The 62,250-nt window shown below is 46.1% G+C and overlaps 1 protein-coding gene and 2 pseudogenes across 3 annotated transcripts; 1 reads left to right on the top strand and 2 right to left on the bottom strand.

Moving 5' to 3' along the window:
- The first annotated feature begins 3,830 nt into the window (after nt 1-3,830).
- LOC142563880 (uncharacterized) lies at nt 3,831-41,302 on the top strand. Of its 3 annotated transcripts, XM_075674559.1 has the most exons (6): nt 3,831-4,559; nt 5,212-5,310; nt 8,330-8,437; nt 8,576-8,639; nt 8,797-9,019; nt 9,760-9,837. In XM_075674559.1, exons 1-5 carry the CDS (start codon nt 4,221-4,223, stop codon nt 8,877-8,879), a joined length of 693 nt encoding a protein of 230 aa, XP_075530674.1. In that variant the 5' UTR covers nt 3,831-4,220; the 3' UTR covers nt 8,880-9,019; nt 9,760-9,837. The 3 variants fall into 3 exon arrangements, with proteins under 3 accessions (XP_075530674.1, XP_075530676.1, XP_075530677.1); XM_075674561.1 differs by lacking the exon at nt 8,330-8,437; XM_075674562.1 differs by lacking the exons at nt 3,831-4,559; nt 5,212-5,310; nt 8,330-8,437; nt 8,576-8,639 and adding exons at nt 9,492-9,665; nt 12,806-12,882; nt 40,998-41,302 and having other exon boundaries at nt 8,875-9,019; nt 9,760-9,946.
- On the bottom strand, nt 34,627-35,421 carry LOC142564417 (very long chain fatty acid elongase AAEL008004 pseudogene; annotated as a pseudogene).
- A 2,881-nt stretch (nt 41,303-44,183) lies between the features above and the next one.
- Nucleotides 44,184-49,247, bottom strand: LOC142563384 (very long chain fatty acid elongase AAEL008004 pseudogene; annotated as a pseudogene).
- Nucleotides 49,248-62,250: the final 13,003 nt, after the last annotated feature.

Below are 62,250 nucleotides of genomic sequence, written 5' to 3'. Positions count from 1 at the left end.
CGAAAGCATGTACGAAGATCAGGCCAATTAGCTGCCGGAAGGCGCACAAATCGTAGAGGGTACGTGTGTGCATGCACTGATGCACGCAGTTCGGAGTTTTCTGCTACACCTGCTCGCACTAAGTTCTGGCTGGTCGTCGGCAAACCCCAACGCTGTTGCAATGGTTGTCAGTCTAATCTGTACATGTGGTCTAGGAACCGATGAGCCCACACGAAGATAAGCTTGCCAGTGGCAAATTTTGTGTCCTGAGCATACTGCCTAGGCCTTAAGCCTAATCGGCGCTGCTGCATCTGGGGTCGGCGAGCTGGCAAAATTTTCGTCTGAAGTACACTGCCTTGGCCATTAAGTCTAATCGGCGCTGCGTCATCAGGGGCGGGCAACTAAAGATGCGGCTGGGAGCCAAATCAATGCAGAGTTGTTTGCAGCGACTGCATGGCACTCGGCAAAGTGAACTGCCTCGCCAACAAAAGTGAGTGCACAGGTTTGACATCTACACTCGCGGCTGCCATATTTTGAGACACCTTCGGACATGAAGCTGCATACGAAGCTAAAATTCTGGCGCGTTTGTAATAAACCATGTTTTATTGATTTATTAAGGCGAAAGCCTTTCTGGGCTTGTGGTGAAGTTTTTGTCGGCAGACCTGACTGCCGGTGTGTTTGCCGAAGCGTCGTCAAGCCATATGAACACAGATTAAAGAATGAGAAATGATTGATAGTGACAGTTAATGAATGATAATGTTATAATAGAGATTGGTAGAGGTTAATGATTACTAATGACTCCAAAATGACCAATATGTCTGACGATGGCTTGTAATGACCACAATTGATTACAAATGACTAAATATGCTTACTAGTGAGCAGTAATGACTGAAATGACCAATATATCTAACGACAACTTGTAATGACTGCAATTGATTAGTGATGACTGAAATGACTCGTAATAAATACTATCATGACTACGAAATTACCAACATGTCTAATGACTACAATTGATTGGAAATTACTAAAATTCTTCGTAGTGACTGATATGACTACTAATGACTATGATATGACCAACATGTCTAACAATGGCTTGCAATGAGCACAGTTGATTACATACAAATCACTAAAAATGCTTAGTAGTGATCAGTAATGACTAAAAGAAGAGGAAAATCACAAGAGGAGGAAAAGTAAGCTTTTGCCGTTCACCTCTTCAGAGAGATCAGAGATCCTGTAATTTTCTGCTTACGTGGAGAAGCTTTAGGATTGCCTTGAAAGAACAATGAATTCCGTCTATTCACAAACTATTAAAAAGAACATGGATGGTAAATCGCAATATCCAGGTAGCTATCATTGAAAATAGTCGCTAATTACCTTCCTAATTCGCTGTATGTTTCATGTTGAACTAGTGAAATTGAGCAGTAAAGTAATGCGCTTGCTTAGCGGAAATAAAGAGTAGCACCAATTTTGACTTCGCCCTTTCTCTCTTTATGTCGTCTCTATCGCTTTGACGACTGCGTCTTCAAAATGCGTTGCAAAACATATTGGCATTTTCGCTTGCATACTTTAGTGGGGAAGGATGTCTCGAAAGTGGCGCTAGTCTTACGATTTCCTCTAGACAGATAAGGGTTCACTACGTCTCGGTTTCAATTTCTTTATGTTCCTACATGCAATGAAGTCAATGTCGTAGGGTCGTCTTTAATTTTGTCCACACTCTTGCGAGCGATCCCTGTGCTGGGAGCTCTCCTTGTGGTGCCTAAGGACCGCCACGAAAAATTTAGGGACCACTGGTGTCATGGCGCACGGGCACGCAGTCGCACAGTAATTTTCATGTTCTGCGTGCCATGTGTATAAAGCGCTGAATAATTACGCAGGACATAGCGTGCTCAAACTGACTGAGCAGGATGATTTAGGAAGCCTTGAATGACTCAGATGAGGTATAGATCCCATGCACTGTTGAAACCGATGTTGCATGCGAAGCATATTGCAGGTAGCTATCTAGCGTCGTCATTTGGGGTTCTGAAAAGCATTACCAGGTAGCCCAACGTGTTTGTGCATGAGACGAGCAGTTGTGTGCTTGAGATACGGGCGTGCGTGAGAACACAGCAGCAAGACAACGATCCTACGCTGCTGCTGCAGTTGGGTGCCGATTTTGCGGCGTATCCACTATTGGGTTCTGCGTAGGTACTGGACTAGCGTAAGCAAGATCATTACCAGTGGCTTCATGGTCGTGGCATGGCGCTGGTAAGTATGAGGTCGCGGGTTGGAAATTCTTGGCCGCGGAGGCCACATTTCGATGAGGGCGCAATGAAGAAACGACTGTGTATACCGTATACATTGGGAGCACGTTAAGGAACATCAGATGTCGAAATTGATCCGGAGTCCCCCACTACGGCGTGTCTCCTAATCATATCGGGGTTTTTGCCCATAAACACCCCCAGAATTTAATTTTGGAGCAGCTTTTGAGCTCCTGTTCCTGTGTTGAGTGTCGGTGTAACTGAGCGAATGAGCACAGCGGGGGATGAAAGAATGCGATAGCGAGGAGAGCGCGAGGAGGAAAGTGGAGGAGGGCGCAGGGGACGTATGAGGACGAAATAGGAGGAGGAGAGTATGGCGTAGGGGGTGAGGAGGAAAGCGGAGTGCCGCACAAGACGAGACGTGCTTCACGGCGGCAAGCAGGCATGCGGCGAGCGCGTCACCCGATACCATATATGGAAACAAAGCGCTAGTGGGGCATTCGCCTGTTGCAGGAGAGAGTAAGACGCGGCAGCCCTCTCTGAAACGCTGCTTTCTGTAGGTGACGGCAGGCGGTGACACAAGTTTGTGCTTGCGCCGTCGCGGCAGCGGCTGGCATGCCCATAAGCGCAGGCAAATTTGCACGTTTTTTTCTTAAAAACCAGAAATTGACATTGCCAAGTGCTATATTAAACGAAGTCGACGCCAAAATGTGATCTTTCTGCAAAATTTAAGAAAGAACAGTGCAGTGGTGCGCGTAAAACCTTTTTTCGAACACGCGCAGCGAGATATTCAGGACCCTGTATGTGCGCCACGATATGTCAGCTTTTTACAGAAGATAGTTTCTGCCAGCACCAACGCGCTTATGTTCAAGAACCGAAACTCCACAACGTATTATAAGCTCAGGTCTGTACGTGTTTTTTTACACTTAAGCACACGTGTAATTTTTTTTTATTAGCTTCCTCATTTTGCATTGTTAGCGGCATAGAGTTTCCTACAAAATTACTAGAGGGAACTCTGGCGCTAGTGTCTACGTGAGCTACAATGGGAGCGGTTGTCCCAGCATGGGAATTATGGGAAGTACATGGATTTGCCTAAACTTCGTCCTTTTTGGCTTCAAACGGCTTTGTGACTTAGTAAACTCGTCATTTTCAACAGTTTATTGCGTAATAAATAATTAAATAAACATCATTAAAATTGCCCGACTGCAGGATTCGAACACAGGGACTCTAGTACAGAAGCCTGATATTGAAACCATTAAGCCACGGATGCATGTATCGACAAGCGAATGAAACGCACTTATGAATTTATCGCGGGCATGCCAGTGCTTTGAGACGCTTGGTGCGTTTCGATTTGGGCACATAAACAAGCTCAATCATTGCAATTAATAGCAATTGTACGCGTTCTCCGGCGTCTTCTACACTTCGAAGAATATAGATTGCGCTGAAATATACGACAATAAGATTTATATAGCGTAATATACAAAGCCACAAGAACGTTTGAATCCACAAGCACGAAGATCAGACAAATCCATGTACTTCCCATCATTCCCATGGTAGGACAACGACTGCAGCGCCAGAGTTCCCTCTAGTAATTTTGTAGGAAACTCTATGGTTAGCGGTACTCAGTTGCCTGCCCTGAGTCTCCATCCCAGCAGTGCAGCCATATTTTGCAAGACCATAAGTAATAGAGTCCAGCACGCTGTTCGGGATTTATGTAGGAATTCTAATTTTAATGTCCTTTCACAGAACACACATATACACCTATATTCAAGGAGCAAAAGCCTCCAGTTTTTTTCTCTGCGCCCCACATTTGTCACGGCTAGGTGGCGTGTGCCACCGCCCGATTTAAAGGGCTCAGCCATGCTCAGCCATAGCCTCCTGTATTCTTTATATAGGAGGCTATGTGTTCAGCTTCAGCCTTATCAATTCATCCATCCGGTGCACATGCAGTTTTACGCGCGAGTATAGCCAGAGTTCGTAAGTACCCAGAATTTTGGGATCTCCATGTGGTACAACATGCCCTCGACGCGTTGTGCCGTAGATGGGTGCCAGCACTACAGTATGAGTACTACTGGCATATCGTACCACTTGCTACCCGTCGACGCAAACAGGAAAAAGCTATGGGAAGAGGCTACTGGTCGCTCGTTGCCGCCTTATGCTCGGGTCTGCTCTGCGCACTTCTGTGCCTCGGACTACCTGCCGTTGTCGAAGCATTATAAGCGAAGACGTCTTAAAAGGACAGCTGTGCCATCTCTCTTCGTGCGTACCAGGAAGCGCACGGTACGAGGACGGCTCCCAAGCCCAGGCGTGCCGTTTACGTTCGTGTGCACCGACGGACTCACGGTGGGGAGTTTTCTGTTGTTTGATTTTCATTAACTTGCTGAAGCAGAGCGACCCGCTTGCGTCTGTGTCTTTGGATGGCTGTACCACTTGGTTCGTTAGCAAATCGGAAGCATGATTCCAGTATAACATATTTGATCTGAGAGGCAGCTGAAGCAGGCCGACAGACGTTCGCACCGCAGTGATGCGTCGCGATTTCGTGCAGAACTGCATACTAGGACTGCCGTAGTAGTGCTGATCGTCGGCTGCGAGGCACAGCACCAAACTGCTAAGTTGTGCGTCGATTATGGAGTAAAATAACAATATTAAAGTTCATGCGTGTGGTGCGAATGTGTTTTGGTCGCGGTCAAATTCAACACGGTAAGAATTCAGTACACATGAAAACGCTAGATGCTCAAAGTTGGTGGTCAAACTAGGTAGGAGACTATTACTGAACTTGAGTGTGATTCATGTGTAGCCTTGGCACAGAAGCCGTCACCCCCATCGCTTCCTAGTACTGTGCCACCTTTACACAACCAACACATTTTCAAGTACAGAAAAGGGCCAAATGTGTGTTGATTTAGCATGGAATGTCCAATGATTTAGTCACGTGTGTTAACCACTGTTAGCAATATGTTTGTCAGTGACATTGGATGTGCATGATTGAACTGTGCAGTTTCACCGTGATGTGTTCGTGGGCAGCATTGCCACAGCTGAAGTGGGGGCATATGCAGAGGTCAGCACAACTAGTTGTGCTACTGAAGCTTCTGAGCTGGTAAGTGCAGAAAGTATTACAAAATTAAGCATTATGGTTTAGTAACGTCTGCTGTCAGGCTAATCGGTACATGGCTAGAAATGGTTTTAGGTGCAAAGTTAGACACGGACAAGGGAATAGACATGAACAGGCACACACTCGTAACTGATTTTTATTTTACGTGATGCTTCGCTTCATATACCCCCAGACATGTGCACAAAAACGTAAACAAATGAGTTTACACGAGATAAATACCAAGCTCAATCAGATCCTATCAGCAAGAAAACTAAGTGCATTCTTGTAAAGAAACGACGACGGAATGCTAATACGCTGGTCGCCAAATTTTCTTATATACATAACCTCTGCTAGTTCCCGTGCCACCATATCTCTTCTTTTCCATAATATGCATGTGTTTTCCAGCAAAGGCTCACACGTGCACACTTTGCAATGGTACGGAAAATGCGAGCCTATCCCATTTCTGATTGATAATGCGTGTTCTCGCAAGTGATCATTCAAACAACAGCCAGTGTGGTCGATGTACACGTTGCCGCAGCTTAAAGGAATCTTATAAGCAACCCTGGCTGAACATTTCTAAAGACACTTTGCATGCTTCTTCACACATTTGGCACTTTTTATGGATGACAGGCGAATGCAAATGGAAAAAAGTTTCTGAGGAGGCAAAAATGTTACCAGAAGAACATACGTAGGGGCCACATTCTTTAACAGATGAGCCCGCTGTATACATACAGAATGTCAACAAGATGCATTTTCTTTTCGCTTTATTCTGAAGCATTGTTGGGCTTGTGTCGAAATTTCTTCAACAAAGCTTTGTCCACCGAAGATAACAGAAATGTTGGGAAGCCCGCCGATACAGGCCTAGAAATCTACAAATTGAAGCTTTCCTGAATAACATGGGGACAAGACCTACCTAGTTCGTGCCAACTGTAAGTTTGTACTTACAAAAGCAGTTTTTACTGTTTTCAAAGGGGCGGAATGAAACAGCAAGAATTCTTTCTGTGCACGGGCCATACATCCAATACACATGGTTTTCACGAAGCGTGAGATGATCTGAAAATTGAAGCTTGTCGATAACAGGAAGCTCATGTGTAAACTTGCACCCTTGTCCAAAAACTTTAATGTTGTCTAAAAGGCCTGGAACACGCTCAGTGTAGGCCCTGTCCCCTTGCTTCTTCAAAATAAATGAGTTGTCTACATACATAAAAATATTGTCTACATACCTAAACACCTGCATAACCTTGTCGTTTAACAAAGCAGTTTCCAGGTGGTTGTGAATTTTTGCAAGGAAAATGTTGCATAACACAGGTGCGACACATGTCCCTTATACATATGCCATTCTTCTGCACAAAAAACTCATAAAAAAGAAAATGAACATTGCCCAAAAATAAGATTTCAGAAGTGCTAGAAAACTTTCTACCGGAACTTCAGCATTGTTCTGGAAAGACACATCCCTATTTCTTTCAATACAAAACTGCACAGCTATAAATAACTCCCTTTGTTGTGTAAAATAAGGTCTTCAGCATCAATTGAAAAATTATACACAACAGAGTAATTGCCCTGAAGGAACGCAGTTATGTCACAGGAATTCTTTTACTAAGAACTGGTCGTCCAATACCAGCCTATTAAAGTGCTTCAACAGATACCGACTGACAAATAACTGCCGTAAGTTGTTTTCGCTGACAATGCACCTAACAGCATCTCAGGCTTTGTTAAAGGACAAGATTTTGCAGGTGTTTCGGTATGCTGATGATTTTTTTATTGTTTTGAACAAGCCACAGGACAGTACGTGCACATGGACATATTAGACACCCTTAAAGTACTTGGAGAAGGGCTCAAGTTTACCCATGAGCTTCCTTATATTGACAAGCTGCAATTTTTAGATCTTCATCTCATGCTTCGTGGAAACCATGTTTGTTCTTGCTGTTTCATTCCACCTCTTCCAAAACAGTCGAAAGAGCTATTGCCAGTACAAGCTTACAGTTGGCATGAACTAGGTCTTGTCCCTACATCATTCAGGAAAACTTCAACTTGCAGAATTCTAGGCCTGTATCGGCAGGCTTCTGAACTTTTTTGTTAGCTTGGGTGGGCGAAGCTTTGTTGAAGAAATTTCGGCTTGAGCCGCCTAGCAATGCTTCGAAAGAAAGGAAAAAGAAAGCGCATACTGTTGTCATTCCGTATGTACGCAGAGTGCCTCATTAATTAAAGAATGTGGCTTCTAGGTATGCTGTTCTGGTAATGTTTTCGGCTCCTCAGAAACTTTTTTTGCATTTGTCTGTCATCTTTAAAAAGTGCTGAGTGTATCAAGAAGCACGCAAAGTGTTTTTGAAATGTTTGGCCAGGGTTTATAAGATTCTTGTAAGCTGTTGCTGGGTATGCCTCGGCCAAAGTGTTTGATGTACGAGAGATCACTTGCGAGAGCACACATTATCAGTCGGAAATGGGACAGGCTCACGTTTGCCATACCTTTGCAAAGTGTGCATGCGTGAGCCTCTGCTGGAAAACACATACATATTACAGAAAAGAAGAGATGCGGTGGCACGGGAACTAGCAGAGGCTAGGTATATAAGAAAATTTGGAGACCAGCATATCAGGGTTCCAGCATTGTTGCTTTACAAGAATGAGTTTAGTTTTCTTGCTGATAAGATGTGATTAAGCCTGGTATCTCGTGTAAACTCATTTGTTTACATTCTTGTGCACATGTCTGAGGGCATGTGAAGCGAAGCATCGGGTGAAATCAATACCACTTGCGAGTGTGCGCCTGTCAGTGTCTTATTTTGCACCTAAAACCATTCTAAGCCATTGGTGCAGCTCTATCACACTCATCAGTTCAGCAGTGCCATGGTTGTTAGTATGTTGCTTCTGAATATTGCAAGTCATCATAGGCCCAGGAAAGGGCAGTCAGATGAGTAGTTCCTTTGGTGCATAGTCTTAATGGTTTAGTCACCTTTCCGTGATTACCAGTTATAGCTGAGCATGTTGTTAATGGCATTGGGTGTACTAGGCATAGTACTGCACCGTGCAGGCTCCATATAATGGTGCATCAGAGCAGCAGCACATTTCAACCAGTGAAGTGGCAACAAACACAGAGGATAGCAGAATGATCAGTACTGCAATCAATGCTCCTGTGCTGGTAAGTCGTGAAACAATGAAGAAATAACACATTTCTAAATTTGAGCCTGTGCATTTCTAATCACTCGAGTAGAGAAGAAACTTCGGCATGCTTCACTAAGTGGCATATAAACAGTCTCGTATTTCTGTTTGCTTTCAGAGTGAGCCACATGAGGAACACGCTTATGCGTCTAGGTTGTTTGCTCCAAGATTTGTCCCTGCAAGTGAGTTGCGATGCGGAAAACATCTACTTAACACGTTTGTCTTTGCTGACATCTGGACATCTGCGATTCCTTTTTCTTTTCTGCTCCTTTTTTATTCCAAGCATCCTCATGTAATGTAGCCATTGAAAATATTACAAATACGTTTTCCTGATTTCAGGCACCCAGGCCAACCTGCTTGTATCACCCGAAAAAAGAGATTTTGCCACCCAAACAGAGCTTTTGGTGTGGCAAAGGAGGTGATGCAAAATTGTATAGCTTTACTGCCCACAACAACAGAAAAGTGACGCGTACGAAATCTTGGATGACTCTGTAGAAGCCAGCCCTATCGTGGACTTAAATGACCACAGCTGCCTGCCAGCATCGGACAGCAGCATGGAAGTGTAAGTGCATTGCTGATTTGGTAGCAGCATTAGATTCACGAAATGACTGTTTTTGTCAATGACTTGCGACCCACACTGCAGTATGAGAGAAAATACATGGCATTCAAAAGTTGTCTATCGCAGCTTTTCTAGGCTTGCAGTGTGCGTGGTGAGAGAATGCAAGATTTCAGTGCACATTCACGAGACAATGCGAGCTGTAACTGCTGTGTGCGAACTTGACCGCAAAATTTTATGGCGCAGTCAACCCTCCACCAATGGCATGGCAGCGGGTAACATCCTGCTTTGTGAGGGCCATCTTATGCAGTTGCGCTAGCACAAGCAAAGTACTGCGCCTCCTAGAATTATCAAACATTCAGGTTTTCTCAAAGACAGCCTATGATGTCTAACCAAAAGGGCTGTCTCCTGCCAGCCTTAAAGAAGGTAACAAAATATGTTCCCAGGCAAGGCAGGAATGATATTGTCACGTGTGCAGGTTTGGACAACAGAAGAGGTTGCCCTTATTAAAGCATAACAAGGCCGGGACCTTTGTCTGCTTGGAGAAGGGAGGCATTATTCGCCTGGGCATTCAGCCAAGTACCTGACCTAAATCTTGATGGACGATGAGACGACAATGATAATCCGCTTTGTGCATGTGCAGGTTGGAGAGGTAAGAGATGATTATGTATGAGTTCTATGACATTTCATGCTATGTGGTCTGTTGCTTTGAGAATACTGAAGCGGGTTACGTTGTGGCATGTTAGTCAACAGATGTGAAAACAAGCCCACACATGGAACCAGCAGGCTTGATGAAGGGCTTTGCTTATCTGAAGCACATTGATCTGAAGGTTGCCTCACTAACGACTGACCGACATCTAGGGATCAGCAAATACCTGCGTGACCATGAGAATGATGTCAACCATGAGCTAGACAGCTGGCATGTTGCCAAAGGTATGTGTGGAAAATACCCAATATAAATTTATTTGTTATATTTTTTGGTGATACCTCAAGGGGGGGGTTTCCCCATTAGGGGTGGGAATATCTAGCAGGTTGTATTTTTTATGAATGCCTTAAACATTGAATGACTGGAATGGTGCACCACTTCAGCAGGTAAACGATTCCAGTCTTTCGCTGTTTGAAGGCAGAAAGAGTTAAGATGAGCAGTGGTGCGAGCTGGAGGGGTGCAAATAGCCTTTGAATGGCTATTGTGACATGAAATGCGATGTGCAGGCGTTATGTCAGTCTGGGGAAGCGAATGATAATACCTTATCAAAGAGACATAGCCTTGGTGTTTTGTGTCAGTGCTGGAGGGTTGGAAGGTTCAGACAGGACTTAAGTTTAGTGACGCTAGAGTGGTAAGAGTAGTCGGAGTGAATAAACCTTGCTGTACGATTCTGTATAGATTCCAGTGCTGTTGCCAGGTCAGATTGGTGTGGGTCCCACACTGAGCATCTGTATTCCAGTTTGGGTTAAACAAGCGTTAAATATGCTAGTAGTTTTACTGAAGGGGAAACAAGGCATAGATTACAGCACAGGTAGCATAGAACACGATTGGCATCATTGCTAAAGCTGCAAATGTGTTGCTGAGGTTGCTGGACACTGTAACACCCAAGTACTTATAAGAAGTGACGGCACGTATCTATGAACCAGCAGTAACGTGTCTAGCTGGAACAAATGGTTAGCAGCGATGAAAAGTAAATAGGAATGTTTTTTGACGTTGAGAGACTTTGGCCAATTATTACACTAGGTTTCAATGATGTTAAGGTCGGACTGGGAAGCACGAGAATCAGCATTGTTAGTAATAGGATAATAGATCATTCTTATAAAAAAAAGCAAAAACACAGAAACAAAAGATAAACAAATAAACAATATCAGCAAGTAAACATATTGCCGCACAACCGCTTGGTAAGTCGTTAATGTATATTAAGAACAGTAGTGGCCCCAGGACAGTGCCTTGTGGCACACCGGAGATAACGGGTGATAAATGAGATGAACATTGGTTAGCATAAACGAACTGTTGGCAGTTAGAAAGCTGCATAGTCGTTGGAGAATGAAAAGGTTACGATTGAGATGCGATAGCTTTAGGAAGAGTGTGGGGGGTTCATGAAGAACCTTGTCGAGCACCTTTTGGAAATCTAGAAAGAGGACATCTGTAGGTGCTTTTTGATTAAGATATGAGCTTATGTCATTAACAAAGAAAGCTAGTTGAGTCTCGCAGGACATGCCTTTCTGGAAACCGTATTTATTAGGATTGAAAAAACTAGCAGATGTTCGAAACTTTACAATATGAGAATAAATAACCTGGCAGAAATCTTTAACATAAGTTGAGTACAAATATTGTAATGACTGGCATTGTTACATGCAGCTAGCTTTAGCTTTAATGACTATTAGAAGCAATGATTCTACCATGCCATTATCACCAGTCCAATAAAAACATCAGTACTCAGTACTGACTGCTTTTCAGTTGGAAATATGCACGAATTTGTGTGTCCCATGTGACAGTTTTTAAAGGGACCGACATCTAATTTTTATGATACTCCCATTTTTTTAATGCAGCAAGAACCTTGCTGGTCAGTCACCAATCGCACAGTGGTAATGTGGAAAACTGATTGGAAAATTTTTCAATCTTTGGTCACCAAGCCAAGTTTTTAAAAGCAAATGACGCTTTTACACCAGTAGTGGCTGTTCATGTAGTACCAGCACCCATCTATGGTACAATTAGTCATTTTGTATTGAGAGGCCACAGAACTTGGTGTACTCGCTAGCAAACTTGTGCATGTACAAAAGTACCCTGTAGCATCATGCAATTAGGGTGGCCATGTTTCGGCATAGGTCTGCCGTTCCACTTGCCTCAAAGGCAGCACCATTTGTTAGTGTGAACACATCGCATGCATCTCAAGTACCAAGGTTTCTCTGCAATCTCGTTGGTACTTTCCGTGCCCATTTAAACTTACAATTCTTACTTAAGTCACATACGGCACACTCAATTCTACCACTATAAGTTGTGGCCTTTTTGTTTCCATCATCTCATAACACATGCAGCATGGTCGTCGGTCCCTTTAAAATTTGCGGAATAGAAATACCGGATTTAGAAGCTTGTCTTCAGTTTGAGATGTATTGATGACTTCGGCATTACAAATTGTGTTTCAACATACAGGGCTGCGAAAGAAATTGGGACACCTTTTGAGAATGGCTGGTTGTGCATCTCTCGTGGATAAATCCAAGCAATTTGCAGTCATTTATATTTCTGCGTTGCGATGGCAGAGGATGATGTAGCACTTAGTCTGAGCGTTTGTGATATTATGACTTTGGCTAGTACTGTGAAAATTCAGATTGCTCTTGTGTACATGCCCTTGCTGGGTAAACCATTCATAGACTTCAGTTTCTGTTTGTCTTCTTGAATGTTAGTTTAATTTGAATTCGATAGCATTGTTAGACTGCTTCACCCACTACTAGTTGTAAATAAAAGCGCTGCATTACAGTGTGTACTTGAATACTAACCACATTAATGTCGACAGTCATTGTGAGATGTGTTCTGCTGCAACTTTTCATTTCTCCCATGTCTATGCTTCCTCTTGGTTTTGGACTGCAATAGTAAACCAAGTAGAACACCAGACCTGAATTGTAGGAGTATAAAGTCACAGTTATGTCGCAGAGTTGAGGCTCATAGCATTTAGTTATGTATGGATATAACATAATCGGGATTAAGACCATGCTTGTTAAACGCTGGCCACAGTATCTGAAATGGCCTGCATTCCTGTTCAGTGCACTTGTGATGCGTATGCCTTTTATCTGTATCTGTATTTACAGGTCTTATAATGGGCATGAAGGGCCGTACCATCAGCGTCTGCATGACGAACTGCCTCACAAGGATTGGCTTGGCCCCAGTATGCACTTTCTTTCCCTACTAGGCTCAAGATTACAAAGTATTGCTACCAGACAACTGGCCCTTGTATGCTTGTAGCATTGCTGCATTTTATGGCGATTGTTATCTTTACAGAAGCAGTTGTGTACCACAAGCTCGGTGTCATTGTCTTGAATGGTCGACTTTTGATAGACATTGCACAGCTGTCATTCAAAACCCAGACGCTATGCCTAGGATCATTCCCTGCGCTGCCGATATGCTTCACTCCTAAGTCAGTGGTGTACTCACCAAATGTCATGTCTACCAGGTAAAGTGTTGCTATAGGTCTTGAACAGTATTTGCAAAGTTGATTGAGCAATTTTTTCACATATTTATTGTTCTCTGATTGACTGTGGTGCTGATGTTATCTTGGCTTAAACATGGCTTTCAATCAAAATATGTGATAGTGAAATCTTTCAGTGCACCAGTGCATATAACATTTACAGATCTGACCATGAATGCGAAATTGGTTGTCGTGTATTTATTGCAGTGTCTGTTCATCTGTCTTCAACTGTCATACGATTCACGTTTCCCTTGGAATTTGTGTGTGCATGCATTTGTTTAGGCGAAAGAAATGTTATTGTATCTGCGTGGTCTTATCCACTAAAGCTTTTATTATGAATCACTATAAATATAAAATCATTATAAGTTCTTATCATAAATTGTAATTATTATGAAATTATAAATATTCAGTCCAGCTAAACTGTACCATACTCCAAGTATGTCCTCAAGCTTGTCGCCGATATGTGCCATTGAGCTCTGTTTGTGGTGCATTTCGTTCCCATTGGTATACGTTGACGTTAAACCGGCTTTACAACAAGAAAAACATTTGCACTGGAACATGTCATGTGACACCAGGTGACAATGGGCAGCCTATCAGAATATCGTTTTGGAATGTAAATACAGTCGAACCTCGATATATCCAACAGCACGGTGGTTGCGAAAAAGTTTGATATAGAAAATCACGTAGAAAATGCGTCTGTGATGGTTAGGATCGTCACGTCGCAAGGCGTGTAATGCGAGGAAAATGGAGGAGACGGTGCATGATTAGCAAACACACGACAATTATATTAGACGGTACGTAAACATAAAGAATACCTTTAACTAGAACCACACATGTCAGGCTGTCTGAAACAGGGGAAAAAAAATGTAGTTCACGAGGTTGTGGTTGAAGTCTGGAGCATGGTGAGACTCGTTGAGTCTTTGAGGTGGAACACTCGCTGGTAGAGTGATGACCGGTGTGGAAGAGCAGACGCAGCAGCACGGGGCAGGAAAAGGCGGACGGCCCACAGCTCCGTAGACGGGAACAGGCCACTCCGAAGTCTCGAGCAAGAAGACGACCCACGGCGCTCGTTTCGATGACGGACGCCCGGTCCCCAGAACCTTGCGCATAGAAGCGTGTTCCGAGATATTAGCAGGCCGACCTGAGGCCTCGTGCAAGGCGACGTCTGAGGCGCTCCTAGTTCTTGATGACGGATGCTCGCTCTCCCAAACCTCGCACATAGATGCGGGTTCGAGGCTGCAGCAGGCCGCTCCGAGGTCTCATGCCGTGCCACGACCCGACGCGTTCTCTTTCCCGAAGACAGACGCCCGGTCAAGTGAACGTTACTCGTAGATGTGGGTTCCGTAGGCCGTGCGGCCGTAGTCGTGCCGGCGTTCCAACGATCACCTCTGCACGAGCCCCTTTTTCATTCGCTGCACGAGCCTCCCTTGCCTTTTCCTCTAGTTGAGGACAGCCGCAATGTCGTCTGCTCTTGCGTTCCATACTTTGTGAGTAGTTCTTCACAGCGTCAAAAACTTCTGCAAATAAATAAATGAACCAAGGGTGCAATCGGGGATCATTATTCAGAGCGATGTTCAGTTGCCTAGGCCGCACTGACTTCGTCAGCTGGGAGCGCGCGGTCGATTGCGCTCTACACAATTAGCCTAGGCAACGCCTCCTCTAACTATAGACCTTTTCATTGGGTGAGAAGGAAAGGGCGCTCGCCGAGCCTTTTCTCCTCTCTGGCTTGTGCGATTCGGTGCTGCGCTGCTTGAAAGTATTGCTGTCGCGTGCTGCGGAACGATTTCGAGATGCTTTAGGTCGGACTTTGTGAAATTTACGCAATGCACGTTCACATAAGGTCGTCAGGGAAGCCTTTTGGTGCATCAGCACATACAGTACACGGAAATGTCTCTTGGGGGCGTAAACATGTGACGCGCATTATCAGCCGCGGCGTATTTATGTGTTGTGAACTATTTTGCGTATATCGGCTTTAATTCAACGAAGAGAACCGGTGCTTCTGTATTACCAGCATGACATGGTAAATCTGTTCACTCTCTGATCGCTTGGCGTAGGGACTAAAACATAAGAGCGTGTGCTCATGCACGGTCAACCTATGGCAACGACGAAACATCTAAGAGGCAGGTGCTATCAAATATTTGTGATACACCGGCGTCATTCTCACGCATTTCAAGTCTAGCACTATATGTCTACGCTAGCTTTCTTGCATGAGGCCGATGGCGCTGCTCAACACAACGATCACTGTGGTTGGTGATCCAGCATGATACATATATAAGCTATGTGCTTCAGCATTGCCGTTTTGTCCTGTAAAGCCATAATATATGAGAGGGATCGCATAAAAAGAATGTGATGGCTACTTTTGAGGACAAAATTTCCGTAATATGTGTGAGTGCATCATAGAGAATGGAATGAACACAACCGGGGAAAAAAAAATTTTGTTATCATCATTTTTCTCGAAAAAAAAAAGAAGAGGAAACGGGCTAATGCCGCAATACTAGTTCGCATAGTCACGCTGAACAACGTTTATAGATCTATAAACATTGATGCCGTATGCTTAGAACAAAGATATCTGTAATCCACCCAGGTGAAAACTCGCAACTGGGATGCTACAGGTTCCAGTTCTAATGGTTTATTAGCCAATTCCCAGCATGTTCTAGGACCAGTAGGCACGTAGGCCTAGCTGTTGGTGCCAGGCTGGCAGCAACAGCAGCCAACTGGCTACAGGCCTCAATATATCAATAGATGCATTATAGACAATGTCCAGTTTGCCAGGTTTTATTCTGATTACAGTTTGAGTGGGTGCTTTGACTTCAAAACGTGTTGAATTTTCTCCGACAGCAGGCGGCCGATGTTCTGTACTGTGAATTATACATCCCTTTTCTTTACAGCGCCCCAGTGCTTCAGCATGGCTGTGAAAAGAGCAAATGTAGACAGATTAAAAAGCTCCAGTGACAGCTGCCACAGCACAACTCAGAAGAAGCTTGAATGGAAGCTGCAATTGAGCTAGTGCATGCGCTGGCACTGTTTGTGGCAGCCGTCAATACATTGCAGCTTAGCAACAGTTTGACATTTTCTAAATATCTTTCTTATCAATTCACCTGGAACAGCAGCAGCCTTTTGATGTGTAAGTGGGTCTTTTGCCAATTCACCCGGGCATCTTTTGCATGGTGCCACGATGCCTGTGACGCTCTTCTTCTCGAGAATATCCTTTCCCCACACAGCTTCAGCTGTGTTTCACCACAAATGTCTGCAACGTATGGTAGTTTGAGCACTAAGACTGATTATGGCTGATTCTGTCAGGAACGCACACATGTTTATTTCTATCGCACTGCAGCCATCTTGGAAGCCCCCTGAACTCCAGGTTGCCTTCCTACATTCAAAAGAATGCTATACATGGACACTAAATCATCCCCTCAGGGAAGGAAGAATCTGTTTTGCTGAAACAACACAAAGTCTTTCAGGTGCCTAGGTCGTTGCCTGGATTGTTGGGGGCACCGCTGTGAAACGGTCTTAATAGCTGCTGGTATGGCTTGGCTAGGAGTAGCTGTGCTGGGGGTTGGAAGGTTATTGTTACTTGGTGCAGCTGCATCGTCCAGATACGGCATGTCAATCTGCTCCTGGTGTCGTTCCACTTGAACTCTTTTGAAGAAACTTAAGTTGCGACAAATCGACACTCCATCTCTGTGATTTTGGAGCCATTGACTTTGGTGATTGTGTATGCGTGTGGGTCATAGCAAGACGAGAACTTGTTTTACCTGTCCCGTTTGCAGACTTGTCCCACACACAGCTGGTTGTTACTCGTATGTCTCCGAGCGTCGACATACTGCTTGTTGTATGCTTTTCTTTGGGTGTCATTCCGTCTGGCCTCATAGTGAGGGTGATATTTTTTTGGTGATTTTTTCAAGTAATCAGAAGCTGCTCATATTTGCGACCCTACTTATCCGTGTAGCGGCGGTACAATAAGCCAGATTCCTCGTAAAATGAAACCCTCTTTTTTTCCCTTTCAACTGCAGCCTGCTCCTGCCAGCTGGCAGAAACCGGAGTGAGTGTGGAGCCCACATCTCCTAACTGCGGCGACGTGTCCATATCGCGGCTAGCACTTCACGTGTCACTCCCAGTCACTTCTAGGACACGCTCGCCCAGGCCAGCCTCCGAGCTCTGCCTCTCCCGTGCCTGCTCATCACTCAAGTTACATTGAACAGTCCGTGTGCCGCACCACTGTTTGCTCACCGACACAAAGTCAAGTTCCTTCGACAGCTGGCGCACTTTGTATCACCTGAGGGCTATGTACGCCACGTCGGCAAAGAATGATTTGCCCTGATCCTTCGCAGCTGCTCCGAGCTATTTGAGAAGGAGTAGGGAAAGTGCTCCGGGAGGGCGACAAACACAGCGGCTTCTGTGTTAAGTTTCCCAAACTCTCCTTCAATGATAACCGTTGCGATCGGTAAACACACGCTCTCCTCTTCGGCCACTTGCCGTATCCAAGCGCACTCCCGTAAAACCACTCGAGGCGACGGAATACGGGTAGACAACGTCCATAGTTGCTGCAGAGTCCCGAAGTGCTCGGCACTTCTTGCCGTTTACCTTAATTTCCTGCATATTTGGCTCGAATAGTCGTTTGTTCTTGTGAGTTTCCTGTATTGTTGCAAAAGCAATTTTCTCTTGGCAGTTCGCAGCGATGTGTCCGTGCTTTTTGCAAGTGTAGCACGTTAACGGTTTCCGTTTTTCAAAAAGAGCGCGTCGTATCGTTTCACTGCTTGGGACCATCATTAGCATTATGAGATGCATTCTGTCCTTCCCTTACAGTTTCTTTGGTAAGGCACTCGTCTTCCCGAAACTCGCGACACGCGATTTGGTTCCGTTCGTCGGGCTTCCTGGAAAAACCATCTCTCCCATCTGCTTTTTCTACGTGCACAGCCTTGCTGTCCAAGCTGCAGCGGGTGTAATACTCTTCTGCTAACTCTGCTGCCTTGTTTAGCTTAACCTCCTTTAGCGTATCTTGCAGCCAGAACCTGACATCATTTTTAATGCAACGGTAAAACTGCTCCAAAGCGATGCATTTGACCATTTTGTCACGACCGTCGTAAACCTCTTCGCCCTTCAGCCATTTCACCAGGTTGACTTTTAGACGAAACGCGAAGTCAATATTCGACTCCCTGCCCTTTTTTGCATAGCGGAACCTCTGCCGGAAAGCTTCGGGCGACAATTTGTACTTCCGCAGTAGCGCTTCCTTCACATCACTGTAGCTCTCAAACGCCTCTTTCGATAAGCAAGTTATTACGTCCGATGCCTCCCCAGGAAGCAAGGCTAACAGATTCTGTGCCCAGAGATTCTGTGCTCAATGCCATTCCGTTTGTACATGTGCTCAAATTTCACGAGGTATTTGGCCATATCCTCTCTGACGACAAAGGGTGGAAGTTGACCGCGTATTCTGGGACCGTTAGAAGTGAGACTAGGCGCCGGCGAGCTATTTCGGGTCTCCAACTCTTTCATTTTAAGCTTGTGCTCGTGACGTTCCTTCTCTTTCCTTTCCTCCTTGCAACGTTCCTTCTCCCTCTGCTCCCGACGTTCATTGATATCTGCCCAGGCCTCTCCGGCTTCCTTAGCCATTACGTCCCCAGTCCTTATGACCTCAAGGATCGCATTCTTTCTTTTTGTTGAGCCCAACTCAATGCCCAACTCCTCACAAAGTTGGAGAAGTTTCTTTACCTTGTACTTCTTTATCGTTCACACTGTGCTCCTACTGTTTACCCTTTTTGAATATACCTGCTGTACGCTACTGTAACGCTACTAGTAAGACATCCGCAAGTATTTCACACACTGCCCTGTTTACCTGCCTATTATGCGAGTAAATATGGTAACTACCGTGCCGCTTTGGCACGGTAGTTACCTTGTCCGCTGTGGGTGTGACATCTCTCATGCTGGGTAGCTTGGTTGGTGCAGCGTATGTCAAAACACATTCGAATGTGCTCGGGGTCCTGTGGTTCTGGTACTGCCACAATTGATGATACCCAGGGGGTTGGTCCCTGAGTCTTCGATTATGCCGAGGGACTGTAGCCTTTCAAGCTCTTTTTCCAGTGGCTTTCGCATAGAGAAGGGGATGCGTCTGTGAGGTTGGGCTACTGGTTGAACACTGGGGTCAGCATGGAGGTGCACCTGGAAGTCCTTTTGACAGCTCACTCCCTTGAAGAGGTCTGGGTAGGCCATCCTCGGAACCAGTCTGTTGGTCACCTCTTCCACACTATACGTGATCTGGATTAGTCCTAGACGGGAAGCTGCAGAGAAACTGAGCAGGGGTGCAGTCTCCAGACGCAACGTAGAGAGTTTCATGGCTGCTGCTCTCCTTGTAGGTCATGACGTCAAGCTTTTCAAGAAGCGGTAAAGGAAATTCACCCCATAAGCATATACTTTCTTTGATGTCTTGGACAGCGTTTCCTTGCTCAAATGATTTTTTAAGCTCTTCGAACCAACGACAGACACGATAGCGCCAGTATCAATCACAAAATGGACGGCCTTGCCATCAAGTTTGACGTCCACCTATGGAGATCCTGTGACTGCGTGACAGTGAGAGGAGGTCATGAAAACGTGTTCATTACTGTCGGGGCTGCTGTCCCGCAGGACTGTGTACGGCTTCGTGTGCTGAATGACACACACTAGCAAAGTGTCCAGTTTTGTGACATGCAGTACACCATTTGCCAAGAGCGGGGCAACTGGAGCGTCCCTTACTGTGAGGCCATGGTTTTCCGCAGTTATAGCATGCCGCGTTTGCCCGTTGATGGCACGGAGGCTCACGAGTCCATGACGGCTCTTTCCCGTGGTGCTTTGGCTGATGAGGTCGCAAGGTGTGTTTGGAGTTTACTGCAAGTGTAGACGCGGGTGCTCCGTTTTTCTTACACTGCTGGCGTTCTTGCTCAATCACGGAGATGTCGTGCTCGACCTCTTCAAACAACCTGCCTTGTTTGAGAATTCCTCGCAAGTTGAGGTCATGCTGCATGGCATATTGGCATAGACATGTCGCCGTTGTAAACAGCAATATTTGATTCTTGATTTCGGTGTCATCATCGGTGAAAGCACAGTGCCTAACAAGCTGTCGTAGTCTGGCCTAAAACGCATCGGGTATCTCGTTTTCCATTTGCTTGGCTTGACGGAAGTGGTAAACCTCGAAGGTGGTGTTTACTTGGGGTACAGTGTACTAGAATAGGCAGTGGAATGACCGTGCTCCTTGGGGGACTATGGCGGCTGTGAAAGTAGCGGCGGCACTGTGATTGGCGACTACGGGGAGGCGCGCGTCGAAGCCTACGCGGCATGTGGATTCTAAAGGCTACTTCCGCAACTTTTCATTCATTCGCACCCAGGACGCGCCCAGTAAGCGAAACAAATTTTTCTGGCGTTCGAAATTTACTCTCTATTTTGGCCAAAACCGCGATGCAAAGATGCTTGTTTGCACCGATTGCAAATGACGGTACACGCCGTGCGCAGTGTTTACTTGTATGAATAGATGAGACGAAATAAATAAAAAAACTGCAACAGATAATGACTATATTCAAAGTTTTATTGCACACTTCCGTGGCATGAGGATGCCAAGAATTCACATACTATTAGAATGCACAACACAAATATACAACATGTTCCAGGTCAAGACAATGCAGAAGTTACTAACATAAATATATAGTGATATTAGAAATGCATTAAGGGGTTTTCCATGGTATGACAAAATTGAGAACTTAATACAAAAATGCACAATAGAAAAAAACATGTTTAGCAATGCCATGGTTAAATAAGTACAAATACATAAAAAGCGACACCCACTGAAGGATTTAAAAAAATTCGCAATACAGATAAGCAACTGTGCTGTAGACACAATACAAAGGTTAATTAAACTGCAGCTATCATTCAGGAATGCGGGCATACCAGTCAAATTAATGGTTAAATATGCATTCAATTCAGCTTGCTTAACTTCAAGTGCTTAGATGACTTGCGCTTGGAGGCGCTGGCTTTGTTCAGCCCTTTTACAAAAAAGTGGAGCCGGGTGTGATAAAAGCCGACAACATGGGGTGTCAAGCATTCTGCATGCGCTTTGCAACCAATACTCAAGGGCCTGGCAGATGAATCATCTCCAGGTTATCCATTACACTCTCACTGTGCGCGTTATTAGTAGATAAACAACTAGTGAAAACATCCTCTAGGCGTGTAATAAGGGTAAAAAGTTCAACTGAAGGGTACAACAAACCACCCTGATCTTTGAACTGCACAGAGGCAGAAGCAGCCAACAAGCGCCCTTGCTCAGTTGACAGCAAGAGGTGGGCAATGCAATCAGAACATTTGGTTGGTAGCACGCATGCACATAGCCTGAAATGTAATGTGTTAATCTTGACTCGCTTCTCTTCACATGATACACATGTTCATAAGTTTCTGCTGGCAAAGATGTAGTCAGAACCTCTGTATTTTCCTCTGTGTACAACTTCACTATTTCCAAAAACTTTCCCTTAGTGGTACCCTCTTCTCTGTCGGTTGCCTCTAGAAGAGAGTTGATCACATCATCCTCCACATTGCTGCCCGTGATGGTTCGTGCCAAGTTGTAAAAAGAAAGACAGTGAACAGTCAGTAGAAACTGCCGCGGCATTGGATGACTGTTGCAGCCTGACGAAAGTCTCACTATACCGAAAAGGTTCTCAGCTTTATCCTGACTATGCCTTGAAGTTAGCAAATATTTTAATCCCACTTTTTTGTTCAAGTAGTCAAGAAGCTCGAGCGTACTTGTCAGTGTTACCCTTAGTCCTTCTGCAGTTGAGTCACTGAGAAAATGCCTCTTGTCAGTGTGACACTCCCATGTGTTCAGAAATTCAAGCATATCTTGGATCTTTTGTACACTGGTAGAATTGGGTGCTAGAGCTTCTGCTGGATACCTAGAAGTCATTACAGCAATCAGTGACTTCATTCTTGAAAAGAATTTCGCAGTAGCATCTATGCTGCCACAGCTTCTCTCCAGTTGTGTCTGATAAAGAGAGAATGATTGCAGAGGTCCCTGTCCAAAGAGCTGAAAAGCATAACTCGCTCTCATTTTTTCAAAGTTCGGTGCAACATGAGCACTTGATATAGCAGGCATTGCCCTCAATGCAAGTGCAGTGTCGTCAAGTGTGAGGGCTTCCTTCACAAACTGTATGCACACTTGTCCATCCGTTGTCTTGAAAGTCGTGCCTAGAAGCCGGTTGCGAATATTCTTGACAAGATGAGGGAAGTCAGAAAAAAAAAAAATAAAGGAACCGACTACTGTCGACTGGGTGTTGCTTCTTGCAGATAACTTCTTTCATTGATGCCTTTACATTAAAGACTCTCCACGTCTTCCTATTCCAAGAGGCTGCATCACAGGTTATATAGTCGATAAGAAGCCCAGCTTTTTCTGCGAGTACTGTGGCCTCAAGCCGAATTTTCCCAAGCAATTCACCCTTGACATTTTTGTGGCTACCAAAGACGCAAAGCACCTGCGTCCAATTGTCTACAAGGGGCACAAACATTACAGCAAGGCCATGATTGCATGGCAAGGTCTTTTGATCCTTGGGTGTGTACGCTACAAGGTCGACAAAACCTTCAATTTTTCCTCCTGTGGTAACTGAAAGGTGCTCAGAGAGCTTCATTTCATCATTGATAATGCCTCCATGCCTGTGAAGTTCATCTAGTGGCACCGTTTTCTTTTTTAGTGCGATCAGCATTTGTTCATTAAATCCGTAACCACCCCTGTATTCAGCTGTGTATTTCCTTATAATCGTTTCACTTTGCAGGGTTAAAATTGTCTGCTTTTGACATGTATTTGTAAAGTTTTGGGCTACGCATTTCAGGTAGTACGCACTCCAAAATCCACTCTTTCTCGTAGATCGTCCCACGTGGACTTTTGCTTTTTGAAGCTTCAAAACACTGCCGAACAGCAAGCTGCTGCTTCGATAAGAGATGCTTAACCTTCTCGGCAAGCACTTCTTTGGTCGCATCACTATTGGCTTTCATCTTACTAAGATCTTCGCTGAGCTTCATTATCTTTGATGTAAGGCGCTTGTTCTTGCGCGTGCATGCTTGCAACTTCTGCGATGTTTTCTTAGGCGCACATTTTGGCGACTTCCGACTTAGGAGACGTGACCGGCGGGTCAGAAGCGCTTTTCTCAAATATTTGCACGCAACGCACGGTGTTCCATCCTTGGTCGTTCTACCAAGGCAATTTATGCTGAAAGCGGCTTTCCACTTGTTTTCTGCTTGGTTATGCAAGGGGTCTGTAAGACTGCTCATCAAAAGGACCTCGTCGGTCGCAGCAGCACCCTTACACAGATACATCTCATTGGCTTGTTCCAAAGCATTCATTGCGTCCTGCATTGTTGTCAGCGATGACTCTGTCACCAGCTTACCACGCAAAAATGTCTTCACACGAAAACCACCAGAGCTATCCTCTGTGCAAAATACAGCCCTTTCGACTCTCACTTCATCTGTGACGGCGTTAAAGGTGAATGAAGTGAAACAAATTCCTTCCACGTCATGCATCCCATGCAGAACCCAGCGCTTATTAGGCAGGGTTACATTCTTAAGCGTGGCGACAGTCACGACAGAATTTACATCATTTTCGTGCTCGTACACACAAACTGTCTCACAAACATCGGTAGGCTCGTCTACAGTCCGACGCTCTGCAGCACTCGAGAACAGTACCTTTTTAGTTGATCTGTTGATCTCTTCAGCCTTGCGTTTTCTCTCATTCCTTCTCGGCACCACGCACTTGCTTAAATACGCCGGGGCATTTGGTAAGATTGTTGGCATGGCGTCTGACGAAAGCGTAGGCTTTCCTCGTGGTAGACGAACTTCTTCGCCGTTGATTACATGCACATAGTCCCTGACAACACAGTGCGGCTCAAAGTGTAGTTCACAAACTGCACAATCCTCCGTAAGTTGTTTACCCGCTCTGTGCAAGTTCCGCTGCCACAGGCTCCGTCATTCAGGGTCCGCAGGTGTCTTGAAAAACGAGGGCTTCTTTGTAGCGTCCGCTCGACTGTATCCAGTGCTACATCCAGGGGCGTAGCAATGGTTCAAGCGTTGCTTACCCATTGCTGAAGATAGGAGTCACCATTCACAAATGAACTGTGTAGAAAAACACGCTCTAAATGAAGAAGCTTGTAGCCGAAAGAACCTCAGGTGGTCAAAATTTTCGGAGTCCTCCACTATGGCGTGTCTCATAATAAGAAAGTGGTTTTGGCACGTAAAACCCAATTTTTCATGTTTAGCTGCTATTACGCTCTGTGTATGAAATAGTCATGTTCTGCTCAATTCTCAAAGGTGTGAAATAAATGTTATTCAATTTGAAAGATTTTTCTCTTGATTGTGGACATTTTTAATAAGAATTCAATCGTGTCACACTTCGATGGGCCTAGCTGGAAGCCGATGCCAACCAGCATGCTTCGTGCTGGTTGTACTTGCAGACTGCAAGTGTAACCAGTGTGGTTGGCTAGATAATTGGAATGACATTATTTGCATTCCAGCCAAACACGTAAGGCAACACATACCCTAGGGCCTTGTGTAAATCGGGAAATGTTCATACTAGTACGACAGAAAGCTGAGCTAGTTGGTAAGGATTCATTATGCAAAAAGGTAAGGCGTGCAGACAGGACACAAGAGAAGAGAAGTGGACAACACGAGCGCCGACTATCAACTAAAGGGAGCACTTAGGCGAAACGAAAGACGCAAAACTCATCTGCGCAAGCTCTGAAATGGTATCGCCACGTGTCAGTCGGGTACATGTGCCGGTCTACGTGAGAGATAGCTGTTAAGGCACATAATCACTTCCTTATGTAAAGTAATGGAAGGCTGACTCACGCACGCACTTCCACTATTATAGATATGCCATGCCTCTACCATAAGATGCGTATGTTCATTCTTGTGCCTAATTCACTGTCATAACGTACTGATAATTCACCGTCAAATAACGTACCGGTTCTTGGAGATGCCATCGTAAGTGATACCCATAGAAAAACCCTTGTCTTAGGTCCCAAGCGCAGTTTTAAAAGCCTAACATAAAACCCGTTGACGTTTTAAGCATACCGCGCTGCATAACCATGTTCGTCCTGGAAGAACGCTCGCGCTGTATTTCAGATTGCAATGCAAGCATTTATCAAATTTTAATTTCAAGACTTCTGACCCTGTCCGACCGTTAATTACCTTGTGGAGCATAAACTTGGACCACTAATATCTTACAAGTAAGGTTATTTCGTAATTATGCCAGATGACACGTTTTCAGAAAAAGCGATTTCAGCCATGGAAAAGAATTTACAGCCAGTAAAACTTGAGTCATCAGCAGTTAAGTAACGTGCGGTTCACTTCCTGTTAAGACGTAATCTTGATTGGGTTGTCTCTAATGTCAAGAAAGCAAAATCCCTTACCTACCTACAACGAAATAATCAAGCACTATTACTTAGGGTGCAGGGCATTCCCCCTGCCACATTCTAAATTAAATAGGCCACAGGCGGTTACATTAAGGCTTCTGCAGATATGAACGTACCCTAAGCCGGTCATCATGAATAAAATTAATCCGGACTGCGGGGTTTCAGTCTATTGTAGTAAGTGTGGGGGTTTGCTCGATTTATAACACATGCTTTGGCGCTGCTTGGCGTTGGCCGGTGATGGTTCAGAGGTGAACAGTGGTGGCAGCGGATGCTGCACAGTGAAGTGCTGGCGGACGAACTGAGGGCTGTCCAGAAGGCCCGTGTGACGGCAGAGGGGCTCGGGCTCTGTGCACCCAAGTGGGAGCGGCCCGCATCAGTCCCAGACTGATCCCTCAGGACCAAAATAAAGTTGCTCATACCATACTGGCCCGGACGACGCCTTTTTTTTCAAGGTCGTAGGGGATATAAGCAACTTCAGGCTGTCGCCTTAATATATTATCCTAATCATTAAAGGGAAGCTGAAAGGTTTTCCAGAAAAAATTAGTGAGCATGTGTACATAATGGTTTTCAACCCTCCGAATTCGAATATCGTATCGAAATTGAGCGAAAAAAAACGCAAATATATTTTATTTCAACGAAAAGTGCAGCAGCGGACACCGGCAGACCCCATCTACCGGTACCGGCAGACCCCATCTCATGACGTCCGTCGCAGTTAGCGGGGTCAGCATTCAAGCGACGTGGCGGCACACTGTATGGCTGATGACATCATTCAATCTGTAGTGGCGTAAGTAGGCTGAGTACCCACGCGCACCGCGTCTGCACCTTCGCACGACCCAAAGGTACATTGAATAAATTCAGCCTCCCAACTGCATCCAGATGTGTCCCGCTGGCGCTCAATTCAGTATCTGACTTCTAGCGAACTACGGCGCCGTTGCGTGGACGTCTTTTCCAGGCGGAAATCTGTAATTCTCATTGTCAGCTAGCCGAGCACGCGTCCTCAATTTATCAGTCGAACATCCATTATTTCTTCTTTTTTTTTGCTCACCGAGAACGACGTTTCAGTGGCTGTCGGAAACTGTTTTTCGGGTTGAAAAGCATCGCAAAAAGAATGGCGACGTAACCGCAAGATGGCGCCACACACTGCTTTAACAGAACTGCAAATTGAGCAGGTTGGTGACAATCTGCCGTCAACAGCTCCGCCCTAATTTAAGGTTGCGATGCCTCGTGATTGCTTATGTGCTATAACAAACGGCACGTAACCACACTGCCGACAATCACTCGACAGTATAGAGAAGCAGGTTCTGTGCTTGACGAATCAGCACGTTCTGTTAACCTGCCATAGACGCACCGACCCGACTGTCCGTTATATATTTCGCCGCGGTTTAAAGGGACAGAACTCAAGAGTCACAGCGAGCATACCCGTTGGCATGGTTGAGTGGGAGACGACGGAAAGCTCTTACCTACTCCTGTTTTCAGTCCCTTGTCGACAGCTCCACATAAACTGCCAAGGATATTATAGACACAAGAAACAATATTGATGTTGCAGCCTTTCAATAGAATGTAGCTTGGTGACTGCATGCAACTTTCGTTCAACGTGGGGCAAAATATATATCGGCCAGGCCAATCGCTCAATCGTTTGTATAGTTCGGAGAACCTGGTAGTTTATCAGTGTCGCCAATGTGGTTCTGCGCCACCTTTTAACCGCACGTCGGTTCTCGAGGCATCGCGATCAGCAACACCAGCATCACCACCAATGTGAAACGCCTGTAGCGTTTCACTGTAGCGTTTCATATTGTACCAACGGGGCTTCGGTAAGGCTGATAAGAAAAAATAATTACTCTTACTGACGACTCATTTTGTTGATCATGGGACTTTAGGTCATGTCTCCTTTGCTCAACGTTGTATGCTGCTTAAAATGGATAATTTGCAAGTTGCCCGCTTCCCAATTCTTCTATAATGTTTGCCGCCCCATCATATGCGTAGGCGAGAAATGGGGCATCACATGAAAAGCTACTTTGTACGGCTGCGCTATCGCATTTATGAAGACCCGTGGTGGAAACAACAATAAGTACTATAGCGTTTGTACGTAGACAAGAGGCAGACGTCGAAGACAAGTCCCGCTACATTCGCAAAAAAAAAAAATATATATATATATATATATATATATATATATATATATATATATATATATATATATATATATATATAATATTATGACGTTTATCAGTGAGGGGGGGAGGGATCTTCATGTGGTTCGAGCTTCTTGAATTGGTGCACTATTTCTTCAGTAATACGTGCATGCTTTTGTCGTTTTCTCTCTAGCTGTTCCGGAGGAAGAAGAAGAAGTGATCGTAGCGAGCAGCTTCAGCTTCGAGCTCTCTGCATTTTCTATTTTATTTTCTGTGATCTCTGCAATCAGTGACAAGAAAACTGGGGGACGTCGTCCTCTGCAATGGGGGACCCAAACCCCGCCCAGCAGTTTCGTCCTGAACGGCCAGTTCATTATGCCGGTGACGTGAGTGACCGCTTCGACCCCAGCATGGTCCCGATTGAGTCATCTGATGGCTCCTCTACTGATGAGATGGGCTCGGACAGCGATTTTACCGTGGTGTCAAGCCGACGTCTGAAGAGAAAGATACGAAGAACATCACCGACCAGTCGCCAGGCGACGAAAAAGGCAAGTGGCAAGCAATCATACACCATTGCATATGTACCAACAACGACAACAGACAACCTCAACTCACTGAACAGGCAGAGCCTGTCGGAATATTTTGAACGAACTGCCCATGGTCAAGTAGAAGAAATACGTATAAACGCTCGAAAGAACATCCCTAGATCCAAGACAGCCTCTATCTAAGATATGGCGGGTCATACGAAGTCTCCAGGCAACTCCACAACAAAGACACCCATTCCATGCGGTGGCCCTACATCAACGCCGGACCGAATTAGAGGTAGCAGAGGACTACTGTAAACTGATTGTGGACGCATCTAATGCAGTGACTTCATCCCTTGTCACCATCGCACCCCCGTCACCTGATGAGCGGCTCGAAGTACCGTTTACGATGCAAGAGCTTGACGCTGCGCTTTCAGTTTCTCGACGCTCCTCGGCACCAGGACCAGACGGAATCACGTACGCTGCACTCTGCCATCTTGGCACCGAATCACGACGTCTTCTCCTATCTTTTTATAATGCGACGTGGGAGAAAGGAAATGTTCCAGATGGTTGGAAATGCAGTCGCGTTGTAGCGCTGCTTAAACCGGGAAAGTGCCCCAACGAGCTTTCCTCCTACAGACCGATCGCCTTAGCCAGTTGCGTCGGCAAAGTAATGGAAAGAATGGTTTTGTCAAGACTGGAATGGTATCTAGAGAGAAATAATTGCTTTCCTGATTTTATGCACGGATTTAGAAGAGGCCGTTCTTCGATTGACGGAGTTATCGACTTGGTCTCCACTGTTGAACAGGAAAGAAGTCGACGTCGGTTAGTTGGAGCTGTCTTTCTGGATATTAAGGGTGCATACGACAATGTACTCCATTATGCAATCCTTGATGCACTGGAAGATTTAGACATCGGTGGCCGACTATATACATGGGTTGTTAGCTACCTCAGTGGCCGCACGGTGTATATGTCGACAAGTGATGGCGACACCGGACAGTACCATATACATCGAGGTGTTCCACAAGGGGGAGTTCTCAGTCCAACTCTTTTCAATGTTGCATTGATTGGCCTTGCATCCGAACTTCCTAGCACGGTAAAGATTAGCACATATGCCGACGACATATGCATATGGGCATCTGGAGCCACCCGTCCCCAACTGCGTGCTAGGCTTCAACGTGCAGTGACAATCGCAGCTAAGTATCTTCGGCGTCAAGGCCTCCGACTCTCAACTGAAAAATGTTCTGTGATTACGTTCACGCGAAAACGAATGAGCATGTATCCGATCATTGTTGACGGCGTAGCGATACCTACGGTTACACACCACAGATTCCTTGGCTTAGTCATAGACCGGGGATTATCTTGGTCAAGACACGTCGCCGCACTGAAGTCAAAGCTGAAGAGTTTTGTTCACGTCCTTCGCGTCGTGGCAGCAACAAGATGGGGCCCTTCGGAGTCGTCATTACTCCAATTGTACCGAGCACTATTCGTAGGGTATATACGGTACAGCATGCCGGCGCTCTCAAGCATGGGACTTAGTTGTGTGCGCGCGCTGGAGAGCATTCAAGCTCAAGCATTGCGCACATGTTTGGGCCTCCCACGATGCACGTCAACCAATGGAACTATAGCGGAAGCTCGTGCTTGTCCTATTCGGGTGTACTTGCTCTGCGAGCCTCTTCGAATGTACCTCCGCGTGTTGACCCGACACAGGCACCATCCTCTGTCATCGCTCCCTACCACACACCCAGATTCCAGCTTTTCAACGACTATAACGCGGCATCAGAGTGTTTTGCCGACAAGATTCTCTCCCGACTGTATTCCGAGAACACCCCCGTGGGTTCTGCCTAAACCTGTCGTTACATTGCAGATCCCTGGAATTACTAAAAAGTCTTTCGTTCCATCTATTGGCCTCAGGCAACTCACCCTGTTGCACATTTCTACAGAGTACGGAGATACTGTACATGTGTATACCGATGGCTCTGTCACACCATATGCCTCCACTGCGGCCTTCGTCATTCCACATATGATCATCGCTCGCCGGTTTAAACTAGACCATAGCTCAACATCAACTGCCGCAGAACTTGTTGCTATCCGGGAAGCACTTCGATTTCTCTCCGAGGAGCGTCCTCGCGCATGGACGATATTCTGCGATTGCAAGCCAGCTCTGCAAACGATTGACTGTGTCCTCAGACGGGGCCCGTATTATTCTATGGCTATAGAAATTACAGAGTATCTCGACCACGCAACAAGAAATGGCCACAATGTCACCTTTCAGTGGATACCATCACACTGTGGCGTGATAGGGAACGAACAGGCAGACGCTGAAGCAAAAACTGCTTTAGATAATGCTTGTGAAGTACGCATTCCGTTCTCACGAACAGACACAAACGCCCTACTTCGTCGCGTAAACCGCAACTCTACGTTGGAACACTGGGCCCAACCAGATCGACGACACAAGCGATTACACAAATGGGACCAAGAAATGAGATTTCGTATGCCTCACAAGTTCAATAGAAACCACACGAGCATGGTGCACCGGATTCGCCTTGGTGTCGCATTCACCAACCGTTATAGAAATATGATAGGTGCCAGTGATACTAGCCCAAACTGTGAATGCTGTGAGGTGCCAGAAACACTTGAACATATATTTTGCGTGTGTCCCGCGTACGCGCAAGAACGACAGCAACTTGTCTCTTCCATAGCAAACATCCATGAGAGACCGCTATCGGACGAGTTTCTTTTAGGTCCTTGGCCTAATGCAACCAGCGCAGCCCTGGTCACAAGAGCCGCTGTAGCTTTTCTCCAAGCCACTGGGCTGGACGCACGCCTTTAGAGATACCACAACTCTGTGAATTTGTATATACGCATCTCTTCCTTATACCATCATCATTCATCAGCCCTTTCCCTCCCCGTCCCTTTTCCCCAGAGTAGAGTAGCAGGCCAGAGCAAGTTATAGCTCAGGCCGACCTCTCTGCCTTTCTGTAAATAAATTTCTCTCTCTCTCTCTCTCTAGCTGTTCCGGTAATTTCTAAGTCAACGCACGAGAGAAGCCAGGTCGCGGTTACGAAAACGAAACGACGCTTCTACGCGTGCATTGCGTCAGCGGTGTACCTTTTCCCGCGGTATACAAGTGGCGAGAAATAGCAGCAGTGCTTTTCCGTCGATGTTGGCGTTCCTTCAGAAATAAAAAAAAAAATCGAAATTCCAGCAGCTCACAGCGCTCATCGACATGCACTATGGGAGCGATTAAGCGACGCTGGTATACGTGAGCACTCCTTACTCCGTATTATACACGGAGAATAGCGCAAGCGCCTAATAAATATAACGAATAGCCTTTTAAGAAAAAGTTCTGTTGACCTTATTAACAGCTAATTTGGCTACATGAATGAGAGGTTATCTGATGAGGTTCCAACCCTAGTATCCGGCTTAAAATTAAATCATGGGGTTTTACGTGCCAAAGCCACTTTCTGATTATGAGGCACACCGTTGTGGGGGACTCCGGAAATTTGCAACACCTGGGGTTCCTTAATGTGCACATAAATGTAAGTACACGGGTGTTTTTCGCATTTCGACCCCATCGAAATGCGGCCGCAGTGGCCGGGATTCCATCCGGCGACCTCTTGCTTTGCAGCCCAACACCATAGCCACTAAGTAACCACGGCGGGTCCTAGTACCTAGATTGTTAATAAGGTGCCGCGGCATGCACTTTCTCACGAAGTTCAATGGCTATTTAAAATCGTAATTCCCATCCAAAGGCGAAATATGTCCATCTCCAGCAATAGAAAGCATGTTGTTTTCACTTTAACCAGGCAACTTCTGACACAACATGTACTAGTCTGCTGTATGGCAGTTTAAGTATATGAGAATGGGTGATGTGGACGATGACTTAAAAAGGTGGATGGGCAAATCAAAGTTTCCAATAAAGCTTCCACAATAAAATAATTCAAGAGGCACTTAGTTACCCGTACGTTGATGAATGCGAAAACATTGCGGCCACGTCTGCAGAACCAGCGTGAGCAACGGTGTTCGTCACAACGTGCGCACAACGCAAGGTCGTGTGTTCGACTTCCACCGACGATCGAGGGTTCCAGGGCCTTAATTAACTCTGCCTTAAATAACTCTGCATTACTTCTCATTATTTAACACCAAAAGTCGTAGCTTCAACTCCCACCAAAGGTAGTGTGTTCGAGGGCCTTAATTAACACTACCTTAATTGCCTTCACTTTATTACCACCAAAGGTCGTGGGTATGGCTCCCACTAAAGGTCGATGGTTCGTAGCCTTTTCGTAGAATATTTTGGTCACGTCGCCAACTCCGAATGTCCTGCTTCGTGAGGCCATATACTGCTTTCCCATTAAAGTAGAAAGAAAGCTTTCGTTCTACCGTGCATAGAGCATACAGGTCATTTGTCTGGGCTCAAACATGTATGGTAACATGAGGAGAATAGCACAAAATTCAGGAAATACGGGAACATTCGAGTTTAATACGCTTAGCAGTTATGTATCACCTATAGTACGACGCCAAAAACAATATGCTTAGATACATGGCAGAGAAAGAGGTATTGGTAGCGAATTAACTATATGTACTTCTATTAACAAGAATAGCTAGGCCTGGATAGGAAAACTTATGGTGATACGGTGCTATTTCCACCACAAGGAGAGGGCAGCCCAATAGACAAAACACTATTCGCTCTGCAAATAGCAATGAGAGTACGACCAAACAGACAAGACAGCGTTGGCGCTCAAAGTTACACTACGTGTAAGTAAACAACCTGCCCCTCCACACCATCCTACGCCAATGTTTCCCCAGAATAGGCACACCATCTCTTTCGGGAAATTGAGCGAAACGGCCTTACACCCTCTGACACGTGTTTTAAAGCGAAGCTTTCTTTTCGAACTCTCCCGGGTTCGGCGTGTCGACTGGACAGGCCACTTAGTATGTAGGTGGCTATATACGTGGATGTATGAAAAGCTTATTCGTGCGCTTTATGAAACTACCCGCGAAAGGGCTTATATAAAGTACAAGCGTGTGCGCTTCTGTTCTGTGCTACAAAAAAAAATATCTACGTAAAACCCGAGCATATTAGGTGGGCTCACGGGCACATCTAAAACACATCGACCGCTTAATGAAATGGGAAATTATGTTGTCAAGACGCACCAAGAGCAGGAAATAGGGCCCGTCTTACAAACACAGCCTGTGAAGAGACCATGCGTGCAGCCGTCGCTTCGTCTTCGGATTTTCCAGACTACGAGACTGAGTCCACTAAAACTGCCCGTCGGTGTTTTTTGCCGCCTGCACAGGGCAGATGTGGCAGTATTTACCGGATTATTAGGTTTACATAGCCTTGTCTGATTTATTCATTCGGTATGAGTCACTGGTGCTGTGCTCCCGCTCTTGGCCAATGGTTCAGAATGGGAATGTCCCTCTGTGACACCAGATTGACAAAATTCCTTAAAGTTGCTTGATGCGTGTCCTACATTTCTGGGCATACGCCTGCCATCGCCATCATTCCCTCGACAAGCATCACACATCGCCTTCGTCCTTGAGGCATCACTGCGTAGGTGACTCACACTGTGCTGCCGCCTGATTTAGAGCTTGCGTTTCGGCGTACGTATTTAACGATGCAGAGCATAAACATACAAATTGAATAAGAGTAAAGTTGTGACCGTTGGGGTGGGTGAACATCAACATCGCACGAGATTACGCATAGCATAAGTTGAAAGTAAACAAGCTTACGTGACTTATCGTTAGTTGTCAAGCATTTATTAACCGCTTTGCCAAAACTTCGGTTAAATTTCAGCCTGTCTGTTGTACCTCATTAAAGCTTCTTTCTGGGCGAGTTGGTGCATACCTGACATAAAAATTGTAACAGCGCAAACACACGCAACCACAAAGTAACAAGGAAGAGACACAAGCGCTGACTGTCAACTATATTGATGGAAGACGGATACCTTATATCAACGCACATCAACGAAAATGGCCTGATGTGAATGACATGTCTTGGTTCAGAAATGTTATGAGGGACGGTCCCACAAATACTCGCAAGTGCAACTTATCTGAAGAAAGCATAGCACGGCGATGGTGAAGGTAGAGCAGGAGCTCATAATGAAAATTTAACAGAACAATGAATGCGTCAGCAAACTGCTACATACCAAGATAATATCGCGTGCTACTGCAGTAATGGACAACAGTCCACATGAAGCCTTCAGGTTTCGGTCTTCTATTTCCGGTAGTCCACTTTCGGCACTCTTCCTTCGACAGTCCGTGCAGGTTGCAACGTACAAAAGTAGCGCATCGTGTCTCAACGGCTCGCAAATGCACATCCGAGCGGACGCTAGAGCACAGAACGCTCGCACTGACGCCAGACCACGGGTTCGAAGTTCACGCTTTCTTTTTGTTGTAGGCCTGGAAGTAGAAGCGGATGAACATGGTGAAGAAGAAAATGGCCTCACAGATCACGATATAGGTGTGTGGTCGCGGATATCCGCAGTTGATGAACAGCGGCAGCAGGTTGTGCGTGACCACAATGATGAACTGCGCCAGCTGGAGCTGAGTCAGGTACCGCTTCCACCATAGATGCTTGCTCACGGCCGGTCCCAGCAGCGACAGTAGATAGTAGGAGTACATCACCACGTGCACAAAGCTGTTCAGGACGAGTCCGAGAGTACTCTGGCCGTCAGAACCGTATGCGAGGCCGAAGCTGCCGTTGAACACGATGAGAATGTGGTGCGACACGTGCAGGAAGGAGGCGTGCGAGTCCTTCTTGCGCAGCATGAAGAACACGGTATCCAGGAAATCGGCGATCCTGACGAGCAGGTACCACCAGCACAGGTTCAGCAAGCCCATCGTGACGTCGTCGCGAACCTCGTAGTCAACACCTTTGCAGAGGAGGCTGTAGCCGCCGCCCAGGTACGATCTCTTGAGGAAGGCCACCGTAAAGTAGCAGTTGAGCAGAACCATGCTGGCATTGTACGCGATGATTAGCGGCTTTATGCCCTCGTACGGCTTGCGGTTCTTCATGAAGCGCGGCCCTCCGACTTTCACCACGTATATATACGCGGTGAACAGGGAGGCCAGAAACAGCTGGTTCCCGACCATCGGCCAGCCGACAGTGCGTGGGTCCCGTTCTAGAATGAGCTCCTTCATCAGGGGGTGTCCCCACAGGGAAGACAACATCGTGCAGGCCCGGGACGCGCGTCTGATCCGCGGTGCGGTCGAGAAGAGCCAATTTATTTGCCCCATCGGAGAGGGTAACCCGCCGCGAAAGGAGGCAAGGCTAGGGCCAAGGATATCTCGTTCGCCCGACTCGCTGACATAACGAACGGGCCCGGCAAGTCCTTCGTTGCGGTGTACTGCACTCAACGCAGCTACTTTTCTTTTTCTGTCGCAGCTGCTTACTGAACGGTAATCAACCATTATCAACATAAACAAATTAATGCCATACGGAAAGGTCCCGAGTGGCGCGTTTTTATACAAGGAGAGGCAGGGATGATCGAGGCGTATAGATTTCTTTAGCGCGACAGAATGCATTGGTGGGCTAGTAGGTGTGTAGTCGTAATAAACCTTACGAAAAACGCACGAGAAGGAAATCCTATAAGGCGATACTCTCGAATGGTTTGTCCATTACGTCACACGGCAACTTATAAGAAATAGGAACTAAGGAGTAAGCAAGGAATCATAATCAGTTTATTCGTAATAAAAATGGGGATAATTGCATGATAAGTATATACATAAGGATGTTCCGCATTTAGAAACTTCTATGTATTAGAGAGACCATAATGACGTCAGGCATATAAAAAACCTATGCCGTATAAAACAATCTAACAAGCAAAATTTTCTGTGGTACAGAACAACAGAGGCAACACTGAGCAATTGTATGGCAGCATTATTAGAAAAAAGGCTTCTCATGAATTACAGGCAGTAGTATGCCAATTTCTTTGTGAAAAAGGTGTATTTGAGAAAAACTTGACACGCACAAATCTAGCAATGTTGCGCTACATGGGAATCGGTTCGTGCCGATAAAGACAGTTAATGCTCTTTCAGTTGCTGCTTAATCTAGCGCCACATCTAGCCGACGCATGTTTTCCCACATCTACAGAAAAATTTTATAAACTAGACCAAGAACAGATTTTACAAATTTTAGATGGTTCTAGATCTAGTTCCGCAATACACTGTGCAGCCGAATTTGTTCAATTGTAAAGCGACGGACAAGTTAGAAGTACCCTTTAAAGACATGCAATGCTCATTTTAACTTCTGTTAACGAGTCTTCCTGTATGTCTCACGAACACTTCATTGTGTGATAATGTTATTTCGTAAAACTTCTCCAAAAGCGCATGAGGCGAACGTATTCGCATGGCGTACTGGGCAAGGCACTCTTCTAACTGCCGAGTTTCCGGCGCGTTTGTCAAATTTCGAGCGCATGACGTGTATTCTTTGACTTCAGGAAGAAAAGCACGTTTACACCACACCTCGACCTTGCGTTCTTAGGACCATGGTAACTCACATGTGGCTTCACATTGTCAGAAATGCGGCGCACACCAGAGCTTAACAAGTGCACAATTTCGTGTAAGAGGAGGGACCAATCTGCACCACAACTAAGCAAGCTTCTTTCTTTTTCTGGCATGCGTCTGCCAGAGCTCACCGATGTCGCGTGATACTGAATATACATACACTGATAATCGCTATCATGCGAGTCGTATGGTTTAGTGGCTGAGCTATGGCTGTATTTTCCCGCCGAGGCGGCTGCAGTGTACGTGCGATTTTACTTCCAAGTCTACGGCGTTGTGGCTTGCGGTCTGTTTTCTTCTGCCTCTTAAATGCCTAGAGATTTCTATGCCTATACCCAACGAGGAAACCCGTCCGTAAGGTTGGATGTGCCCGCAGCAGCGAGCGAATTGTCCTTCGGGCTGCCTCTCGCTTCACCTCAAGCTCAAGCGCGAGAACACCCAGCACACGAGGCTGCTTGCAGTCTGCCTTCACGGTCACCATCGCATATCGCTTTCAAGATACGGCCCTCGCAACCGCGTCAGACACAGCCGTCGCTGGAATGTGGTTGATCACGGTTCACGGATGGATCGCGGATAGATCAGGCGCTAAAACAGCGATAACGGCTTATGATGATCGGAACGTCATCGGCGCACTTGGAGCCGCCACCTGCAGCAGTTTGCTTGCGTCTTCCTGTCACCTTGTGCCACCGTCGCCGGCAGGTGGCGGTGGAATCGGTTGTTGCCCTTTCAAGAGCGCCCGCGCAAATGCCAGTGACCGAGAAACGCCGCTTCTGGCACAGCGCGAATCGCCGCTTTGAATCGCTCCGCCCGCCGGGGCTTAGCCTTGGACGCCAAGCATCTTCGTACGCAGGGCCGCTTTGCGGGACCGCATGTTCTATTCCTCTCAGAAGGCGGTGTTTGCGTTGGCCTCCCTCTTTCAATATGTCCATGAAAGAATCTTTAAAGATTCCCCGATTCCTTGCGTGAGCGAACGGGGTCTTTCCGCTGTAGTCGATCATTAGAGACGTACTCTTCTGTTTCGATGCGAAGTAATACTCTCCGAGAGCGACCACTTTCTCGCGGGTGCGCGGTTGGGGCAATTCGTTGTTTTTGATGGACCGAGTTCGATGAAAACGCAGCATAGTTCATGGTTTTCGTGCGCCGATCCCAGTTGTAGTGCAGGCTAGAATTATGTGCCACAGAGGTACATGCACTAGGAATCTCCACAGTGGCCATTCGGTATGTGCCACTGCTCCTAGCTGGATTTTTATTTCATACCTGCCATTGCAAGCATTCTGGCTTACTTACTATAAAATACGTACTACAGCCTGCAATCTCCATCGAACCGCTCGCTAAACAGCAGTTGCATTATTCATGCAACAGTTCTAGAGCAATCATGAATGCTTCGCATTACCTATATGTCACCTACAGTTGGGTATACCAAAATATATTCTTCCATGTTTACCTCACTTCGCGCAAACACGACGGCGCAGGACATCATATACTATCCGCCCAAGCGCGTTGTGTTCGATCTTGCAATGCGAATAGGTATGCATATTTTGCTGTGCTTTGTTTAACTTTCAGAGAATCCTAAAGTAAGGACCGGTTCGTCGTTACGAAAGTCATTCATAGGCTTCGCTCGATTGTCACGAAGGAACGCGCGTTATTCATTGAGTGCAATTCGCTTATGCGATCAAACAACTACCACCAGCCGACGCCACTCAGTTCATTGAATGAGTGCGAGAAGACTCTTCCTGGAGAATAAGTGTCGTGATCATTTCTAAAGCGAAGTTTATTCGTCTACCATTGTGTGGATTCGTCTGGGTCGGTCACCCTGTCTCTTGGTCGCTGGTGGAGTTGCCGTTGAGTAGATGCTTATTCACTTAAATAAAGGAACCGCGTCCGGCGGTGAGATTCGAACCACGGCCCTGAAGCGTATAGCAAATCGCTGCTCTAGCTTCTGGCCGAAATCACGCGTGCACTTCAATCGTGTCAACGCAACTAGGTCCTTGCGATGATCGCCGCGTGTCAGTCGCCACCGCAATCCGCGCCGTAGTAAAGCTGATTATCAGCACGGCGGCAAGCTGTGGGTATGGACCCCAGTGCGGCGCCGTGGACTGTCTGAAAAGCTTCTGTGCCGACACTTCGGCCCTTACGAAATCCTTCGTTGTATAAGCGACGTCACTTATGAAGTGAAATCCGCTGGACACCAGAGCCCAAGACGGTGCAAATCCACGGAAGTTGTGCGTGTTGTCCGCATGAACCCCTGCCAGGAGAGGTCGTGATCAAAAAGAAAAAAGATTGGAGCGCACAGGAACCCCTACTTCCTCTCACGTATCGGACCGATGCGGTAAGGAGCGGGACAATGCCGCGACGAGGTCCCATTCAATTTGCGCGCCCTTCCTATTGGACACCGTGCACGCTGTACCGAGGTGTCGTTCAGCAACAACAGGCATCGATCTTCGTGGCACTGGTAGCCCTTTGGACCCGGCCCGCATGCGCCACGCGCACGAGGTGTCACGCCAGGAGAAAGAAGAAGACGGTTCGAGGTCAGTTTGAGAACGCGACTGCCAGGGATTTTCTTCACGACCGCAGTTACTTTTACTTGTGGGCACAAGTTAACCTTTAATAAACATTGTTGTGTTATTAACATCGTTACAATATCATTAGCCAGCGCCACCACTCATAGACCTGGGCAGCGGATGTGGAACATCCTTTCTGCTGCAGGCGTCACGAGAACGTGATCTTTTTGGGTGTGGGTGCCGGTGAGCGGTGGCTCTCGCTAACGCTCCCAGGGTTCTACTAGGAAACACAAATACCCAAGAAAGTGGATGGGGTAACGGTGCCACGGCAGCTCAATTGGTAGAGCATCGCACGCGAAATGCGAAGGTTGTGGGATCGTTCCCCACCTATGGCAAGTTGTTTGTTTTATCCGCTTTCATTTTCATTTATTTATTATTTATTTTATTTACGAAGCACGAGTAATTTCCCTATGTTGCCCTTGGCGTCAGTGCTTGTTGGCTTCTTATAATATGACTGCACACACACACATATATATATATATATATATATATGAAGTTCGGAAAGCTGGTCGGACCTAGCCCCCGCTCGGAAAAGTGAGAAGTCTCCGCCGATAGAATAAGGTAGTAAGCATTCTATTTTAAGCATATGTACAGATTCCGAAATTGAGGCCAAGAAGTAATCGAGTCATTGCGTCGCTTCTCCACTGATTGGCTTCGATTCCGCAATCTCAACATGTGCCCTCAAGTGAAGGGTAAGATCAGTTTAGAAGAGTTATAACATAGGGAGTCATGAGAGAATGTACATATTCGTTCCTTATATCGCATTCTAACTGGCTTCATGGTTTCAAAAATGTTTTAACTATAGTTGCACAGACGGTATGTTAACATTGTCATGAATCAAGGTGACAAGCGTAAGAAAGAAACCAACTAAACAACCAATATAGTGGGAAGGTGGTACTTACAACTTCAGCTGAACCGGTGGAGCCCAACCTAAAATCTTTTTCTTTCTTTGCATTCATCGACTGTTGTTCCTTTAAAATGAAGCAATAGTCGTTCTGGATGTGCCTCGTTTTGTACGCTTAACTGTAATTGAAAAAGAAAACCGCACACGCTTCAATTAACCTAAGGTTCACAGATCAGCTTAGTGCATATATGCAACAATAAAATGAAGGTTGTCAGTGCAATGCTTTGTATAGGCTTCTACATTTTTAAACAGCGACCACCAACATGGAGTGGCGTCTGTGTAGTGTGTATGTGTGCCTGTGTGTGCGTTGTGTATGCGTGTCATGTCTATACAAACAGGGACCACTAACATGGAGTGGCGTCTATGTAGTGTGTATGTGTGCGTGTTTGTGCGCTGTGTATGTGTTGCGTCTGTGTGTCTGCATGTGTGTTGTGTACAGGTTGTGCGTGTGTGTTTTGCACTTGTGTGCGTTTGTGTAGTGTGTATTGGGGCGGGCGTACATTTTGTCCCATTATAAGTACTGTTTGTCTCAAAGTGTGTATGGTGCCACTGACTGGCCACGTACTAATATTCTGCAGTTACCTGAAACGAAAAAGTCGTCTGGCTGGTACAAACACTATTTGGCAGTGGCCTCCCATACAGTACTCAGATACGCACACACTTCAGGGCTTTGTTGGCCACACTACCCCCCAAAAAACCTTGCGCTAAAGTGCTTCACTGAGCTCTGGACAATCGTGCTACTGTCATATGTATATTAAAGCACCACTGTTGTTTTTCAGGTCAGTCGTAGCATGACGCCCTGATAAAGGAGCCAAGGTCCAGCGCCCAAGCAAGCAGCATGGACTTGCAGCAAAAGTTGTCTCCATAATGAGGTGTCTTCATGATTGAGTTTTAAAGAAGTCTTGAACAACGTAATGCCGAGGTCACTCTGACTTTCTTTTCAGCGCCATTGTGGTGTCATAAGCTGGTTCTCTTGCACTGTAGGAAGAAGTTCGCTGTTTCTGTTTTGTTTTCATATGGTTTATTTAGCCGTCTCTTTTTGTTGCCTTAAAAGAAAACACTTTTCTATTTTTGTACGAAACAAGCTCTAGCCTGGCTATTCTTTGCAATATCATTTACCACAATGTTAGCGCTGCCACCTGCTCTTTGTCACGCATGGCTCCAAGAAATATCTAGTTCCTTGATTTATATAAACACACACACTCATACCCGCCGTGGATGCTCAGTGGCTATGGTGTTGGGCTACTGAGCACGAGGTCGCGGGATCGAATTCCGGCCACGGCGGCCGCATTTATATGGGGGCGAAAAGCGAAAAAACCCGTGTACATAGATTTAGTTGCACGTTAAAGAACCCCAGGTGGTCAAACTTCTCGCAGTCCTCCACTACGGCGTGTTTCATAATCAGAAAGTGGCTTTGGCACGTAAAACCCCATAATTTAATTCTAACACACACACACATACAAACACACACACACACTCCCTCGCCGCGGTGGATAAGAGGCTATGATGTTGCTCTGCTGAGCATGAGGTCGCAAGGGTCGCATACTGGCCGCGGCTTCCGCATTTTGATGGGGCGAGATGCAAAAACGCCCATGTGCCGTGCATAAGGGGCACGTCAAAGATCCGCTGCCGATCTTGAACAATAAAAAGTAATCTGGAATCCCCCGCTACAGCGTGCCTCATAATAATATCGTGGTTTTGGCGCGGAACATCAAAGAATCAATTCACAGAAAAAAAGAACAAGTGGTAGAGTAAAATTACATTAGACAATTTTCTGGTAAGAATAGTTTTGCACTTTCGCCAGTCAGCTACGATGGTTAAACCAAGATCTGATTTTGCACAACAGCTGCTCTTTACATCAGAAAAGCATACCGAGTGTATCTGCATTTTCAAAATACGCACGTCTTCAATGTGCACTTCACAATATCGACAGTGGGGCATACTGCGCACCTGCCATGACGCCTCATACACACGGCCCCTCCATCTTGAAATTTTTGTATGAATACACGGCGTGACTAGTTCAAAACAAATTTACTTACAGGCTCGGGGAATTTCGTAATTTGGCCATCACTGCCTATTACATAAAGATGTACGTATTTATCTACTTCGTTTGCTTTGCTTTGAAAGGGCATCTAGTTTTTCCGGTTCTTCCTTTTTTACGCGTGCGTGCGATCCGAGGCAAGCGGAAGCTTGCCTATAGCCTGGAAAATTGACTTCTAAGCTGTTATAACACCTGGAGGGAAACCGATGCTGCTTGTTTTCTGAATCTAGTGCGCATAGTCACTTTTATTAATATTCCTGTCTTCATATTTATCTCTCCAGTGGTCTTTTGATGTATAATAAAACAAAAGTCATTTTCTTATACAAAGTCTTCAATTGCAAATTATTGCTCAGAGCCACTGAGACAAAAATTGTTGACCATATCTAACTGCGACAAAACTTAGCAAAGTTAAAACTCAGACACACACGCTCGTTATGTGTGACCTTTGCCTTTTTGCGATACAGTGGATTATCTCCAGCTTTCAAAAGAGAGGCTAATTTTCGATGAGTCCAGCTGCATATTTACATGATATTTGTTATTTTATAACGAGATATGGGACTCACGATAGAAAACTCAAACAGGACAGAACTTCAAATGAAAACGGAGGCCGGTATAGGGGTAAACTGTGACCGAAAAAGCAATATCGGCCGCAGTCAACGTTTCGACAAATAAAATGCTCTTCGTGAGGGTGGCCACTGCCCTCACGAAGAGAAATGTTCTTTCAGCGCGCTCGCTTAAGCGACAGTCCAGGTGCACCCATTCTTCGTCACGATAAAGAAGTCTTCACACATGATATTTCTGTACAATGTAACAGAAAAAAAAAATCTGAAGTAACAAAAAAATGTAAACAGAAAAAGGAACTTTTTCTGTACCTCAAAATGAATAATTGTTGTACACTAGTTTTTCTCTAAAATAAAACGAAATATTATTAAAATAACAGAAAAATTTATACAGTAAACAAAGCTTTTTTTTTAATAAGAAACAGATAATTGTCTTTAAACACAAAATTTCTGCTGATGGAAAACAGAAAAACGTGTTAAATAATAGAAAAATTATAAATAGAAAACAGTGCTTTACATAAATTTTCTGGCAAGGCAGCTGCCGGAAAATTTTCATTTTAAAGGAAAAAACGCGCCCACTCACTGCTGATGATGATAGCTTTTGCATCACTGGACAGGACTACGCTTTTTTTTTTCAAGGTCATCGGGGGTACATGCCACTTCAGGCTTTCGCCTTAATGTGTTGGCCTAGTGATTGAGGCTTCAGGCTGTTGCGCTAGGGCACCAAGGTCAGAATACAGCCGCTCGAACAGCTCTTTGGTGTTTTTGTAAATGAGGAATTTTCGGTTTGCTGCCAATGTACAAGTTCAGTGTTGTGCGTGTGTGTCACTATGTTTGTGCGTGTCATTGGGGTCTGCGGTGCAGTCTAAATATACCCAACATGTTCTCAAAGTAAGGTTTTCTTTGCGAACCCTCCCAGACTTTCCTGACCGTGCTCCTGGTGCTCCTGGGTCCTGTCTTGCAGAATTGTTCACGCCTGAAAAAAACTGAATTACGTTTCCGGTGGTGGGATCGAACCTCTGCCTCCCACCACAGCAGTCCGATGCCCTAACCATACGGCATCAATCGCACGCATATGTCTACCGAGCCAACGCCAACTCGTTCTTTCAAATGATTGCGCCACACTGCTCCACGCCAACATAATATCGCGTGCTACCGCAGTAAAGGAGACCAGTCCGCTTGAAGCCTTCAGATTTTGGCATTCTATTTCCGGTAGTCCACTTTCGGCACTCTTCCTTCGACAGTCCGTGCAGGTTGCAACGTACGAAAGTAGCGCATCGTGTCTCAACGGCTCGCAAATGCACATCCGAATGGACGCTAGAGCACAGAACGCTCGTACTGACGCCAGACCACGGGTTCGAAGTTCACGCTTTCTTTTTGTCGTAGGCCTGGAAGTAGAAGCGGATGAACATGGTGAAGAAGAAAATGACCTCACAGACCACGATGTAGGTGTGTGGCCGCGGATATCCGCAGCTGATGCACAGCGGCAGCAGGTTGTGCGTGACCGCAATGATGAACTGCGCCAGCTGGAGCTGAGTCAGGTACCGCTTCCACCAGAGATGCTTGCGCACGGCCGGTCCCAGCAGCGACAGTAGATAGTAGGAGTACATCACCACGTGCACAAAGCTGTTGAGTATGACTCCTAGGGTGATCTGACCGTCAGAACCATAGGCCAGGCCGAAGCTGCCGTTGAACACGATGAGAATGTGGTGCGCAATGTGCAGAAAAGAGGCGTGCGAGTCCTGCTTGCGCAGCATGAAGAACACTGTATCCAGGAAGTCGGCCATCCTGACGAGCAGGTACCACCAGCACAGGTTCATCAACCCCATCGTGACCTCGTCGCAAACCTCGTAGTCAACGCCCTGGCAGAGAAGGCTGTAGCCGCCGCCCAGGTACGATCTCTTGAGGAAGATTTACGATCTCTTGAGGCACTGTAAAGTAGCAGTTCAGCAGAACCATGCTGGCGTTTTAGGCGGCGATTAGCTGCTTTATGCCTTCGTACGGCTTGCCGTTCTTCATGAAGCGCGGACCTCCGATTTTCACCACGTATATATACGTGGTAAACAGGGAGGCCAGAAACACCTGGTTGCCGACCATCGGCCAGCCGACAGTGCGTGGGTCCCGTTCTAGAATGAGCTGCTTCATCAGGGGGTGTCCCCACAGGGAAGACAACATCGTGTAGGCCCGGGACGCGTCTCTGATCCGCGGTGCGGTTGAGAAGAGCCAATTTATTTGCCCCATCGGAGAGGGGAACCCACCGCGAAAGGAGGCAAGGGTAGCTACAAGGGCATCACGTTCGCCCGACTCGCTTACATAACGAACGGGCCCGGCAAGTCCTTCGTTGTGGTGTACTGCACTCAACGCAGCTACTTTTCTTTTTCTGTCGCAGCTGCTTACTGAACGGTAATCGACCATTATCAACATAAACAAGCTAATGCCATACGGAAAGGCTCCGACTGGCGCATTTTTATACAAGGAGAAACAGTGATCAGGCGCATAGGTTTCTTAGCTCAGCAGAATGCATTGGCGGCCTAGTTGGTGTGTAGTCGTAATAAACCTAAAAGAAAGATACACGAAAAAGAAACCTTATAAGGCGATACGCTCGAATGGTTTATTTATTACGTCACACACCTACTTATCAGAACCGAGAGGTAAGGAGTATGCAAAGAATCAGAATCAGTTTATTCATAATAAAAACGGGTATAATTACATGATCAGTATATTAAGAAGGAGGTCCCGTACTTAGAAACTTCTCTCTAGTGGAGAAGCCATAACGACGTCAGGCATATAAAAGATCTATACCGTATAAAACAATCTAAGCAGCAAAATTTTCTTTGGCACAGAACAACAGAGGCAACACTGAGGAATTGTATGGCAGCATTATTAGAAAAAAGGCTTCTCATGAAGTACAAGCAGTAGTATGCCAACTTCTTTGTGAAAAAGGTGTCTTTGAGACAACTTGACATATCTAGCCGACGCCACATCTAGCCCGCATCTAGCCGACGCATGTTTTCCCACATCTACAGAAAATTTTATAAACTAGACCAAGAATAGATTTTACAAATTTTAGATGGTTCTAGATCTAGTTCCGCAATAAACTGTGCAGCCGAATTTTTTCAATTGTAAAGCCACGGACAAGTTAGAAGTTCCCTTTAAAGACATGCAATGCTCATTTTAACTTCTGTTAACGAGTCTTCCTGTTCCTTTTCATGGACACTTCAGTGTGTGACAATGGTAATGCGTAAAACTACTCCAACCGCACATGGAGAGAACTTATTCGCATGACGTACTGGGCAAGGCCCTCTTCTAACTATCAAGTTTCAGACGCGCTTGTCAAACGACCAGCACAAGATGTGTCTCCTTTGACTTGAGGAAAAAAGCACATTTAAACCTCACTTCGACCTTGCCTGCTTAGGCCCATAGTAACTCACATGTGGCTTCACACACACACACACACACACCGACTCGGAAGGTCCTTATTAGATCTTTAGGATGCCGAGTAACACTACCACTTAAATGTTAAGTTTTATTATTACCGTATTATTGGACCTTGAGTATCATTGCAAGCGCCCAGCAGCTTGCAGGATTAAAAATGTTTCATTCTTCAATGAGTTTCGTCAATTTTACAGAATGCGAGAACTCTCTGGAGAAACGTCACACAAGAGAAGATCGCCAATGTCATCCGTGGGGTATTCGAACAGCACCCGCCCAGTGACGGAAAAACATGCCTTCGACAAAAAACATTGTCGAAAACAATGAAAGAAGTGAACCGCTTGCAAAACGACATACGCTTGCACCAAGAATAAACAGCGAGCCTTCTTAATTCATTTTTCCCTAAAGCACTTTACCTCTAATACTGAAACTTGCGCCCCAATATAAGCTTTTCAATGTGTTCCGAATAGTTGTCGACATCATTATGTCGATTAGTGATCTGGCTTTTGATACTTTACCTTGGCGTGCACATATGTGTCTGCGGTGCCTGCAGGGGACAGAATATCTAACATGAGCGAGCATTCGATCATTGGCTTAGCAGTTCGCCAGCATTCGGAATCGGCTGTCGCGCTTTCAAGAGCGCCCGCGCACGCGCCAGTGACCGAGAAACGCCGCTTCCGGCACAACGCGTATCGCCGCTTCGAATCGCTCCTCCCGCCGTGGTGTCGGCTTAGCCTTGAACGCCAAGCGTCGCCGTACGCGGGGCCACTTCGTGGCATCGCATGTTCTATTCATCTCAGAGGGCGGTTGTTGCCTTGGCCTCCATCTTTCAAAATGTCCGTTGAAGAGTCTTGAAAGATTCCCCGGTTCTTTGTGTCAACGAACGGGGTCATTCCATTGTAATCGATCATTAGATATGCATTCTTCTGTGCTGATGCCAAGTATTATTCTCAAAGGGCAACCACCTTTTCGCGGGTGGGCGGTCGGGGCGTTTCGCTCTTTTGGCGGACCGAGTTCGATGAAGAGGAAGCTTATTTCACCGCTATCGTGCGCCGATCCCGGTGACAGTGCAAGCTGAAATGACGCGCCGCAGAGGCGACTGGAAGTGTGCACTGGGAATCTCCAGAGTGGCCACTCTGTATGTGCGCTGCTTCTAGCTGAATTGTCATTTCATAACTTGCCATTGCAAACATTATGGCTTACTTACTATAAGTACTACAGCCTGCAATCTCCATCCAACCGCTCGCTTAACAGCAGTTGCATTATTCGTACAATAGTTCTCGACAAGTCATGAAGGCCTAGCATTACCTATACTACAACTTCAGTTCGGTATACCAATCGGCAGTTAAAAACTCGGCACCGGGCCCAGACCCGATCACAAATACAATGATTCAAAACATGGATTCGGTAGCCCTCGCGAAAATAAAATAGATTTTCAATAGCGAGTGCTGGGGCCAAGGGAGACTTGCCCCAATAGTGGAAATTGGCTAAAATAACCATGACCCCCAAACCAAAAAAGAATCCCTCGATTGATACACTACGGCCGGTGTCGCTCACGTCCTGCCTGGGTAAGCTCTATGAAAGGGTTATCCATAGCAGATTGCAGCGATACCTGGAAGAGCGCAGCTGGTTCCCGGACTCCATGATAGGATTTCGCACGGGTTTATCTTGCCAGGACGCGTTCCTCCTACTTAGAGACGAAATTCTAACTAATATACCGCACGGCGACGAGCGACTAGTCCTAGCACTAGACCTCAAACGAGCCTTCGACAACGTCTCTCACGCCGCAATATTAGAGGAACTCGAACTCGCGAGTTATGGTGAGCGCACATACAATTACTTAAGAGCGTTTCTTTCCAACCGCGAGGCGAGCATCACTATTGGCCAAATCACTTCGGATTTATTTAAAATACCTGACAAAGGAACACCTCAATTAGCTATATTATCTCCTCTTCTCTTCAACATGGCGATGTGTCGCCTCGCGCGCGATCTGGATCGGATACCCGACCTAGGTTACACGCTCTATGCAGACGACATCAAGCTGTGGACGAACAGAGGTTCACTAGGGGATAAGGAATATACGCTCCAAAGCGCAGTAGTAGCGGTGGAGAAATTTTCTACATGGAGTGGCCTGTAGTGCGCACCCGAAAAATCTGAGGTGATCCGGATACACGCGAAAGGCTACAAATCCAGAGGATCAGTTAACATCGTGGTTGAGGGTCAATCAGTCCGAGAGGTACCTACGATGCGAGTCCTGGGTTTGGGGCTTCAGAGCGACGGGAGACCAGTACAGACATTCAAGACCCTCAAATCCGCAGCCCCCAACATAGCCCAAATGATACGTCGCGTGACGTATCGAAAAGTGGGACTGCGAGAAGACGATACCCTAAGGCTCGTACAGGCCTTAGTGGTTAGTCGAATCACGTATGGCTTACCGTACCAAATCCTGAACAGGGAGGAGGAAAAGCAGGTTAACACAATAATCCGAACCGCTTTCAAAGCTGCTCTGGGCCTGCCTAAGTGCACTTAAACGCAGCGCATGCTAGCTTTGGGAGTGCACAATGCTTTCGACGAACTGAGGCAGGCCACCCTGATACGACAGAGTTCAGCTTCACAAGAACTGGTAGGGCTACATTGGCTAGACTCAATATCCCAGCATACCCCATTTACCTCGCAGAGCAGGCCGTACCTCTCCCTCCTTCGATGAGATCCAAAATTACAGTAGCCACAATTCCAAAGAATATGCATGCCGAGTACAAGAAAGACAGGCGCAAAGCACGCGCACAACTCATTCAATCAGCGTACTCTAATAACCATAGGTACAACACGTACTACACGGACGCAGGTATGTATGCAGAGGCGACCGGGCAGCGCTACCAAAGGAGGTACGCCCTGGAAGTCGTGAGCACGATCTACCAACAGCAAATTACCGCGTCGGCCACAGCGGGATCCCCCACCTCGGCTGAAATATTAGCAGTGGCGATAGCGGCAATCATAATCAGCTTAGATCTATAACACATTCTTCGAAAACTTTTCTTTCTTTAATATTACGATAAAGTGTTGATCATTACAAGTGGAAATGAAGGTCGAAGCTTCACGTTCCGAATTTCCCACCGAAATCCTGGCCCTGCAAGAGTGAAATGAAAGCGCATTGTTATTATGGTTCGTTATTCCGGATTTCTCATCACTGTGCCTGATTTATTAGCTCTAAATAATGACACTTGTACTTTCTCGGAGACTGCCCTTCGTCCGCAAACAACTTAAACTGATCGCTCAGTTCAAGACGCGCCTGCATGATTACAACTTACTGGAATGTTATCGACGCTTCTGTGCGATGCTTGTTGTCACCGAAGCACGTATAATCTTATTGTATACGCGACTCGAATGGTGTAGAACTTTCTGGAAAACACGCGAGCACGAGCGATTACTCTGGAACCTTCGATGATTCATGTATGAAAGCTGACGCTCTTGACAGGCAGATCAGATTTCAATGATCGCCGACTGTGTTCGCCGCAATCGTTGTGCTTTGAGTGTACCTTGCGCTTGTGGGCACAGGTTGGCCGATTAAAAAGCTAGGCGAGTTATTCGCAGTTTTGCTATTGTTTTTCACCGTCACTACTACGTGACAATAAGATGTGTTCATGTGCCGCGTTTCCGTGTGGCACTTTTGGATGTCGAAAGATAGAAGGAGGCACCTGTAGTCGTCTCTCCACATATCTGTGTCTGTGTCTGTGTCGTTCTGCGTCTTCGAACGCAAGGACACCGATCCATCATATGAGAATAAGGCTTGTGATGTGACGTTGTTCAGGGTTACAGGATATGCTGATCAGACGGAAACACAACTATAGTCTGCGCTGCTACTTACAAATTGTACACATGATAAGCGGCATAAGCGCAGATGATAATGAGACCTTCACCCGAAAATAGCTAAATATTGTTCGCTTGTGTATCTGCACTGGAACGGAATGACTCTAGCCTACTATAAGGCATTATGTGCTGAAAGGATACTTTGGCACACGTAGTGAGAAAATTTGCCAAGCCTCACTATCTATTTTTCATCTGCTCCCCAGCTGTACACTGATATCGCATAGTTGTTTCGGTTTAGTCAAGTTATCCCTTGTTGAAACGAACATCTTAAACTTCTTTGGCGTTTTCGACCGTTTTCGTGGTTGGTTCATGTTCGATGGTCGTTAGCCGGACCCTGGAAGAAAAAAGTTTGGTCGATCGCTAACCTCTCTCTGGTTCTCTCTCTCCCTCGCTTTCGTGCTAGTCTTTTCACTCGCCCACTTCTCCGTGATATTTGCTTACATTCACAATCATCGTTGACGGTTCCTGCAAATTGTTTTTCTAGGCTTTTCTTTTGTTTCCGTTTACCCTGTTTAGCGTACACTTGCGTATCATTTAATGCAAGGGTTAGTTTGCAAACCAGCGCTGTGCCAGCTCTCTATGTGTCTGAATTAACAGAGAGAGAGAGAAGGAGAGCTCTCTATTGAAAAGCAGATTAGCCGGGGTATATTCGCCTACATGCTGGTCTGAAGGGAATGGGACGAAGGGGAATCGAAGCAGTAGAATTAGGTCGGCAGCTGAATAGAAAAAATCAAAAGTACAACCAAAGAACGTTCAAGTCATGTGATCTTACCGGCAGTAAAGAAAGTGTCCTAGGCGATGAAGGCGGGTAATCGTCGTAAAACTTGATGAATTAATAAAAAGAGATCACATTCCTGATGGTATCATGTAAGTGGGTCCGAATTTGGAGTGCAACCCGGTTGGTTCAGTAAAAAAAAAAAACAAGTTATGGGCTTTGTGCTGTTTGCTGTTTCCTTGGGCAACGACCCAGCCAGTATTCGTGCCAAGGTCGAGGGTCCTTGACCGAGCTTTTTGCATGTTCATCAGATACAGTCCTCGCTCCTCTCTGTATGCAGGGCACTCAACCAAGATGCGTTCAAGAGATTCCATGGTGCCGCCGCAGTTGTCACAACAATGGCATGTTGTCTAGGCATCGCGAAAAAGGATCTGTTCGTACGCACAGCCACCGATGGTGGATAATGCGCGGTACATCACCAGCCTGGTGTCTTTCGTGTTCCTTGCGTAACGTCTCACGTATTCCAAGGCCACCTGACTGCCATTGATCAGGCAGAGAAACGACAAAAGGAAAAAAAAAGACCTACAAGGCTCCGCTCAAAGGTCGCACTTGTAGCACGCTTCTTTAGGGCGTGACACTTGCGACGTTATCCTTCGCCGTAAACGCGTTCTCCAAGATAACATAACCAGAATGGCGCGAACGATCAACCAGGTCAATCTCGAAACCATCCTTGACCCTTGTTCCAGCAAGTGTCCCTCAAAGGATACGCATCGGGGAGCTGCGCAGGGCGTCCTCTGTGTTCGCGCAGAACTTGAGGCTCGCAACGCAGCAAGCACTGCAAAATTCCGAAGTGCACGTTTGAGATCTCGGCCAGATGAGGTCTCCCGCATTTGATCGCTGCTCGTAAAATAGCGAGTGTGATATGTGTCGGCAGTTGTGTGTGGTCAGTGTATATGCAGAATAATTACACACAGTTTATTTTTCATTATTTATGTTCGACTCAAAACTCCGACACGTCTAAATAGCGAGCACACGCGAAAACTAGTGTCGCCCCGGGAACGTAGTGGCACTCGAACATCCCGCCTAACCAAAAATTAGCCGTCGCTCTTGGGCTTTGTAGTTCGCTCACGACAGCTCACAGCCTTCACTAGACTATCGAACAACGTCTGTGTCATAAGACGTTCCCTATAATCTCTACGTAAAGTTTGCACTGTGATTCAGTTTGCCATAGCAGGACTCGTTGCCGTGCAAACATCGGAAAAAGCAGGGCGCTGCATTCCGTAATTTTTCTACTATTATTTGTTCAAAATTTTATGCAGTGGCAACGAGGCCTTATTGCAGGGCGGAATATGGTAGGTGTTGGAAATGACCAAAAATGAAGCAAGAATAAAGCAGAGGAAAGCAGGCAAGGACACGTAGCATTAGAGCACATAAATGTTGTACTAGGAAAGAAAGGCGCCGTAGCGTGGAGTCAGAATTTCAATTAGTTACCGTCTTAGGGAGATTGTTCCATGTATAAATGACGTGCGGAGAAAATAATTTTTAAGAATAAGAATAATGATTAATTTAATATAATCAAATAATTAATCAAAGCAAGTTTCCCCTGTTGTCCTTGGTGTCAGTGTTTGTTGGCTTCTTATGATATGACTAATAAAAAAAATCGGGCCCCTCGGTTAACATCCTTTCTTCTCGTGCGGGGAAAATGGGAATTTAGCGACATTGATGCAGCACTGCATTTCACGGACCTTTCAGGCATGGTCGTGACGTCAAGTCGCAAAGGTACGAATCTTTCTTTCTACATCCCGATCTTTCCGAATTAAAATCGAGCGATTTTTCCCTGAGTAGCCGTTCGCCCAAAGGAGCCCAGCCTAATATAGCGTTTGTTGATGTAGACTGCGAAAGAAATAGGGCGTTATAACGTAAAACTATTCCAATTCTGCAATTAGTCCTCCACGATTGCTCAAAAACCTTTTTGTACCACCCCAACATCACCTCACGAAAACCGCGATAGCTCCCCATCTAATATGATGTGTACACAATGATTATGTGTAATTTGACCCAACAAAAGAAAAATAGCTATATCTCATTCGACGCCTTTCTCCATTAGCCCTCGGCTATTGGTCAAAAGTTTTCGGGCTGCACCGACTTCATCTGCCTGTCATATTACGTCACAAAACCTCGAAAACTCGCCGAGTCAAAGGGAAGTGTACGCATTAAATATGTATTCATATGCCGAACAAAACTGAATGTTCTTATGAATAGCCGCAGGCTACCCCTTTCCGAAACGAATAAAAGATGGCGGCGGCCAATAGCTCAGGCACTGGCTACTCGCACCTGCCGGACAGAATGGGTTTATTTGCGTGTAATAGAACTTTTTGCGTGGCCGTGTAACGTTTTCGAGCACTTTCGGCACGTTTACGACTTTCTTCTTCCAGCTCTGCTTTGCTGAGGATCCGTTTTAGCGTCATTCTTAAGCTTCCGTTTCATGCCGACGAAATTTTCGACCAGCCACCGAAAGCTAAGTCAGGGAAGGCGGACCAATCACAGACGCCGGCACCACCCTTTTCATCTGGTTATCGATTTTCAGTGCAGTGGTACGGCCCCATCGAATCGCTGTCCACTTGAGCGTGCTCATCGCCTCTTGTCAGCCAATTAGAAAAGACAAGCCGCTCAGTGTGGGCAATGTTATTCGTTTTTGAAGCAAACAAAAGTGACCTCCTATGAATGAGGAGAACGTTTCATTCAGACAACCCTGCGGGTCATCGCCTGATGCTTACGTCGGTGGTTACGCAAATTTAACGTCAGGAGATTGGAATAAAAGCGTATTGGAATAGTTTTACGTTTAGGGCCCATGGTCATTTGAAATAAACCTGGTAGCCTTATTTCGAACACGTTCAAGGATAGCGCGTAAAGTTGCAGGTTGAGGGCCCTCCCAGATTTCGCAAGCGTACTACAGTACAAGTTTGAAACTAAGATAAGAAAGCTTCTCTTTCACTTTAAGTCGTGGTTTGCGTAAGTTGCATTTCATGAAGTTCAACATTAAACTTATTCAATCTGGTTGTTCCAAGTATGCCGAGGCGAAAACTAAAGACGGATGTATTTATAAACTGAAGCACTCGTAAGTGGCATTTGATCTAAGCTGTGCGTAGCTAGAATGGGAGAACGCGTGCCTGTATATTATACACATTGACATTTTGAGGCATTCAAATCTATGGCCCACTTTTACGACCACCAATAAACGTGATTCAAGCGTTGCATAACCTTGCATAATGATGCATAAGGGTTGTGTAAGAAAGATTGTTTATTGGGAGGTAGATGGCAGAATCATAAGCACAAAGCCCAATTTTCCTTCAAAACAAGCGTTATCAAAAGCGCACTATGTACTTTATGGAACCGTATTAGTAAAGAATTTTCTTTTGGTAAACTAACACTGGACAAATGAATGTATTTTTTTTTCAATAAACTGATTTTTCGGAACGCTCTCGCTGTATGCGGTGAAATATGGCGACGACTCATTGCCTGGATGCCCTCCGTTTTCCATTGTGGTTCACAATTTTCGATAATATAGTAAACGAGCGAAAGAAAAACAGTAAATTCGGCTTTCACCTAACGTTACGTCGTCAACGTTAACTGGTACTATCAATTTTCCCTTGGGTAATTCAGCATTTCAATTATGATGCAGAAGTCTTCTTCATAGTTAGTGCACAAGTGTGTTAAATCATTATTTTTTCTATCTTCCCGGCTCATTTTGCACCCGCAAAATAACAAATAAATGTGCCGCGTTTGTGTCTTGTCGGCTATCAAAGGTTTTTTTTTTCATGTGCTTGATTTATTTGTGTTCCTACTTGGTTGCTGTGACGTTATTTTTTTTTGGTAGCTACAGCAATGTTTTCATGGTTGTATTTATTATTACTTATGGGATTATTGTTGATATTAGTTGCGCTAGACGATGTTATACTAATAGGTTTTTGTACGTATAGGCAACATGGTTAAACACAGAATTGATGGCCCGTGTCTGCTCTAATCTGTGATGAGATCGTCTCCATTAAGAAATAAATTAAATAACTAGATTGATAAATATTTATGCAGACAACGTTATGCAGGCAATTTTCGGAGGCTTTTTCATACGTGTGACCATGAAGTTACATATCTGCACCCTAGTGTAATAAATAGGCAAATAGCAGATTATGGTCCTTTGAAGGAAAAACGAGTATTTAACTGGGGTCGATTCCACAAGAAGTTGGGCATGCCACCTACGGGTATGCCAGGAAATTGTTGGGTGTATAGCAAAACAAAGAAAATCTCAAACACCCCTCTAGAACAACTGAAGAGGAAGGCAAAGCTACTTTAGTGAAACTAAGGGAACTTTGGGGTGCGGCGAATATGAAATGGAGCGAGATATGAGCAAATGAATAATGGTTACAGCCTTAACATTTGCAAATGCCGCACTGTACACAGATCGTGTCAGCTTAGGAATTGAGCCAATATGCTGATAATTGGCAATGGGTGGCCTAGGTAAAACTAAGGTGCTTATATTAAATATGCTTAGGGATCATAGTAGGCAGTCTGGACTAAAGGCAGTAGACTGTGACGTGTTGAAGTCATAAGTGCCCAGCAATATTCGTTTGGAGGAACAGGAATGCTAAGAAATTGGCCCCTATATGGTACTATTATCTGTGCCTCAAAAGCGTAATGGAGGAGTACGACAAGAAATCGGTTGGTAGGTACAAGTGAACTAATCATGCGGGCCTCTTGCAATGCGTTATGTAAAATAGCGACTACGTCCTTGCCCGGTAAATGATGAAGACGCGCAAATCCCCATCACGCAGTCCACGTGGCGGCGGATTACACAACTCCGGGGTCAGCCTCTTCTCCGAGATCGGCCCGGGATTAGCTGAGGGATCAGCACAATCTTATATTGCACTATATATATCTAGTTTCGGTCCTCCACACTTGGCAAGAAGCCAATCAAGTGGAAGTGCCTATAAGCGGGAAAGAAGGCATATAAAACTCTGCTTTAATAAAGTAACCATGTGCTTTTCTGAATGCGTACATTACTGACATGTCTACCCCGCTCCACGCCTCCCCTCCCCCTATGCCGTATACACTGAGAACCGCACTAATGGTGCTGCTACTTCCAAAAGCATGGAAAGATGATGTGTATTCACATATGAGGTATGGCATAGTTGAGTCACAAGTGCAGACAATGCAAGGATGAAAAGCGCCAAAAAAAAAAAAGGTGGCAAGCCGGAACTGAAAATTGTTATTTTTGCCTTTCGGTTTCAGTCCGGAGCGACAAAAAAAAAAAAAATCGTAGTGTTTCGCTTCAGTTTCGGTTCGTCCAACTATATTAGCTTTTTTTAGATTTTCGGTTTTCAGTTCAGTTCTGGCTCGATACCTTGAGCAGGAATTCTACGGGGACCAACGCACTCGTAGAGTGCATCGCTAGCGCTGGCGCTAGTTGTAAAACAACCAATCATCCCTCGGGGATGCGTAAATTTATTCGCTGAACAAGCAAGAGAGAGAGAGAAAGGCGAAGGAAAGACAGGGAGGTTAATCAGAGATTATCACCGGTTGGCTACCCTGTACTGGGGGAGGGGCAAGGGGATGCAATAGATGAGGAAGAAAGAAGGATAAAAAAAGGAAAAAAAAACCTAAGCACACACACGCACGTACACACGAACTATTTCTGTGGGCACTGTCACGCAGCCCGCAAGAGCGTTCCTAGTCTTACGCAGTGTCACCGTACAGTCACAGTGTGCAGTCACACAGTGACTGTACACTGTGCAAACTGTACTGTAGCAAACTGGACTCAGTCTAGTTAACCTCCCTGCCTTTCCGTCTTCCCTTCTCTCTCTCTCTCTCTCTCTCACACAGTGTACAGTCACAATTTGTCAGAAAGTCCCGTGTCTTTCAAGTATGCAGCAGCGACTTCATACCGGATCGTGCTGATTGTTCGCGTAGGCCAGGTTCCAAGGATCTTGTTTTCTGTCATTGGGCGCTTGTCCAGTTTGTCTAAGGTGGCTAAGAGGACTGCTCTTTGTGGGTTAAAACGAGTGCACTGACAAAGAATATGCTCGATCGTTTCGTTGCAGCCGCAGAAGTCACACAGTGGGCTGTTGGCCATTCCGATAAGGAAAGAGTAGGCATTTGAAAATGCTACTCCAAGCCATAGACGGACAAGAAGGGTGCAGTCACGTCGTGGAAGCTCGGGCGGAAGATGGAGCTGTGTAATTAGGATCCAGGGTATAGAGGCGTGCACTTGTGAAATCGGATGAATTTCATTGGGCTAATGTCAGGTCACGCGCAAGTGCGGAAAGTATTTTCGCTGCGTCGGCTCTCGAAAGAGGAATGGCAACGCAGTTGACACCGTCATGGGCAGATCAGGCAGCTGCGTCTGCTCGATCATTGCCATGTATGCCACAGTGACTAGGCAACCACTGATATATTATATCATGTCCTTCGTCAACTAGTCGGTGGTGGACTTCTCTGATCTCTGCGACGAGCTGCCCATCTGATCCATGGCTCAGTGCTGAGAGTACACTCTGTAGGGCTGCCTTGGAATCACAGAAGACTGAACATGCATGGGTTGGTTCCTCCTTAATGAAATGAAGAGCCGCACGCAGGGCTGCCAGTTCAGCAGCTGTCGTTGGTGATACATGTGACGTCTTTAGCTGTATTTTGACGGATCTTCTTGGTATCAGCACAGCGTCAGCTGCGCTTGCAGATGTGACTGAACCATCGATGTAAACGTGTACGCGGCCACTGTGCACCTCATGTAAAAGTTCTAATGTGGCCTGCTTAAGGGCAAACGACGGCATGTTGGCTTTCTTCATGATTCCTGGGATGGTGAGGCGTATGTCAGGTCTGTGCAGGCACCATAAAGGTGAGGATGGTCTTGCTGCATGCATGTAATTCGATGGCAATGAGGTACGATTGGCATCAATTATACGACTGAAAGTTGTGTGTGGCCTTTCTGCGGGTAGAGCGGCAAGATGGTGAGAAGGTAATCGGGCAACGTGCCGAATATGCGCCCTGAGAGCGTCGGTTGCCAAGTACGTTGATATTGGATGATCTCGAGCTATGACACTCGTTGCCGCTGTAGACGCACACCTCGGAAGACCGAGACACGTCCTTAGGGCTTTAGCTTGTAGTCCCTGGAGTACACGCAGGTTTGTTTTGCAGGTGTTCCCAAGCACAGGGAGGCTGTATCTTGCGAAACCGAGGAAGAAGGCGTTATAAAGCTGCAGCATTGACCGCACCGAAGTGCCCCATGACTTTCCGGCGAGAAATTTGAGGAGATGTATTATTGTCAATAATCTCTTCTTCAGGTAGGAAACATGCGGGCTCCATGACAGGTCGCGGTCAATAATTACCCCTAAAAAGCGGTGTTTCCGTGCATTTGCTACTGCTTGCCCATTGACCTTTACAACGTAACGCTTCATTTCCTTCCGAGTGAATGTAACAAGGCAGCATTTCTCTGAAGACAGTTCTAAGTTCTGTTTTCGCAAGTACAGTGATGTTAGCGTAGCTGCCTTTTGTAGCCGTGCTCGTACCTGCTGTCGTGTTACAGGAGACGCCCAAATGCAGATATTGTCGGCATATATTGATACCTGAACTGTGTTGGGCAAGCATCGGACTAGGCCAACGAGCACTAGGTTGAATAGCGTCGGGCTCAACCTTGCCGTACTTCACGGCACGTTTGGTGTTGAGTCGTGGCGCCATCCTCGGTCATCACGAAGCAATGCCTGTCGGTCAAATAACTGCACAGCCACTGAAAAATGCGGCCACCGATTCCGGCTTCAATCAGAGCATCTATAATGGCATAATGTGCCATATTATCATAGGCGCCTTTTATGTCTAGGAATAAGGCAGCAGTGAGTAGTTTCCGGCGTTTTTGATGCTGAACAAACGTAACCAAATCGATGACATTATCTATGGACGAGCGCCCATGCCGGAAGCCAGAGACAGCATCTGAGTACACGTTGTAATTTTCCAGGTACCATTCCAGGCGCGTCAAAATCATTCTTTCCATTATTTTCCCTATGCAGCTGGCCAGAGCGATGGGGCGGTACGATGACAACTTTAACGGTGATTTACCAGGTTTGAGAAGTGGAACCAAGCGGCTGCATTTCCATTCACGTGGAACCAAACCGTTGCGCCAAGACTCGTTGTAATGGTTTAGCAGCATGAGTCGTGCTTTCTGCCCAAGATTGGCGAGCGCCGCATAGGTAACCCTGTCCGGGCCAGGTGACGAAGAGCGCCGGCAAGCCGCCAGCGCCGCTTCAAGCTGCTCCAGCGAAAAAATTACATCCATGCGGGAATCCCGTGGCACAGGAGTGGCACATTGTGTAATTGCGCGTTGGAACTGCAAGCTAGAAAGTCTTGAGCAATATTCTTCAGCAATGTCAATTTCGCTGCAACCTTGGTGCAAAGCGAGGGATTTGGAAGGAACACGCTGTTGTGGTGATACGCGAAGCCCACGCACGGTTCTCCATATTTGAGATAATCGCTGACATGGATCCAACGACTCACAGAAACATCTTTGAGATTGTAGTGCATCGATGCGACGTTGAATCTTCTTTTGCATCCGCCTTGCCTCTCAGAGATCATGGATGGATTTAGTCCTCCTGTATCTTCTTTCAGCCCGCCGGCGAATTGCTCGTAGTCGCTGCAGTTCTGCTTCAAATTCTTCATATTTCGGGAAAGGCTGGAAACTACGCGTAGCCTCTTGCATGGCTTTTTGAATTTCGTGTTCCAGACTTGAATGGTTCCCTTGCTGACATACTCCTTCCATGCGCGACCGAAACGCCGACCAGTCAATTCGCCGGAGGGTCATGGAGGAGCATTTCGATAGTCCCTTGATCTTCAGGTACGTCGGAATGTGGTCGTTTCCACGTGATTCGACGTCTGTAAACCATTGCACGTTTCTTTCAAGACGCCGAGAAACCAGGGTCAAGTCTAGGCAGCTGCTGTACGTAGGCCCGCGTAAATATGTCGGACTACCATCGTTGAGGCAGTAAAGGTCGTGCTGTGTGGCAAAGGATGCCAGTCGCCTTCCCTGGAGTCCATCTTCAGGCTCCCCCAAAGCGGATGGTGAGCATTAAAATCTCCTGTGAGGATCGTAGGGCCGGGTGTCGCTGATAGCACGTCGTGCAGTCGTTTAGAGTCGAATCCACTTGAAGGAGCAATGTACACAGCGACGAGTGTGAACGTAAGCTTATTCATTTTCACGATTAAACAAACGTACTGGTTATCGTCGTGAGGCGGGACTGGGTGCAACACGTAAGTCAGATCACATCTAATATATAACGTTATCTTACTCACATCACCACAGGTAGAGGACATGAATGCCTCATAGCCAGAAATGCGTATAACATTCTGCGCGTTCGGTTCGCAAATTACGAGGATGGGCAAACGGTTTTCGAAGACAAAATCTCTAAAATCTGAAATTCTTGATTTGAGACCACGGGCATCCCACTGCAGTAAAGAGGCTTTCTTGACTTCCTTGTGGAAGGGCAGCGAGGGGCGGGCCATGGTGCTATGCGATGCTTTCATGTACTGGAGTCAGCGCGTCCAATACTTGCAGTGCGCTACGAGCAGCCGGAGTGTCCATGTTCGTCAGTAGTAGACGCATGACATTCGTGAGCGATTTGAGCATGGCAATCACTTGTGAGTCCTTGTCTTGCACTTGGTCAACTGTAGTAACATTTGACTTTAAGTGGCGAGTCATTTGCTGTGGCTCTGGCGCGTGGCATGTCCTCGGCAGTGCCGGCCACGCCTCACTTGATGAAGCATGGCCACTTCTTTCGTGTTGACATTCGTGATCTTATTGGAGACAGATGTTCCGGAACAGGAGGCGGCGTTGCCGGACGACACATTTTCTTTGAACCGGAAGAGGATTTCATAGACTTTCGTTTCCGGGAGCGATGTCGCCTTATCGCTTCAGAAGCATCTCTGTGTGACGATCCGTCTCTGGCCATTTTTACCAAGATTTTCTGCTCTTTCTTTAGGCGTGGACAGTCTTTTGAGGATGCAGCGTGCGATCCTTGACAATTTGGGCACTTGAGCTCTGTTGCACGGCAAGTGTCAGTGTCGTGTTCTTCGGAACATCGTGGGCATATCGTTGTATTTCGGCAGACAGCACTCACATGTCCAATTCCTTTGACACCTTCTGCACTGAAGTGGTTTGGGTACGAAAGCTCGTACCACATGCCGAAAGTGGCTGACCTTTACATGTGATGGTAGGCAGTCACCTTTAAACACGAGCCTTACACAGGTCGACTTGCCAAGGCGCCGAGCTTGTAGTAAGGCAACACCATCTGTCGCAGGTTTGATTAAAATTGGCAGGTCGCTGTCGTTAATGGATGTGTCAATGTCATAAGCAACACCAGCCGTGGTTTCGTTGTCTTGCGGAATGAGGTAGTGGATATTGATGTTGCCCAGGAGCTTTACTGCCATCAAAGCATTGATTGCGCTTCGGTTGTGCACGTCAATAGCCAGGACGTTCTTTCGAGTATTAATTTTTTCGTGCGAAAGGCTGTAAATGGCGAGGCTTACGAGCGACACTGCTTAATGTACTCGGAGTCCAAAGGTTCCGTTTAGTGTTTCATGTGTCAACAATTTTCGATTGCAAGCAACCCCAGTGCTTTCACCACGCACGGCTTTTCTGATTGGAAAAGAGCAGAAGAAAACGTTTGCGCACATGAAAATAGCGTCGAGCACCGGAACTACGTGGCATCATGGCTCGCCCGCTCTAACTCGAGCAGCACAATTGCCAAGGAGCTGGTTAAGCATCTTGTCACTGAGACCGCTTACTGGACAGAGGTGTGGAAGCGCGTAGTCTTTGTATTTAAGCTTCTAGCTGAGCGCAACCTAGCGTTTAGGGGCAGTGAGGAGATTTTTGGTTCACCGACAAATGGCAGTTATATGGGAGTGCTTGAGGCCATTGCCAAGTTTGATCCCTTTCTAGAGGAGCACATCAAACGCTACGGGAACAAAGGAAAAGGTCACCCATCATATCTGTCAAAAACCATTTGTGATGAATTTATCGAGCCTATGGCAAAGGCTCTCAAGGAACGTCTCGTTGACGAAGGGAAACGCTCAAAATACTTCTCTTTAATTGTTCATTTGACTCCAGACCTTACTCACGTTGATCAGCTGTCAGTTGTTTTACGATACTATATAAATGGGAAAGTGTACGAACGCCTTCTTGGGTTTGTTCCAATTGAATCGCATACCGGCTTGTACCTTTTCGATACCGTGATGTCTCTCTTGACGACCAATGGCATCTCAATTGATGATTGTAAGGGCCAAGCCTATGATAATGCGAGTAATATGTCAAGAAAATACAAAGGGCTACAAGCTCAAATCAAACACTTGAATGAATTGGCAGTCTACGTCCCGTGTGCAGGTCA

The sequence above is a fragment of the Dermacentor variabilis genome, chromosome 11, assembly GCF_050947875.1.
Source record: "Dermacentor variabilis isolate Ectoservices chromosome 11, ASM5094787v1, whole genome shotgun sequence".
NCBI classification, from domain to species: domain Eukaryota; kingdom Metazoa; phylum Arthropoda; class Arachnida; order Ixodida; family Ixodidae; genus Dermacentor; species Dermacentor variabilis.
Note: the sequence above shows the minus strand (reverse complement) of the source record. Positions and strands in the feature narration are given on the sequence as shown.

Coding starts and splice junctions, on each gene's coding strand:
- LOC142563880 (XM_075674559.1), top strand. CDS start 4,221: ATGTGGTACAACATGCCCTCGACGCGTTGTGCCGTAGATGGGTGCCAG. Junction 5,311..8,329: donor CTACTGAAGCTTCTGAGCTG/GTAAGTGCAGAA, acceptor TGCACCGTGCAG/GCTCCATATAATGGTGCATC. Junction 8,438..8,575: donor CAATCAATGCTCCTGTGCTG/GTAAGTCGTGAA, acceptor GTTTGCTTTCAG/AGTGAGCCACATGAGGAACA.